At 39.2% G+C, this 72,089-nt stretch overlaps 4 protein-coding genes across 9 annotated transcripts; 2 read left to right on the top strand and 2 right to left on the bottom strand.

The window, feature by feature from the left end:
* Positions 1 to 22,119: 22,119 nt before the first annotated feature.
* abi3b (ABI family, member 3b) lies at positions 22,120 to 25,424 on the top strand. The gene is made up of 5 exons (XM_058621153.1): positions 22,120 to 22,396; positions 23,315 to 23,482; positions 23,687 to 23,878; positions 23,969 to 24,030; positions 24,563 to 25,424. Exons 1-5 carry the CDS (start codon positions 22,253 to 22,255, stop codon positions 25,029 to 25,031), a joined length of 1,035 nt encoding a protein of 344 aa, XP_058477136.1. The 5' UTR covers positions 22,120 to 22,252; the 3' UTR covers positions 25,032 to 25,424.
* Positions 25,425 to 25,623: 199 nt separating this feature from the next.
* Positions 25,624 to 27,575, top strand: LOC131448573 (uncharacterized). Its single transcript, XM_058621152.1, has 3 exons — positions 25,624 to 26,319; positions 26,424 to 26,655; positions 26,753 to 27,575. Exons 1-3 carry the CDS (start codon positions 26,294 to 26,296, stop codon positions 26,831 to 26,833), a joined length of 339 nt encoding a protein of 112 aa, XP_058477135.1. The 5' UTR covers positions 25,624 to 26,293; the 3' UTR covers positions 26,834 to 27,575.
* A 2,735-nt stretch (positions 27,576 to 30,310) lies between these two features.
* On the bottom strand, positions 30,311 to 63,984 carry mpp2b (MAGUK p55 scaffold protein 2b). 6 transcript variants are annotated; one of them, XM_058620681.1, is made up of 14 exons: positions 63,668 to 63,984; positions 57,967 to 58,046; positions 48,867 to 48,929; positions 46,261 to 46,361; positions 40,267 to 40,419; positions 39,589 to 39,744; positions 38,504 to 38,731; positions 35,177 to 35,308; positions 34,993 to 35,095; positions 33,918 to 33,986; positions 33,673 to 33,834; positions 33,184 to 33,386; positions 32,905 to 33,033; positions 30,311 to 31,691 (listed from the first exon to the last, which is right to left on the bottom strand). In XM_058620681.1, the coding sequence occupies exons 2-14, from the start codon at positions 57,995 to 57,997 to the stop codon at positions 31,515 to 31,517; spliced, it is 1,707 nt and encodes a 568-aa protein (XP_058476664.1). In that variant the 5' UTR covers positions 57,998 to 58,046; positions 63,668 to 63,984; the 3' UTR covers positions 30,311 to 31,514. The 6 variants fall into 6 exon arrangements, with proteins under 6 accessions (XP_058476664.1, XP_058476663.1, XP_058476666.1 ...); XM_058620680.1 differs by lacking the exon at positions 63,668 to 63,984 and adding an exon at positions 58,320 to 58,360; XM_058620683.1 differs by lacking the exon at positions 48,867 to 48,929.
* A 137-nt stretch (positions 63,985 to 64,121) lies between these two features.
* pyyb (peptide YYb) lies at positions 64,122 to 67,729 on the bottom strand. Its single transcript, XM_058621286.1, has 4 exons — positions 67,641 to 67,729; positions 67,304 to 67,491; positions 65,067 to 65,147; positions 64,122 to 64,344 (listed from the first exon to the last, which is right to left on the bottom strand). The coding sequence occupies exons 2-4, from the start codon at positions 67,489 to 67,491 to the stop codon at positions 64,320 to 64,322; spliced, it is 294 nt and encodes a 97-aa protein (XP_058477269.1). The 5' UTR covers positions 67,641 to 67,729; the 3' UTR covers positions 64,122 to 64,319.
* Positions 67,730 to 72,089: the final 4,360 nt, after the last annotated feature.

The following is a 72,089-nucleotide window of genomic DNA, read 5'->3' as shown; positions in this document are numbered from 1 at the left end:
TTTTTGTCACATTTTGGACGACATACTATACCTATGACTTTTTTGACTGATTTTGGACGACATGCTATACTATGACATTTTTGACTGATTTTGGACGACATACTAACCTATGACTTTTTTGTCACATTTTGGACGACATACTATACTATGACATGTTTGACTGATTTTGGACAACATGCTATACTATGACTTTTTTCTCACATTTTGGACGACATACTATACTTTGACATTTTTGACTGATTTTGGACGACATGCTATACTATGACTTTTTTGTCACATTTTGGACGACATACTATACTATGACTTTTTTGACTGATTTTGGACGACATGCTGACCTATGACTTTTTTGTCACATTTTGGACGACATACTATACTATGACTTTTTTGACTGGTTTTGGACGACATACTATACTACGACTTTTTTGACTGATTTTGGACGACATACTAACCTATGACATTTTTGACTGATTTTGGACGACATGCTATACTATGACAGTTTTGACTGATTTTGGACGACATACTAACCTATGACTTTTTTGTCACATTTTGGACGACATGCTATACTATGACTTTTTTGTCACATTTTGGACGACATACTATACTATGACTTTTTTGACTGATTTTGGACGACATGCTAACCTATGACTTTTTTGTCACATTTTGGACGACATACTATACTATGACTTTTTTGACTGATTTTGGACGACATGCTATACTATGACTTTTTTGATTGATTTTGGACGACATGCTATACTATGACATGTTTGACTGATTTTGGACGACATACTAACCTATGACATTTTTGACTGATTTTGGACGACATACTAACCTATGACATTTTTGACTGATTTTGGACGACATACTATACTATGACTTTTTTGACTGATTTTGGACGACATGCTATACTATGACATTTTTGACTGATTTTGAATGACATGCTATACTATGACTTTTTTGTCACATTTTGGACGACATACTATACTATGACTTTTTTGACTGATTTTGGACGACATACTAACCTATGACACTTTAGACTGATTTTGGACGACATGCTAACCTATGACTTTTTGTCACATTTTGGACGACATACTAACCTATGACTTTTTTGACTGATTTTGGACGACATACTAACCTGTGACTTTTTTGTCACATTTTGGACGACATACAAACCTATGACATTTTTGACTGATTTTGGACGACATGCTATACTATGAAATTTTTTACTGATTTTGGACGACACACTAACCTATGACTTTTTTGTCACATTTTGGACGACATGCTATACTATGACTTTTTTGTCACATTTTGGACGACATACTATACTATGACTTTTTTGACTGATTTTGGACGACATGCTATACTATGACTTTTTTGTCACATTTTGGACGACATACTATACTATGACTTTTTTGACTGATTTTGGACGACATGCTATACTATGACTTTTTTGACTGATTTTGGACGACATGCTATACTATGACATGGTTGACTGATTTTGGACGACATACTAACCTATGACATTTTTGACTGATTTTGGACAACATGCTATACTATGACTTTTTTGACTGATTTGGGACGACATACTATACTATGACTTTTTTGACTGATTTTGGAGGACATACTAACCTATGACATTTTTGACTGATTTTGGACGACATACTAACCTATGACATTTGAGACTGATTTTGGACGACATAATATACTATGACTTTTTTGACTGATTTTGGACGACATACTATACTATGACTTTTTTGACTGATTTTGGACGACATGCTATACTATGACATGTTTGACTGATTTAGGACGACATACTAACCTATGACATTTTTGACTGATTTTGGACGACATGCTATACTATGACTTTTTTGACTGATTTTGGACGACATACTATACTATGACTTTTTTGACTGATTTTGGAAGACATACTAACCTATGAAATTTTTGACTGATTTTGGACGACATACTAACCTATGACATTTTTGACTGATTTTGGACGACATGCTAACCTATGACTTTTTTGTCACATTTTGGACGACGTACTATACTATGAATTTTTTGACTGATTTTGGACGACATGCTATACTATGACGTTTTGGACCAATTTTGGACGACATGCTATACTATGACGTTTTTGACCGATTTTGGACGACATACTATACTATGACGTTTTGGACCGATTTTGGACGACATACTATACAATGACGTTTTTGATCGATTTTGGACGACATACTATACTATGACGTTTGGTCTGTTTTTGGACGACATACTATACTATGACGTTTTTGACCGTTTTTGGACGACATACTATACTATGACGTTTTTGACCAATTTTGGACAACATACTATACTATGACGTTTTGGACCGATTTTGGACGACATACTATACTATGACGTTTTGGACCGATTTTGGACGACATAGTATACTATGACGTTTTTGATCCATTTTGGACGACATACTATACTATGACATTTTTGACTGATTTTGGACGACATGCTATACTATGACATTTCTGACCGTTTTTGGACGACATACTAACCTATGACTTTTTTGACTGATTTTGGACGACATACTAAACTATGACATTTTTGACTGATTTTGGACGACATGCTATACTATGACATTTTTGACTGATTTTGGACGACATACTAACCTATGACATTTTTGACTGATTTTGGACGACATACTAACCTATGACTTTTTTGTCACATATTGGACAACATACTATACTATGACATGTTTGACTGATTTTGGACGACATGCTATACTATGACGTTGTGGACCAATTTTGGACGACATACTATACTATGACGTTTTTGACCAATTTTGGACAACATACTATACTATGATGTTTTTGACCGATTTTGGACGACATACTATACTATGACGTTTTTGACCGATTTTGGACCACATACTATACTATGACGTTTTGGTCTGTTTTTGGACGACATACTATACTATGACGTTTTTGACCGTTTTTGGACGACATACTGTACTATGACGTTTTTGACCAATTTTGGACAACATACTATACTATGACGTTTTTGACCGTTTTTGGACGACATACTATACTATGACGTTTTGGACCGATTTTGGACGACATACTATACTATGACGTTTTGGACCGATTTTGGACGACATACTATGCTATGACGTTTTGGACCAATTTTGGACGACATGCTATACTATGACGTTTTGGACCGATTTTGGAGGATATACTATACTATGACGTTTTTGATCGATTTTGGACGACATACTATACTATGACGTTTTGGTCTGTTTTTGGACGACATACTATACTATGACGTTTTTGACCGATTTTGGACGACATACTATATACTATGACGTTTTTGATCGATCTTAATACGACATACTTTACTATGACATTTTTGACTGATTTTGGACGACATGCTATACTATGACATTTCTGACCGTTTTTGGACGACATACTATACTATGACGTTTTTGATCGATTTTGGACGACATACTTTACTATGACATTTTTGACTGATTTTGGACGACATGCTATACTATGACATTTCTGACCGTTTTTGGACGACATACTAACCTATGACTTTTTTGACTGATTTTGGACGACATACTAAACTATGACATTTTTGACTGATTTTGGACGACATGCTATACCATGACATTTTTGACTGATTTTGGACGACATACTAACCTATGACATTTTTGACTGATTTTGGACGACATACTAACCTATGACTTTTTTGTCACATATTGGACAACATACTATACTATGACATGTTTGACTGATTTTGGACGACATGCTATACTATGACGTTGTGGACCAATTTTGGACGACATACTATACTATGACGTTTTTGACCGATTTTGGACCACATACTATACTATGACGTTTTGGTCTGTTTTTGGACGACATGCTATACTATGACGTTTTGGACCGATTTTGGACGACATACTATACTATGACGTTTTTGATCGATTTTGGACGACATACTATACTATGACGTTTTGGTCTGTTTTTGGACGACATACTATACTATGACATTTTTGACTGATTTTGGACGACATAGTATACTATGACGTTTTTGACTGATTTTGGACGACATACTAACCTATGACATTTTTGATCGATTTTGGACGACATAGTATACTATGACGTTTTTGACCATTTTTGGACAACATACTATACTATGACGTTGTGGACCAATTTTGGACGACATACTATACTATGACATTTTTGACCAATTTTGGACAACATACTATACTATGACGTTTTGGACCGATTTTGGACGACATACTATACTATGACGTTTTTGACCGATTTTGGACCACATACTATACTATGACGTTTTTGACCGATTTTGGACCACATACTATACTATGACGTTTTTGACCGATTTTGGACAACATACTATACTATGACGTTTTTGACCGTTTTTGGACGACATACTATACTATGACGTTTTGGACCGATTTTGGACGACATACTAAACTATGACGTTTTGGACCGATTTTGGACGACATACTATACTATGACGTTTTGGACCGATTTTGGACGACATACTATACTATGACGTTTTTGATCGATTTTGGACGACATACTATACTATGACGTTTTTGACCGATTTTGGACGACATACTATACTATGACGTTTTTGATCGATTTTAAGACGACATACTATACTATGACGTTTTTGACCGTTTTTGGACGACATACTATACTATGACGTTTTTGATCGATTTTGGGCGACATAGTATACTATGACGTTTTTGACCAATTTTGGACAACATACTATACTATGACGTTGTGGACCGATTTTGGACGACATACTATACTATGACGTTTTTGACCGATTTTGGACCACATACTATACTATGACGTTTTTGACCGATTTTGGACGACATACTATACTATGACGTTTTTGATCGATTTTGGACGACATACTATACTATGACATTTTTGACTGATTTTGGACGACATGCTATACTATGACATTTCTGACCGTTTTTGGACGACATACTAACCTATGACTTTTTTGACTGATTTTGGACGACATACTATACTATGACTTTTTTGACTGATTTTGGACGACATACTAACCTATGACATTTGAGACTGATTTTGGACGACATAATATACTATGACGTTTTTGACTGATTTTGGACGACATACTAACCTATGACATTTTTGATCGATTTTGGACGACATAGTATACTATGATGTTTTTGACCAATTTTGGACAACATACTTATACTATGACGTTGTGGACCAATTTTGGACGACATACTATACTATGACATTTTTGACCAATTTTGGACAACATACCATACTATGACGTTTTTGACCGTTTTTGGACGACATATTACTATGACGTTTTTGACCGTTTTTGGACGACATACTATACTATGACGTTTTTGACCGATTTTGGACGACATACTATACTATGACGATTTTGACCGATTTTGGACCACATACTATACTATGACGTTTTGGACCGATTTTGGACGACATAGTATACTATGACGTTTTTGACCAATTTTGGACAACATACTATACTATGACTTTTGGACCGATTTTGGACGACATACTATACTATGACGTTTTTGACCGTTTTTGGACGACATACTATACTATGACGTTTTTGATCGATTTTGGACGACATAGTATACTATGACGTTTTTGACCAATTTTGGACAACATACTATACTATGACGTTGTGGACCGATTTTGGACGACATACTATACTATGACGTTTTTGACCGATTTTGGACCACATACTATACTATGACGTTTTTGACCGATTTTGGACGACATACTATACTATGACGTTTTTGATCGATTTTGGACGACATACTATACTATGACATTTTTGACTGATTTTGGACGACATGCTATACTATGACATTTCTGACCGTTTTTGGACGACATACTAACCTATGACTTTTTTGACTGATTTTGGACGACATACTAAACTATGACATTTTTGACTGATTTTGGACGACATGCTATACTATGACATTTTTGACTGATTTTGGACGACATGCTATACTATGACGTTGTGGACCAATTTTGGACGACATACTATACTATGACGTTTTTGACCAATTTTGGACAACATACTATACTATGACGTTTTTGACCGATTTTCGACCACATACTATACTATGACGTTTTTGACCGATTTTGGACCACATACTATACTATGACGTTTTTGATCGATTTTAAGACGACATACTATACTATGACGTTTTTGATCGATTTTGGACGACATATTATACTATGACGTTTTTGATCGTTTTTGGACGACATACTATACTATGACGTTTTGGACCGATTTTGGACGACATACTATACTATGACGTTTTGATCGATTTTGGACGACATATTAACCTATGACTTTTTTGTCACATTTTGGACGACATACTATACTATGACGTTTTTGACCGTTTTTGGACGACATACTATACTATGACGTTTTTTACCGATTTTGGACGACATACTATACTATGACGTTTTTGATCGATTTTAAGACAACATACTATACTATGACGTTTTTGATCGATTTTGGACGACATATTACTATGACGTTTTTGACCGTTTTTGGACGACATACTATACTATGACGTTTTTGACCGATTTTGGACGACATACTATACTATGACGATTTTGACCGATTTTGGACCACATACTATACTATGACGTTTTGGACCGATTTTGGACCACATAGTATACTATGACGTTTTTGACCAATTTTGGACAACATACTATACTATGACTTTTGGACCGATTTTGGACGACATACTATACTATGACGTTTTTGACCGTTTTTGGACGACATACTATACTATGACGTTTTTGACCAATTTTGGACAACATACTATACTATGACGTTGTGGACCAATTTTGGACGACATACTATACTATGACGTTTTTGACCAATTTTGGACAACATACTATACTATGACGTTTTTGACCGTTTTTGGACGACATACTATACTATGACGTTTTGGACCGATTTTGGACGACATACTATACTATGACGTTTTGGACCAATTTTGGACGACATGCTATACTATGACGTTTTTGACCGTTTTTGGACGACATACTATACTATGACGTTTTTGATCGATTTTGGACGACATAGTATACTATGACGTTTTTGACCAATTTTGGACAACATACTATACTATGACGTTTTGGACCGATTTTGGACGACATACTATACTATGACGTTTTTGACCAATTTTGGACAACATACTATACTATGACGTTTTTGACTGTTTTTGGACAACATACTATACTATGACGTTTTGGACCGATTTTGGACGACATACTATACTATGACGTTTTGGACCGATTTTGGACGACATACTATACTATGACGTTTTTGATCGATTTTGGACGACATACTATACTATGACGTTTTGGTCTGTTTTTGGACGACATACTATACTATGACGTTTTTGACAGATTTTGGACGACATACTATACTATGACGTTTTTGATCGATTTTAGGACGACATACTATACTATGACGTTTTTGATCGATTTTGGACGACATAGTATACTATGACGTTTTTGACCAATTTTGGACAACATACTATACTATGACGTTGTGGACCAATGTTGGACGACATACTATACTATGACGTTTTTGACCAATTTTGGACAACATACTATACTATGACGTTTTTGATCGATTTTGGACGACATACTATACTATGACGTTTTTGATCGATTTTAAGACGACATACTATACTATGACGTTTTTGATCGATTTTGGACGACATATTATACTATGACGTTTTTGACTGATTTTGGACGACATACTAACCTATGACATTTTTGATCGATTTTGGACGACATAGTATACTATGATGTTTTTGACCAATTTTGGACAACATACTATACTATGACGTTGTGGACCAATTTTGGACGACATACTATACTATGACATTTTTGACCAATTTTGGACAACATACCATACTATGACGTTTTTGACCGTTTTTGGACGACATATTACTATGACGTTTTTGACCGTTTTTGGACGACATACTATACTATGACGTTTTTGACCGATTTTGGACGACATACTATACTATGACGATTTTGACCGATTTTGGACCACATACTATACTATGACGTTTTGGACCGATTTTGGACGACATAGTATACTATGACGTTTTTGACCAATTTTGGACAACATACTATACTATGACTTTTGGACCGATTTTGGACGACATACTATACTATGACGTTTTTGACCGTTTTTGGACGACATACTATACTATGACGTATTTGACCAATTTTGGACAACATACTATACTATGACGTTGTGGACCAATTTTGGACGACATACTATACTATGACGTTTTTGACCAATTTTGGACAACATACTATACTATGACGTTTTTGACCGTTTTTGGATGACATACTATACTATGACGTTTTGGACCGATTTTGGACGACATACTATACTATGACGTTTTGGACCAATTTTGGACGACATGCTATACTATGACGTTTTTGACCGTTTTTGGACGACATACTATACTATGACGTTTTTGATCGATTTTGGACGACATAGTATACTATGACGTTTTTGACCAATTTTGGACAACATACTATACTATGACGTTTTGGACCGATTTTGGACGACATACTATACTATGACGTTTTTGACCAATTTTGGACAACATACTATACTATGACGTTTTTGACCGTTTTTGGACAACATACTATATACTATGACGTTTTGGACCGATTTTGGACGACATACTATACTATGACGTTTTTGACCAATTTTGGACAACATACTATACTATGACGTTTTTGACCGTTTTTGGACGACATACTATACTATGACGTTTTGGACCGATTTTGGACGACATACTATACTATGACGTTTTTGATCGATTTTGGACGACATAGTATACTATGACGTTTTTGACCAATTTTGGACAACATACTATACTATGACGTTGTGGACCAATGTTGGACGACATACTATACTATGACGTTTTTGACCAATTTTGGACAACATACTATAATATGACGTTTTTGATCGATTTTGGACGACATACTATACTATGACGTTTTTGATCGATTTTAAGACGACATACTATACTATGACGTTTTTGATCGATTTTGGACGACATATTATACTATGACGTTTTTGACTGATTTTGGACGACATACTAACCTATGACATTTTTGATCGATTTTGGACGACATAGTATACTATGACGTTTTTGACCAATTTTGGACAACATACTATACTATGATGTTGTGGACCAATTTTGGACGACATACTATACTATGACATTTTTGACCAATTTTGGACAACATACTATACTATGACGTTTTTGACCGTTTTTGGACGACATATTACTATGACGTTTTTGACCGTTTTTGGACGACATACTATACTATGACGTTTTTGACCGATTTTGGACGACATACTATACTATGATGATTTTGACCGATTTTGGACCACATACTATACTATGACGTTTTGGACCGATTTTGGACGACATAGTATACTATGACGTTTTTGACCAATTTTGGACAACATACTATACTATGACTTTTGGACCGATTTTGGACGACATACTATACTATGACGTTTTTGACCGTTTTTGGACGACATACTATACTATGACGTTTTTGACCAATTTTGGACAACATACTATACTATGACGTTGTGGACCAATTTTGGACGACATACTATACTATGACGTTTTTGACCAATTTTGGACAACATACTATACTATGACGTTTTTGACCGTTTTTGGATGACATACTATACTATGACGTTTTGGACCGATTTTAAGACGACATACTATACTATGACGTTTTTGATCGATTTTGGACGACATATTATACTAGTGGATAATAGTATCCACTAGTATATGACATTTTTGACCAATTTTGGACAACATACTATACTATGACGTTTTTGACCGTTTTTGGACGACATATTACTATGACGTTTTTGACCGTTTTTGGACGACATACTATACTATGACGTTTTTGACCGATTTTGGACGACATACTATACTATGATGATTTTGACCGATTTTGGACCACATACTATACTATGACGTTTTGGACCGATTTTGGACGACATAGTATACTATGACGTTTTTGACCAATTTTGGACAACATACTATACTATGACTTTTGGACCGATTTTGGACGACATACTATACTATGACGTTTTTGACCGTTTTTGGACGACATACTATACTATGACGTTTTTGACCAATTTTAAGACGACATACTATACTATGACGTTTTTGATCGATTTTGGACGACATATTATACTAGTGGATAATAGTATCCACTAGACTATGACATTTTTGACCAATTTTGGACAACATACTATACTATGACGTTTTTGACCGTTTTTGGACGACATATTACTATGACGTTTTTGACCGTTTTTGGACGACATACTATACTATGACGTTTTTGACCGATTTTGGACGACATACTATACTATGATGATTTTGACCGATTTTGGACCACATACTATACTATGACGTTTTGGACCGATTTTGGACGACATAGTATACTATGACGTTTTTGACCAATTTTGGACAACATACTATACTATGACTTTTGGACCGATTTTGGACGACATACTATACTATGACGTTTTTGACCGTTTTTGGACGACATACTATACTATGACGTTTTTGACCAATTTTGGACAACATACTATACTATGACGTTGTGGACCAATTTTGGACGACATACTATACTATGACGTTTTTGACCAATTTTGGACAACATACTATACTATGACGTTTTTGACCGTTTTTGGATGACATACTATACTATGACGTTTTGGACCGATTTTGGACGACATACTATACTATGACGTTTTGGACCAATTTTGGACGACATGCTATACTATGACGTTTTTGACCGTTTTTGGACGACATACTATACTATGACGTTTTTGATCGATTTTGGACGACATAGTATACTATGACGTTTTTGACCAATTTTGGACAACATACTATACTATGACGTTTTGGACCGATTTTGGACGACATACTATACTATGACGTTTTTGACCAATTTTGGACAACATACTATACTATGACGTTTTTGACCGTTTTTGACCGTTTTTGGACGACATACTATACTATGACGTTTTGGACCGATTTTGGACGACATACTATACTATGACGTTTTGGACCGATTTTGGACGACATACTATACTATGACGTTTTTGATCGATTTTGGACGACATGCTATACTATGACGTTTTGGTCTGTTTTTGGACGACATACTATACTATGACGTTTTTGACCGATTTTGGACGACATACTATACTATGACGTTTTTGATCGATTTTAGGACGACATACTATACTATGACGTTTTTGATCGATTTTGGACGACATAGTATACTATGACGTTTTTGACCAATTTTGGACAACATACTATACTATGACGTTGTGGACCAATGTTGGACGACATACTATACTATGACGTTTTTGACCAATTTTGGACAACATACTATACTATGACGTTTTTGATCGATTTTGGACGACATACTATACTATGACGTTTTTGATCGATTTTAAGACGACATACTATACTATGACGTTTTTGATCGATTTTGGACGACATATTATACTATGACGTTTTTGACTGATTTTGGACGACATACTAACCTATGACATTTTTGATCGATTTTGGACGACATGCTAACCTATGACTTTTTTGTCACATTTTGGACGACATACTAACCTATGACATTTTTGACTGATTTTGGACGACATACTATACTATGACTTTTTTGTCACATATTGGACGACATACTAACCTATGACATTTTTCACTGATTTTGGACGACATGCTATACTATGACGTTGTGGACCAATTTTGGACGACATACTATACTATGACATTTTTGACTGATTTTAAGACGACATACTATACTATGACGTTTTTGATCGATTTTGGACGACATAGTATACTATGACATTTTTGACTGATTTTGGACGACATACTAACCTATGACTTTTTTGTCACATTTTGGACGACATACTATACTATGACGTTTTGGACCGGTTTTGGACGACATACTATACTATGACGTTTTTGATTGATTTTAAGACGACATACTATACTATGACGTTTTTGATCGATTTTGGACGACATAGTATACTATGACGTTTTTGATCTATTTTGGACGACATAGTATACTATGACGTTTTTGACCAATTTTGGACAACATACTATACTATGACGTTTTGGACCGATTTTGGACGACAAACTATACTATGACGTTTTTGACCGTTTTTGGACGACATACTATACTATGGCGTTTTTGACCAATTTTGGACAACATACTATACTATGACGTTGTGGACCAATTTTGGACGACATACTATACTATGATTTTTTTGACCAATTTTGGACAACATACTAACCTATGACATTTTTGACTGATTTTGGACGACATACTAACCTATGACATTTTAGACTGATTTTGGACGACATGCTAACCTATGACTTTTTTGTCACATTTTGGACGACATACTATACTATGACTTTTTTGACTGATTTTGGACGACATGCTATACTATGACATTTTTGACTGATTTTGGACGACATACTAACCTATGACTTTTTTGTCACATTTTGGACGACATACTATACTATGACTTTTTTGACGACGAACTATACTATGATGTTTTGGCTTCATTTAGGACAACATTCAACAGTGAGACTTCACCAGGTTGGTGTAGTGGTTAACCCTCTTACCTTTCATTCAGAAGATCCAAGTTCAAGCCCTGGTTGGCACAAGTGCCTCTGCAATGCTAAAACCCAGTAGAGTCACTTTGGAGAACATACTGTACTACGACTTTATTTGGACCACATACTATACTATGATGTTTTTGACCAATTTTGGACAACATACTAACCTATGACATTTTTGACTGATTTTGGACGACATACTAACCTATGACATTTTAGACTGATTTTGGACGACATGCTAACCTATGACTTTTTTGTCACATTTTGGACGACATACTATACTATGACTTTTTTGACTGATTTTGGACGACATGCTATACTATGACATTTTTGACTGATTTTGGACGACATACTAACCTATGACTTTTTTGTCACATTTTGGACGACATACTATACTATGACTTTTTTGACGACGAACTATACTATGATGTTTTGGCTTCATTTAGGACAACATTCAACAGTGAGACTTCACCAGGTTGGTGTAGTGGTTAACCCTCTTACCTTTCATTCAGAAGATCCAAGTTCAAGCCCTGGTTGGCACAAGTGCCTCTGCAATGCTAAAACCCAGTAGAGTCACTTTGGAGAACATACTGTACTACGACTTTATTTGGACCACATACTATACTATGACGTTTTTGACCGATTTTGGACGACATACTATACTATGAGGTTTTGGACCGATTTTGGACGACATACTATACTATGATGTTTTTGATCGATTTTGGACGACATACTATACTATGACGTTTTGGACCGATTTTGGACGACATACTATACTATGACGTTTTTGATCGATTTTGGACGACATACTATACTATGACGTTTTTGATCGATTTTAAGACGACATACTATACTATGACGTTTTTGACCAATTTTGGACAACATACTATACTATGACGTTTTGGACCGATTTTGGACGACATGCTAACCTATGACTTTTTTGTCACATTTTGGACGACATACTAACCTATGACATTTTTGACTGATTTTGGACGACATGCTATACTATGCCTTTTTTGACTGATTTTAGACGACATACTAACCTATGACATTTTTGACTGATTTTGGACGACATGCTAACCTATGACTTTTTTGTCACATTTTGGACGACATACTAACCTATGACATTTTTCACTGATTTTGGACGACATGCTATACTATGACTTTTTTGACTGATTTTGGACGACATAGTATACTATGACGTTTTTGACCAATTTTGGACAACATACTATACTATGACGTTTTTGACCGTTTTTGGACTACATACTAACCTATGACATTTTTGACAGATTTTGGACGACATACTAACCTATGACATTTTTGACAGATTTTGGACGACATACTAACCTATGACATTTTTGACAGATTTTGGACGACATACTAACCTATGACATTTTAGACTGATTTTGGACGACATGCTATACTACCACATTTTTGTCACATTTTGGACGACATGCTATACTATGACTTTTTTGACTCATTTCGGACGACCTATGAGAGTGTCTACAGAGTTTTACATAAGTGTTTGTTATATTAACTAGATTGTATAATATGTCGTCCAAAATCGATCAAAAACGTCATAGTATAGTATGTTGTCCAAAATTGGTCAAAAACGTCATAGTATAGCATGTCGTCCAAAATCAGTCAAAAAAGTCATAGTATAGTATGTTGTCCAAAATGTGACAAAAAAGTCATAGGTTAGTATGTCGTCCAAAATCAGTCAAAAATGTCATAGTATAGCATGTCGTCCAAAATCAATCAAAAAGGTCATAGTATAATATGTCGTCCAAAATGTGACAAAAAAGTCATAGGTTAGCATGTCGTCCAAAATCCGTCAAGAAAGTCATAGTATAGTATGTTGTCCAAAATGTGACAAAAAAGTCATAGGTTAGTATGTCGTCCAAAATCAGTCAAAAATGTCATTCTGTGGTCCAAAATCAGTCAAAAAGTCATAGTATAGTATGTCGTCCAAAATGTGACAAAAAAGTCATAGTATAGTCTGTCGTCCAAAATCAGTCAAGAAAGTAGTCCAAATCACCGAAAACTGTCTAGGTGTCTGTCAGGAGCAGGATTCGAACAGGTGACCCCTGGGGGAAGCTGGCACATGAATTAAAGTGTCATAAACCACTAGGCCAACTGAACCTAAGGTGTTGTGTACAATCTAGTTAATATAACAAACACTTATGTAAAACTCTGTAGACACTCTCATAGGTCGTCCGAAATCAGTCAAAAAAGTCATAGTATAGCATGTCGTCCAAAATCAGTCGAAAAAGTCATAGGTTAGTGTGTCGTCCAAAAATCAGTCAAAAATGTCATCGGTTAGTATGTCGTCCAAAATCAGTCAAAAAGGTCATAGTATAGTATGTCGTCCAAACTGTGACAAAAAAGTCATAGTATAGTATGTCGTCCAAAATGTGACAAAAAAGTCATAGTATAGCATGTCGTCCAAAATGTGATAAAAAAGTCATAGTATAGTATGTCGTCCAAAATGTGACAAAAAGGTCATAGTATAGTATGTCGTCCAGAATGTGACAAAAAAGTCATAGTATAGCATGTCGTCCAAAATGTGATAAAAAAGTCATAGTATAGCATGTCGTCCAAAATCAGTCAAAAATGTCATAGGTTAGTATGTCGTCCAAAATCAGTCAAAAAGTCATAGTATAGCATGTCGTCCTAAATCAGTCAAAAATGTCATAGGTTAGTATGTCATCCAAAATCAGTCAAAAAAGTCATAGTATAGTATGTCGTCCAAAATGTGACAAAAAAGTCATAGTATAGCATGTCGTCCAAAATGTGATAAAAAAGTCATAGTATAGTATGTCGTCCAAAATGTGACAAAAAGGTCATAGTATAGTATGTCGTCCAGAATGTGACAAAAAAGTCATAGTATAGCATGTCGTCCAAAATGTGATAAAAAAGTCATAGTATAGCATGTCGTCCAAAATCAGTCAAAAATGTCATAGTATAGTATGTCGTCCAAAATCAGTCAAAAATGTCATAGTATAGCATGTCGTCCAAAATCCGTCAAGAAAGTCATAGTATAGTATGTCGTCCAAAATGTGACAAAAAAGTCATAGTATAGTCTGTCGTCCAAAATCAGTCAAGAAAGTCGTAGTATGTCGTCCAAATCACCTAAAACTGTCTATGTGTCTGTCAGGAGCAGGATTCGAACCGGTGACCCCTGGGGGAAGCAGGCACATGAATTAAAGTGTCATAAACCACTAGGCCAACTGATCCTAAGGTATTGTGTACAATCTAGTTAATATAACAAACACTTATGTAAAACTCTGTAGACACTCTCATAGGTCGTCCGAAATCAGTCAAAAAAGTCATAGTATAGCATGTCGTCCAAAATCAGTCGAAAAAGTCATAGGTTAGTATGTCGTCCAAAATCAGTCAAAAATGTCATCGGTTAGTATGTCGTCCAAAATCAGTCAAAAAAGTCATAGGTTAGTATGTCATCCAAAATGTGACAAAAAAGTCATAGTATAGCATGTCGTCCAAAATGTGACAAAAAAGTCATAGTATAGCATGTCGTCCAAAATCAGTCAAAAATGTCATAGGTTAGTATGTCGTCCAAAATCAGTCAAAAATGTCATCGGTTAGTATGTCGTCCAAAATCACTCAAAAAAGTCATAGGTTAGTATGTCATCCAAAATGTGACAAAAAAGTCATAGTATAGCATGTCGTCCAAAATGTGACAAAAAAGTCATAGTATAGCATGTCGTCCAAAATCAGTCAAAAATGTCATAGGTTAGTATGTCGTCCAAAATCAGTCAAAAATGTCATCGGTTAGTATGTCGTCCAAAATCAGTCAAAAAGGTCATAGTATAGTATGTCGTCCAAACTGTGACAAAAAAGTCATAGTATAGTATGTCGTCCAAAATGTGACAAAAAAGTCATAGTATAGCATGTCGTCCAAAATGTGATAAAAAAGTCATAGTATAGCATGTCGTCCAAAATGTGACAAAAAAGTCATAGTATAGTATGTCGTCCAGAATCAGTCGAAAAAGTCATAGGTTAGTATGTCGTCCAAAATCAGTCAATAATGTCATCGGTTAGTATGTCGTCCAAAATCAGTCAAAAAAGTCATAGTTTAGTATGTCGTCCAAAATCAGTCAAAAAAGTCATAGTATAGCATGTCGTCCAAAATCAGTCAAAAATGTCATAGGTTAGTATGTCATCCAAAATCAGTCAAAAAAGTCATAGTATAGTATGTCGTCCAAAATGTGACAAAAAAGTCATAGTATAGTATGTCGTCCAAAATCAGTCAAAAATGTCATGGTATAGTATGTCGTCCAAAATCAGTCAAAAAAGTCAAGGTATAGCATGTCGTCCAAAATCAGTCAAAAAAGTCATAGTATAGTATGTCGTCCAAAATGTGACAAAAAAGTCATAGGTTAGTATGTCGTCCAAAATCAGTCAAAAAAGTCATAGTATAGCATGTCGTCTAAAATCAATCAAAAAAGTCATAGTATAGCATGTCGTCCAAAATTAGTCAAAAAAGTCATAGGTTAGCATGTCGTCCAAAATCAGTCAAAAATGTCATAGTATAGTATGTCGTCCAAAATCAGTCAAAAATGTCATAGTATAGTATGTCGTCCAAAATCAGTCAAAAAAGTCATAGTATAGTATGTCGTCCAAAATGTGACAAAAAAGTCATAGGTTAGCATGTCGTCCAAAATGTGACAAAAAAGTCATAGGTTAGCATGTCGTCCAAAATCAGTCAAAAAAGTCATAGGTTAGTATGTCGTCCAAAATGTGACAAAAAAGTCATAGGTTAGCATGTCGTCCAAAATGTGACAAAAAAGTCATAGGTTAGCATGTCGTCCAAAATCAGTCAAAAAAGTCATAGTATAGTATGTCGTCCAAAATGTGACAAAAAAGTCATAGTATAGTATGTCGTCCAAAATGTGACAAAAAAGTCATAGTATAGTATGTCGTCCAAAATGTGACAAAAAAGTCATAGTATAGTATGTCGTCCAAAATGTGACAAAAAAGTCATAGTATAGCATGTCGTCTAAAATCAGTCAAAAAAGTCATAGTATAGCATGTCGTCTAAAATCAGTCAAAAAAGTCATAGTATAGTATGTCGTCCAAAATGTGACAAAAAAGTCCTAGGTTAGCATGTCGTCCAAAATCAGTCAAAAAAGTCATAGGTTAGTATGTCGTCCAAAATGTGACAAAAAAGTCATAGGTTAGCATGTCGTCCAAAATGTGACAAAAAAGTCATAGGTTAGCATGTCGTCCAAAATCAGTCAAAAAAGTCATAGTATAGTATGTCGTCCAAAATGTGACAAAAAAGTCATAGTATAGTATGTCGTCCAAAATGTGACAAAAAAGTCATAGTATAGTATGTCGTCCAAAATGTGACAAAAAAGTCATAGTATAGTATGTCGTCCAAAATGTGACAAAAAAGTCATAGTATAGCATGTCGTCTAAAATCAGTCAAAAAAGTCATAGTATAGCATGTCGTCTAAAATCAGTCAAAAAAGTCATAGTATAGTATGTCGTCCAAAATGTGACAAAAAAGTCATAGTATAGCATGTCGTCTAAAATCAGTCAAAAAAGTCATAGTATAGCATGTCGTCTAAAATCAGTCAAAAAAGTCATAGTATAGTATGTCGTCCAAAATCAGTCAAAAAAGTCATAGTATAGCATGTCGTCTAAAATCAGTCAAAAAAGTCATAGTATAGCATGTCGTCTAAAATCTGTCAAAAAAGTCATAGTATAGCATGTCGTCTAAAATCAGTCAAAAAAGTCATAGTATAGCATGTCGTCTAAAATCAGTCAAAAAAGTCATAGTATAGCATGTCGTCTAAAATCAGTCAAAAAAGTCATAGTATAGTATGTCGTCCAAAATGTGACAAAAAAGTCATAGGTTAGCATGTCGTCCAAAATGTGACAAAAAAGTCATAGTATAGAATGTCGCCCAAAATCAGTCAAAAATGTCATAGTATAGCATGTCACAATTTCAATGACATACAAATGACTTCAAATTTTGGACGACTTTCATTCCTACCCATGTGATTATTTTCAAATCCTTCAGGTGAAACGTAATCATATCAAGAATCTTTCCAGTGACCAAACCAACCAGAGCTTTATTATTAATATATTAATATATTAACTGTGAGTCAAGGTGGTGCTAAACACAGATAACAAGAATGCTGAGTAAAGAAATTAAATCTAATATCCATAAAATCAAAAGACAAGGATCATATTGATGAATAGAAGCTATGACAACGTGACATAAGCACACACACACACACACACACACACACACAGTGTCAGACATTTCCTGTAAATATCAGCTTCATCTGGTCATATCTGACTCAAAGGCTGAGTGAACTGATATCAGAGCCTTGATAATAACTTATAAGAGCTAATTATCAGTGGTTGTGAGATTAGTAGGATTCTGTTTCCACAACAAAGCTGATATTTAATGAGGGTGGAAGACAAAGATTGTTGTATACGATTGCATAAATTGAAGTAAGGTCACACTGATGTCATAAAATTAAAACCACTTACATTTTAATCAGAATTAAATCAGGTTCTTTTGCCTTGCAGATACGACACATTTAATTCAATGAACATTTTAAACTTGAAAAGCAAAAATCTTCAATCTCATCGTCAATTTTTGACTTATAAGTAACATTCTTATAAATCATGAAGGCTTGAAGTGACTGGAAATACGCAGTCTCCCCCTTGTGGCATAAAAAATAATCACTACAGTCACTAACATGAAACACAGTCCTCATATGATCTGCTTCTGCTGCTGCTGCTGCTGCTGCAATTTACCACCATTTACTTACAAAGCTAATTTTATGTTGTTTGAAAAACATGAGAGAAATATGAAAGTAAGTATTGAAAATGCAAACATTCCTTGGCGTGATCTTAGACCACAGAATGTGTTGGAAACCACACGTTAAATATGTTACGAGGGAAGTTTGGTACAGAGCATTGCTGCACTGAGGGAAAACAAGGCATATATATATATACATACATACATTTATACATTATATTGTTCCGTACTCTTATCATATTTGAGTTACACATACGAAAGCAATATTCAACCAATATATACAATGCAGACAAGGACAATCAGATTAATAAATAGAACAGGACACACAAACTCTTCTTAGAAATACAAGTAGATTTGATTCAGTTTAAAACAGCACAAATAATATTCAAAGCAAGGAATAACTTACTGAACCCCCGAGACAACGTTCATAAAGGTTGTATGAAGGTTGTGGCAAACTAACGTTAGGGGAACATTCTGGGAACCGAATGTGCAACCTTGGGAGGAACCTTCACACAACTAAAAGGCAACGTTCCCAGAATGTTCTGGGAACCAGAAATTGTTAGCTGGGCAGTCAAACAGATGAATTAGAGCCAGTTTAAAAAAATATACAGAATACACATTTTAAATGAACATAAGGATGAAGAACAGCGGTTTAATCCAGAACAGTAATGGTTTAAAGTGTTTAAAGCCAGAAATATCCTTAGGTTGTATAGAGAACATTAAGAACATTGTATACAGTATATTTAGGGATATGGTGATAAAGTAAGAGTTCAATTTGAGTTGTGTGTAATATGAATGGGGGAGGAGCAAATCCATTCAATCCATCCAAAGCAGCAGAGAAATGAGCAGATCATTCAAAATCATGACATGACTGTTGACCACCATGAACATCTGTAGTCCACGCTGTAATCACACCAAAACCTTTAAAACATGGAAACAAATAAACAAACAAACAATTTATGACATATTATGGTTGTTTTTTTACAGGATATCCGGATGTGCCGACATGTTCCACTTTTAAGTGAAAACAGAATCCTTTGTGTCAGTTGTTAAGTTTACCTCTAATTTTTAAATGTACAGGTGTGTAAAATCTGCATCATTATCATCATGAGCAATAAACGACTACATTCCAGGATGCCTTGCTGTGAGAGACTCACTTTTTTTTGTACTGCACTGACCTCTAGTGGATTTCTTTAAAATTGTCACTCTCCTGTTATCCCATGATTTATTTATTTATGTTTTTATTATTTTATTTTATTTTTTTAATTTTAAAGCTTCTTTTTAATTAGTTTATAACTGGTGGTGGAAACACAATATTAATACATCAGAATGACGTCTTTTAAATACAAGATACAGTTTTAATGTTGGGCTGTCTCGTGTACATTAACATGTCAGTATTAAGCAGCGGCTCATGAACGAGGCAGGTGAGGAGACAGGTGGTGTTGCAGTGTGAATGGATGTCCAGCCTGTGCAGATGTGTCCTCCTTCTCCTTCTCCTGATGTTGCTGCTGCTGCTGCTGCTGCTGTTGCTGCTGCTGCTGCTTCTCAGTCAAAATCTGTAGCCTGCGGGAATTCCGCGTTCTCCACTGAGCAATCAACGACGACGCGGTGAAGTGACTTTCAGGTTGGATCATCGACAACTATTCACTCTGGATCTCAGGTCTCAGGTCTCTCTCTTTAGGGACCATCAGTGTATTGCTGTTTGGTAAAGAAGACCAAGGGACAGTTCACATTTTGTTGAAGTGTGTTTAAATAATAAGGTTATGACGCATAGTCACTCTCTGCACTGAGAACCAGCTTGAGACAAACATAGCTGCCAAAAACATCGTTTTTATATATGCTATATTGAGAATATGTTTACTGCTTCATCTTGTGTCACATGTGGCATGTTTCCAACAACTTTTTTTTTTGCATTTCCATTAGGATTCGTACCAAAATAACTAATCCTTTGGGGTACCAGAGTAATGGTATCGTACAGTACAGGCGGAGCTAAAATGCAGATTTTCTCAATGAACTTTGGTGTGAGCAAATGAGCGCTTTACAAACTTGAGCTCAGTGACTTTGTGTTAATACCACATACAAGCAGACTTTAAAAAACGGTACTATCTGTTTACGGTTGCTAATGTCAAGTTGTATGCAGCACATACAGTGCTTAGCAAATCATTATTGTAATTTTTATAATAATGTGCTTAACTTAAACAGTCAATTTGAAACTTCATGGATAATAATTATATTTAAGCATTAAATATATCATTTTGGTTAAAGAACTTCTATATACTAGTGTATTAACCATTACAGAAACATAAAAAAATATTTTGATAATTACCAATGCTGTCAATTTAGGGAAAGCACACACTGTGTGGTGGTCTAATAAATGTGTTGATACAATATAAAATATAAATATAATTTGTGTTGGGTAATTAATGTTGTAATACAATGTGACATTGGGATTCAATTCCGTTGATGTAAAATAAAAGCAGCACCAAAATTCCATATAAACCTCCTATTTTAATTTATTGACGGTCCCTAGATCAAATACCTGCGACTGAACAAACGACGTCTATCCAAACTAAAACAAACTTCACCGACGCCGACCACGACCTCCCTGTCTTTAAACGACTCCTGTCAACAACTTCACCTCCGCGGCTGCGTGAATTCTATCAGTGTCGGAGGTTTGTGTCATCATGGGAGAAATGTCGGAGCAGAGGAGCTTTTCTGAAGTTATCACTCAGATACTACAAGAGGCGCCAGATGCCAGAAAACAGCTGCTCGACAACCACAGCAACCTCTTGAACGTCGCGGATTACTGTGAAAACAATTATGTCAAGGTGAGTAAAACATCACCGCTGATATAACAGCATATACACTTTTGAATCATTGTTCATAGGGGTCTGAAACTTAAATGACATGGGGGGTCTAATGAGTCAGGAGGGAGTGGAGAAAAAAAGTGCAATTTCTTATGGGGAGAAAAGCAACTGTTCAGTGGGGGTGGGGAGAAAATAAAGAATATTTCGAAAATAAATTCGTAATCTTTCGAGAATAAAGTTGCAATCTTTCGAGAATAAAATCGTAGTTTTATGAGAATAAAGTCGTAATATGAGAATAAAGTAGTAATCTTTCAACAATAAAGTCGCAATATTATGAGAATAAAGTCGTAATATGAGAATAAAGTCGTAATCTTTCGAGAATAAATTCGTAATCTTTCGAGAATAAAGTTGCAATCTTTAGAGAATAAAATCGTTATTTTATGAGAATAACGTCGTAATATGAGAATAAAGTCGTAATCTTTCAACAATGAAGTCGCAATATTCTGAGAATAAATTCGTAATATGAGAATAAAGTAGTAATCTTTAGAGAATAAATTTGTAATCTTTCGAGAATAAAGTTGCAATCTTTCGAGAATAAAATCGTAATATTATGAGAATAAAGTCGTAATATTATGAGAATAAAGTCGTAATCTTTTGAGAATAAAGTCGTAATCTTCTGAGAATAAATTTGTAATCTTTCGAGAATAAAGTTGCAATCTTTCAAGAATAAAATCGTAATATTAATAGAATAAAAATCGTAATATTATGAGAATAAAGTCGTAATATTATGAGAATAAAGTCGTAATTATTAATCAAGCAAAATCTCAGATGATCAGCTGCATCCTGCATGATATTAAGTGGCAGGCAGTATAAAATTATTTTGAGACTTGTGCATGTACAAACTTGTCCTGTTACTATTATTAACAAAAACTTCTGTAGTTAGATGATTCAGAAAAGGCTGTGGAAGAGGCCAAGGCTTTGACCACCCAGGCTCTGGCCAGTGTGAGCTACCAGATCAACAGCCTGGCCAGCACCGTGCTGAGACTTCTGGACTCTCAGGTCATGCAGATTAAAGCTATGGAGTCCTCGGTCAACCTTCTGTCACTGGTGAGGAAATCCTGTCACCACCAACACAACTATAGCTACAGATGTGTCTATTATTCCATGTTAAATTAACAAAATCAGTACAAATGTCTTTGTTATTTAAAAAAAAAAAAACACTTGTATGTCCAACGAAAATAGTAATCTTACCAGATGCACCAGGGATGTACTGTGGTGATGTTCTGTAGATGACACTCTGCTCTGCTCCAGGGTGTAGCGATGCACTTTGAGAAGGTAGCAAGAAGAGAGATTGGCGTTTTCACAACTACCAAAGAAAAGATTCGCTCCAGGCGTTTGGTGGCGCCGCCTTCAGGCAAGGAGCCAGAGAGAAGCTACTCACGGGTGCCAATATCATACTCCATCCTGGACTCCATGGGGCACTGTTTTCATATGAAACATCAGGTGAGTTGTGCTCTCTTTTCCAATGTGTGGTATACACTATTAAACTGACTGTGAAGTTCACCTTTATTCATCTTTTTTTTTGTCCCTCAGGTCACCGAGGAGCAGCCCAGAAAGAGAGCAGACAGCATACATAGCATGGCAAATGTCTCCATGTATGTAGACACAGTTCCCCCTTTGCCCCTTTTATAGCAACAAAATGTTTATAATGAAACACGGCTGTAGACAACAAATACTGAAATATAGCAGTACTTTCTAAATTAACCTCCAGGAACAGTTTCTGACATCGGAACCCTTACCTTAACAGTTCAATGTTTGACAGAGAAATGCTCGAAACATCTAACTCCAGTAAAATATGTCTCCTAAAACATTTACCTATTCCTTTAAAGGTCCATTGTGTCCAGAAAGGTCCAGAAATTGAATTTACTTCCCATGAGCAGCTTTTTAAATGCACTCTGGGGGTCCACAGGACCAGGATTGAGAAACCCTGCTCTAGGTAAAGGCCTTGGTTTACAAAGGCATCCATCTTGTACCGTCATCCTACAGGGTTAAAAATGGAAACGACGGAGGAAAAATTACATCCTTTGTAGTATCTAGCTGTAGTTCCTTGATGCAATTGGTGCAGTATCACCACTAGATGTCACCAATTCTTACACATTGGACCTTGTCTTTTTGTCTTGTGTGAAGAACCAGTTTAGGTATTGCTGTTCCTCCACCGTCAGTACCCACCTTGTCATCTGTCACCAACGACAGCTTGCCGCCTCCTCCTCCCCCCTCTGCTGCCGGCCTGGACCCCACTGTGCCTGCTCCTCCACCACCTCCACCCCCTTCTTCCTCCATGAACATCGGCCTCCCACCTCCACCCACCTTGATCTCGCCCTCGTCCTTCCCCTCACCTCCCCCTCCCCCTCCACCGACATCCAGTTTGTCAAATGGTGCCTACCTGCCTCCACCACCTCCACCTTTATCAGGAGGGGGTCCTCTTCCTCCTCCTCCTCCTCCACCTCCACCAGGGTCTGGAACTGGTCCTCTTCCACCTCCTCCTCCGCCTCCACCCATGTCAGGAACTGGTCCTCTTCCACCTCCTCCTCCACCTCCACCAGTGTCAGGAGCTGGTCCTCTTCCACCTCCACCTCCCCCACCTCCTCCACTATGAGGTCCTCTTCCACCTCCACCAGTGTCAGGAGCTGGTCCTCTTCCACCTCCACCTCTCTAACCTCCTTCTGGTATAAGGAGCTGGTCCTCTTCCTTCTATACCTGCACCAGTGTCAGAAGTTGGTCCACTTCCACCTTCTCCTCCACCTCCACCAGTGTTAAGAGCTGTGCCCCCTCGTCCTCCTCCTCACCGGCACATCAGATATTGAGCCACCAGTGCCTCCATCACCTCGCCCTCACCTACATTAGAAAAACGTTTTAAGAAGTTTCTGTTCTCAGATGTTTTGACTTCTTTTTGCTCTTAACATGTCCAAACCATCGTGCTGGTTCTTTGCCATTAGATGTTTGTGCAAAGACGTATTTTTTTGTTTGAATAAAAGCTTGACAAAGTCTACGTGGTGGTTTCACCTTCATGGAGTTTCATCTGTGCCTCACATGATCTCTTTGCTGGGACAGAAAATCCTTCCTCGCAGCTCAACATTCTGCCGCGCTGAATGCTGAGCGTGTTTCAACAGCCCCTCCGCTGCATTCCTGAGAAACAAGCTGAAACACAGAGTCTTGTGCGATCATCTTTTTTTCCTATAACGCTCTTTCCCTCGTGTATCTTACCTAAGTGAACAGTCACCTCAAAAGCCAGTGGCCTTTAGCCTCAGACATGTCAAGTCTACGCTGTGGCAGAAACGGTGTCAATGGTGATAAGTTCATTACGTCACTGGTTGTAATCTTGTGGGGGGGGGGGGGGCAGTCCCGTCACTTTAAACAGGTCAGTAAGGGCTATAAAATGTATGCTGCACTTGTCTGAAGCAGCACTGCATGGCAGAGACTCACAGGTAAGATTCACTTTTAACAGCATTAACGATTCATTCTAACTTGCACTCACTGTGTTGCGTTTAATTCTGCTCAGTAAAGCCTGAAATAAGTAATCGCGCATTATCTATTATCGTGAAAAATGTAAAGAAAATAAATATCCACTGCTTTTTGACTGATCCGCGTTTAAGTCTATAATCTCCCATGTAGCAACAGTTGTGTATTTGAACTGCCGTGTTGTGCAGACAAAGTCGTCTTTTTGTGTAAGAATAAAATGTAAATTATAGCATTGTGCAGCTGTCACACAAACAGTAATTAAGCTAATCTTGAAGACGCTGTGTATGACGTGATGTAATGATACAAACAATATGTCACTATGCAGAAAACACATTTCTGGGCTTTTGAATGACAAGAATTTTCTCCCTTTTTTAACCTCTTCCAGAAAATACAACAGCAATGGTTGTTTACTATCCCATGGTGACGTAAGTATAACTATTATTATTAATAATAACAATAATGATAATAATAATAATATTAATGATTGCTCTGATTGCGTGCTGTTCATTGACGCTGTCCTTTCCTTCAGGATTCCCTTGTTGGGTCTTGTTGTCGCGCTGTGGCTCATCTTGTGTCACTTTACAAAGAAGCACAGAGAGACAGAAAGCTGGCCCCCGAGTGCCAGAAACTCCGCTTCCATATACGTCATCCCCATGCCGAGAAGCGAAGAATCCACAGACTCATGTGAACCGTATTCTCAACCTGCTTATGGAGAACCTCCCATCTACAGCTCAGCAAGTGACAGTCCACCTCCGTACAGGGTACAGCACCATTTTAGTCCTGTTATTTTATATTTTAGTTTTTCTTGAATTGATTAGTGGCAACTGACCTCCACCTCTTTGCTCTTGTCTTTTCCAGCTGGAACCACCTTCTTACTCAGAATCCCCGCCACCATACACGGATCCTCCACCTTTCTCAGTGCAGTGCTGCGCCTCCTGACCTTTCTCCTCCCGGACTAATAACTTAAACACCATATAGCATACACATATATGAACTCTTATTCCTTTACAGCAAAGGTCGATGAAATTCAAGCGGGATCAACAGAAGTCTGAGCTTGTGAAATTAAGTTAAAAAAGCATATGTGTGTGTGGGAAATTTAAGACGTGTGGAGAGAAAAAGTTGTGTGTTTTTTTATGTCAAAACTAAAGAAAATGTCCATTTCAGTTCAAATTTGTGGTCTTGATTTTACAAGTCCACTTTAATTACGGGTTCAGTGTGTGGGATTTGGAGGCATCCGGTGGCCAAGTTTCAGATTGCAACAAACGGGATGCTCTTTAATGTACTATACCAAAAAGCAGCAGTAAGCAGCAGTACAAAAAGTCGTTGCATTTTGTCCACACTGTATATGAAGTCATGAAAACACAATGTTTCAACATGTATTTCAACTATTTGATGCCTTAAAGTTGAATGGATACTGCTGTCCTTCTCATGGTTACACAATTTGCATTCACAGCAAAATATTAACTTCTCTTTTAACTAATATTAATGTTCACTATCTTGTGGTGATACGCGACCAGACTTTGAATGTCATTACTGATATCTGTCTCTTTTTTATCTCTATTTGAACCCACGTGGGGTTCAAAAGTAACTTAAAGTGTAAATGTGTAGAATATACAGCGCTATGTGTTTTATGTGGGACATCATTATGTGTATCTATGTTTTTGTTTATATGTGTATTTAATTGGTTGTACTTTCATGTAACATTCTCTATTTATTAAATAAACATAATACTATAATATTAATGTGCCGACTCTTAATTCGACAGAATCAGTTTTTTCACTAAAAGCATGGATTGGTGTGTAATAATAGAAAATGTTCATGTTTTTGAACGGTTTAATGTATTTTACGTGTGATTTCATAGCAAGACGATGTTATGCAACACTCTCATGGTATGAAATCATGAATAATCATAGGGGAGGAGATTTTCCAGAGACATTAGAAGAGATTATTAAATCAGTAAAGGCGTCTGAGCCGAAGTACAGTTGTTATCTTACATGTGACCACTCGCTTGCCTCCGTATCAGAGGGAGTAAAAGGCACCAGTATCTATCTGGGTTACTTTGATTTTCTGTCTGTGAGACGTGCTCCAGTGACCATTTGCTTCACTCTGCGATAACCTCTGCGTCTTGATCCCTTTGCGAAGGCCTGTATATGCAAACGGAAACTTGTCATTAGACAATTAGTTGGGTTTTCTTTGAGATTTGTGAGAATAAACAGCAAAGGATTTCATTCATCGAGCTCAAACAATGTGCACAAGGCAGAGCACACCTGAACAGAGAGGTCCTGTGTCTTTAAAAAAGACAATAATGTTGTAAAAGCACTTCATGATGTGTACTTCCCTAAGTGACACATTATTCTTTGAAAGCGACTCACGGGTCAGTTAAGTTTTTCTTTGTTTTAGATCCTTTACTCAGGTAAGGACTTAATACACTTGGGTTAGATTTGGAGTTAGAGTTAGAGTTATATGCATACAACTCTTTTTCCATTTGTTTGCAACATTGCAACTTCACAGGTTTAGAATGTAAGCGGTCATGAGCAACAGATTTATAGGATGAAGGTCCAATGAGGGTTGTTAACTGCAGCCGTATGGCATTAGTTTATTCTGCTTATTGTTATTCTGCCCTTTTTGACACCTAACTGCTTCTACAGTTTTCAAGATATATACTATGTCAAACCATTCAAGCTACACCACATTCAACTCAGCTATAGGCCATTATCATTTTATTCAACATTTCTTTCCCATAGGAATGAATGAAGACATTTTTCAGCATCTGTGGGGGTCACTAAAGTTCACATCGCCCATTGTCGTTGGTGATTTGGTATTCAAACTGAACGGAGCTTTCCAAGAAACCACAACAATAATATATGTGAATGAATTGAAGTCCATATTGGTAAAGTTGACCTTTTGTTCTGTCACATTTTTTGAGATTTTTCCTTCTTCTTTTTCTGTTTTTCATAATTCCAGCCATTGGGTGAGGCACTGAATATGTTCCAATACATGTAAGTAAGTAAAGAAAGCACGAAGGCATGAATCTGTCTGTGCAGCAAGAGTATGAACCGACTTGCAGTGAACGAAACGTGTCCGCAGATTCCCGGCCTTGGTGTTGTCCATAGCTGTGGTGCTCCTCTGCTTCTACATGCACGCGAAAAAGAAAAGAGCGGCTTACGACGTCTCCAGGCCGACGGCAGGAGACGACAACACTGGTGCAGAGCACAGTGCTGCGACGTCGGGAGAAGACACAGACACAGACGTGAACAGATGTTACGACAGGTGCACAGTGGACCACCCGCCTCCATACTCACTGGTGAGCGAGCCCCTCAAAAAAACAGCATAAATCTCTTTACGTCTTGATACCCATAAGTAAATGAAGGTGTCTGGTGTAGTAGGAGTCTGGAGATCATATCTGAGTGCTCCTGTCTGCTCTTTCATCAAAACGTCACCCTCAATACACACAAAAGCATTCACACTTTGGAGGAAAGAGTGATGGGAGCACAGCTTCAGTGATACATGCTTTAACCTAGTAAGTAAGTAAAAGAAGAGGAAAAAGACATCATAGAGAAAGACTGACAAGGAGACACAGTTTATAGTCTGTGAAGTGAATATTTAAAAAAAAAAAATCTTGGATGGTAGGAAGACTTAAAAATAGAACTCAACATGCTGCCTACCGGCTAAACCGGAATGTACCAAATACTGGAGGGCCATAATGGAGGTGGACACACTTTTGAACCAGCTTTTGCTTCTATACTGAGACAAAGACAGTGGTTCAATGAAAAGAGATCCTTACCTGTGTGTGAAATAGTGTCTGAACCACCTGTAAGAAAACACTTCTTCATCTCCAAATGAACTGCACTGGTCGGCACATCTGTGAATGACAAGTACGCCAGCCAATAAATCCATTCTTTATGTCAAACTTCATTTACTCACTTACTAATCTGGACGTGAAGATGTCGACAGAAAAGTCACAGATTACAGCTTTAAATCAGAAGATTGAAATTCTAACAAAAGTCAACTGTGATTTCTCTGACCTTCACTTTCTTCCAGTTTGACCCCAAGCTGACGGGTATTTGGCCAGCGGACCTGCTGCCTGCTTACGAAATGTATCCCATAATGCTGCCCCTGGCATCGTATCAGTGGATGACACCTGCAGAACATCCATCCTGATCACCTGAAACACCTCCACAGCCTCAGAGGTCACTGCAGATACCCACCAACTGTGTATTTTTGCATTTATTTAGTCAAACGTTATTTTAATTTAGAAGTCTATTCGCGTTGACATTAACTGTAGACGACGACGGGAGTTTTCGGAACACTTTCAACTTTTTTTATATGAACACACAATCAAAATTACAGTGTATGAACATCCAACTGCATTTCTACTCACAGCAGAATCATCAAGTACCAAGCATGTCTTCTATGTTATACTATATATTCTTTATTACAATACAGTACTTACAGGTTTTAGGGAAAATAAAATAAATATTAAATAAGTTGCCAGTTATATATTTTTCTAAGAAGGAAGATGTACAGTGACAGGAGTGAATCGATTAGGTGATGTAAAAATATTTATGTTTCCTTGGCTTTTGAACCATTTTAAGGCAAAAGTAAGTCATTAAAAAGCCACCGGTAAATCCTTTTTTTACTACTTCAAAAATAACCAAACACTGTGACAATGTCCACCAGTTATCCTAACCGTCATGTTAAGTAATATTTTTGTACATTTCTTTCTACAACTGTTTGAGTGTTCTCAGTGCTACAAATAGAACTCCAACACAATCAACGATGGACAATGTCACGTTCTTTCACTGCCAATCAAACTAAAACCAACATCAAAAGTCAATCGGCAGAATGAATACAAACTATGTCAATGAAGTTCTTTTCTACTGTTCTCCTTGTGTTTGCCGTGTGTATATATACATATATATGTATATATGTATATATATATATATATATATATATATATATACACACATATATACATATATAGATATAGATAGATGTGTGTAAATAGATGTATTGCACGTATAATGTGTTTTGTTTATAATCTATTGCTGTCAAGTTTCTCAATAATGATTGGAAACAAACGAGATAAAGCACAATTTTTGAACACAAACGACGCGATCAAATGGTAAAATGTCAACACAGATTCAACACAAACGTGACATTTGGTATCTTTCCTCGAGCGATTTGTCCTACTGATCCAATGTAAACATCACACTACATAAAGTGTTCAAGACTTTGAAAAGGCTAAAATTGTACTTATCCGTCAATGGAAAAATAAAATAATAATAAAAAAAAACTCCAACATATGCATTACTCTAATTTCTCTATTTCCACGTTTATGATAATACACACGCACACACACACACTCACTCACACTATTGCACTAAACCTCATAGTCAAATCCTTCTAAACAAATATCAAGAGATTTATTCCAATTCCGACATAAAATACAACTTGACGTTGGGCTCAATGGAGGAACACTAAGTTTGTACAAAAACGCTCTACATGAGGCTAGTCATTTGCACGGAAATGTGATGCTCGACCTCCAACGACCAACGCCCGCACGGCGACTGTCGGCTAAATTGTCCAGCGACCTCTGCTCTGTGGTTCTCAGTGACTCTCAGAAGACCCAGCTGACAGGAACCCACTGATGCTCCGACGCCAGTTTGTCCAGCGCCAAGCGCAGGCTTCGGAACGCCGCCTCCAGGCCGTCGTTTACGATGCAGAGGTCAAAGTAGTGTTCATAGGCTCTTTTAATGCGCTCGCTCTCGTCCACCGTCCTCTTGAGCTCAGAGTCCTGCAGGGAGCAGGACAGGGACATGGGGGAGATGATGATGAGATGATGATGAGATGAGGTGAAAGAGTGAAATCACATGATGTTACTTAGCGTTCACACATAGCAGTGGTATGAAAAAGGAAACACTTGTACATTTCCTTTGACATATTTGGTTTGTGATACGTACAGGAAATACTTCAAGGGCAGCTTTTTAGTTTTATTTAAACACTGCATTACCTATAATGCTGATGGAGCTAAACCAGAAGCCAACTTACGTTATCTGCGACGGTTAAACGTTAGCTGCCACGGTTAGACATTAGCTGCCACGGTTAGACGTTATCTGCCACGGTTGGACGATATCTGCCACGGTTGGATGTTAGCTGCCACGGTTAGCTGCCACGGTTAGACGTTATCTGCCACGGTTAGACATTAGCTGCCACGGTTGGACGATATCTGCCACGGTCGGATGTTAGCTGCCACGGTTAGACGTTATCTGCCACAGTTAGACGTTATCTGCCACGGTTAGACGTTAGCTGCCACGGTTCGCTGCCACGGTTCGCTGCCACGGTTAGACGTTATCTGCCACAGTTAGACCTTAGCTGCCACGGTTGGACGATATCTGCCACGGTTGGACGTTAGCTGCCATAGTTAGCTGCCACGGTTAGACGTTATCTGCCATGGTTAGACGTTATCTGCCATGGTTAGACGTTAGCTGCCACGGTTGGACGATATCTGCCACGGTTAGACGTTAGCTGCCACGGTTAGCTGCCACGGTTAGACGTTATCTGCCACAGTTAGACGTTAGCTGCCACGGTTGGACGATATTAGCCACGGTTGGACGATATTAGCCACGGTTAGACGTTATCTGCCACAGTTAGACGTTAGCTGCCACAGTTAGACGTTAGCTGCCATGTTTTCAAGTTATTAATACAATGAGTTTTCTTGGAATATCAAAAGTATTTTGTTGCCCTGGGACACTAAGTGCCTGGCTTTTAAAGGGATAGTTGAAAACGTATGTGTATGAGATTTGTTTGCTTAAGTAAATTAAGTAAGTGGATTTTTTGAACACTTTTGAGCACGGCCTGTCCACCTTTATGCTACACTGTGCTAACCTGCTGCCTGTATTGTTTACTAAACAGACACAGTGGGATCATTCCTGGACTGAGAAAGAAATATTATTACCAAAAAATGAAGTCATTGTCTGGGTTTCCCTTTAGGGAGAACACACACTCACCGTTAACTGTTTTGTGATCACTCCCGACTCAATTGCTGAACGATTCATGGCTTTGAGAACCTCAAAGTCTGGTGCTTCAATGAATACAACGTAGGGCAGGAACTCTGATGTCCGCAGGACTTTGATAGCCTTTGTGTGAAACATAAATCAATTAATACAGTGGTGAAAAAAGTGGAAACTTGCACAATTAAAGTGATGATTATGCAGCTGCGTCTCCATCTAACACATTTATCAAGAGAAAAAGAAGTAGAGATAAATGAGACAGGGAAGTTCTTCTACCTGTGGGTTCACATCCAGGATGCAGATCTTTGCTGTCTCTATCACCTCGTGAATGGAGCTAATCTTGGTCCCATACAGGTTGGCGTCGTACTCGCCGTGCTCCAAGAAACGGCCATTTTTAATGTCGCACTCCATTTCAGCGCGGGTCATGAAAGAGTACATCTGACCGTCCCTCTCGTCCACCTTTGGTTTTCTGGTGGTGACTGGAGGGAATAAAGATAAATAGAAACACAGGACATGGATTAGTGTCTATGTTACACCTATCTATACTACTCTATAGCACTAAAGGGAAGAAAGTAATACTGTCAATAATTTGATTTAGTTATAAATAAAAGACATTAACTGAAAGAAATGATTGGTGAGCTACTAGAATGCTAGATGACATACAAAGATGTTAATAAGGGAACATAAGTACACACAACTACATTTGCAGTGTGCAACAAAGGATTTTATATGTGGCTTAGTTTAATTATGAATAATTGCACTCACATGGCATAGTGGTGCCATACCGCTGGGGATCCGACACCAGCAGCTTGTTCTTAAGACTGCGACGTCCGACCCCCTGTGCACCAATCAGAACCAGCGTCTTCCTCCTGAAGGGCGGGACCTTTGCAACCTCTTCGTAGATCCGCAACTCATGCCGATCAAATTCTAGAGAGAAACCAGGGATTAGGGACATTAACGCAACAAATGCAGAAATGCTCAGTCATTCATGATGTTGCCGATGTTTATACCTGCATTCTTAGTGGTCAAATACATCATCTTTTTCTTCTTCTTGCCTCCCATGCCGGCACACAGAGGACCTGAGGCGAAAAAGCAATACATTTAACACATTAAAACCTCCAACTTGTCCCTGAAAACCCATTTCATCAAAGCCTCTGACAGAATCGTGTAGTTTCAAGGTGAAACCCTCTCATGGGTTATGAGAGTTACAGAGAAGCGGCGCCACTAGGTGGCAGTGTGCAGTCATATAGACGCACCAGTGCGACCAGTGTGCTGCCAGGAGACACCTGTGACTATGTGACTCTGCTGCCCGGCTGTTCAATATGGCAGCATATTTGGCTGCTGAGAGAGAAGCTCTTATGTTATAAAAAAAAAAAAAGGTGGATTATAAACAATTATAAGCTCAGTTCAACGTATAATTTAACGCATTTAACTCAAGCTGTCTCGTGCATTTTATAGACTGCTAATTCTAAAATCTCCTCTGAATAAGAACAATTTTCTAATCCCGACATTCACCACCATGTGTTTTATTCACACTGTACTCGCGGTTGGTGTAATATGTGGTTCCTGCAGATGGATGTGCCCTTCCCAGCTACAAGGTCAGTACAGTTGGGCTGTCATTTTCCTTCCTCGGAGAAGGGCAAGCGGCTGGTTATGACTCACCACCTGTTCTGTTGCTTGTTGAGGACAAGGCGGCGAGAAAATAAATGGCAGGGAGCGCTGCATCTTTTCACCCCACGTCTTATAAGAGGTGATTATCGATCACAGGCTCGCAGTTACTGTGGTCTTATCGCCAGTCCTCCATCAACGCGCCCTCTCGGGCAGGGCCCGTTTGTGAATGTCAGACCCTGCAGCTTCATAACCCGCAGATTGAATCAGGGCGCCTGAGTCATGCTGACGCTCATTACCAGAGTAACAGACTGGAGAGGTGAGAGGAGGCTGAACGGGCCAGGATGAAATGCTTGTACGATATGGAGAGGAACAGATGTCGTCTTTGTTGCCGGTGTGTTTGTGCAGCGAGGAGTCTGTTTTCGGAATCTGCATAATGAGAAGTGCTCTGCTGCGCGCTGCTGCTGAGAGGTGTACCTGTGGTAGCGAGCTCCAGATCTCGCTTCACAAAAGCTTTCCTCTTCTCCTCGAGGAGCTGGCTGGGAATTAGACCCGCGCTGCCTCCCTCTATGTGACAAGCCTACGACGAGGGGGGAAAACGCACAGTTTAACAAGCCGTTGTGAATAAATTACATTTTTTTTTTTTAAACGCTATAATGACCTGCCACCAGTTGAGATCCTCCTGGTTAAAGATCTGCAGGATGTCACCACTCCTGAAGCTCAGTCCTGCCTCCTTACAGGGGATCAGGTTATCGTGAGTCGGGTCGTAGTCAAAGTGACATCGCACGAAGGCCTAAAGAGGGTCACATGACATTGAAAAGAGTAAACGTGAATATGAATTAGTGAAGGCCAAAGAAACGCACATTTTGGCTCTTGTAACATGGTCAGATTATGTCATTCTGGGGTGTATATATGTGACCATGAAACACTCTTTGCCCGCTTTAAAGCCCCATCCATCTGTCAGCTCACTTTCACAGCATCTCAAGGCAAGAGGATTCAGCTCATGAAGCAAATTCTGTGTCCAAACCCGCAATGACAGGACATGGAGTCTGGGAGACAGACGGAGCGAGAGAGAGGAGAGACACAGAAATAAAGCGAGAAAGAGAGAGAGAGCCAAAATATGTAGCCATGGCAACCATCCCCTCCCCCCTACACTAGATGCCTTTTCTCATACTGAACTGATGCATGAACAAAAAAAAAAAAACCTGCCAGCCCTGACTGTTCTGCGCATGTGTGTGTGTGTGTGTGTATCATTGGACACACACACACACACACACAATCATGGCCATAGGGAGCTGTCAGCTGAGTTAAATCACAGAGTCATGGCTGAGCTGCAGGCGTGAAGCACATACAGCTGGATTACATTCAGGGAGAACTTCTTTAATTATCGCAACTCCTCACAGACTACAGCATCCACCTACACCAGTCGTGTGTGTGTGTGTGTGTGTGTGTGTGTGAAAAAAAAGTCAGTTCTTAATATCTTTGACAGGCAGCCAAGAAGACACTTTGGTATATATGGAGCTGATAACAAAAATGAAAATACTTGTATGCAATGACTTGGAAAATATGCTCTTTAGTGAATAACTCAAGGAGTTAAAGGTGAGGGTGTCTCTGCAAGATGTTCCCCAGGTTCCACTGGTGTGTAACCAGTACGGCTACAACAGCTTCATTTCTATTCTCAAACACAATAAGCCCCAGCTCCAGTTTTGGTCATTTGCAGACTTTCATTTCATTTCATTTCATTTCATTTCAGGAACTGCGCCCGTTCCCCCTCGAGGCATGAAGGCATGAATTCTCTTATCACTTGGGTTAATTTAAAATCAAAACAATAACATACAGTAACTACAGCAATGCCGGTGGGCTCTGCGAGGCCAGGGTGGAGGACAGTGGTGCTCTGGGGCTGCAGCACCAGTGTTTACGGGAATAGTTTCAGGATTTGTCGACACTTCAGCACCACAAATGGCACTGGGGGGAAAAATCCTGTTGGTAGTTGTACCAGATTTGATCATGTGAAGATTACCGGGGGCCGACGGTCCCTTCTGACAGTAAATATTACATACAAATGCACTGTTTGTTCACAATTATCATTTCTTTAATGGCAATGTAAATCTAAGCCACGCAGGAGTGAACAAATGAAAGAAATCTGCCTTTCTTTCACCTCTGGAGTCAGATAATGAATCTGTCTGTCACAGCTGGGTTGCAAACACAGTCTTTACCAGCTGAGCTAATGGCGATGACACATAAATAATATTGTGTTTGACTTTGAACATGTCTGTTCTATAGGATAGGTTAAAAAATGTAACCTATGCTCATAATTGCATCACACAAACCCTCTTCTCATCATCTCTCATCATCTACGACGTTATGTTCTAGTGAATTCCCGGTCTCGTGTGAGGAACTAATTAAGCACGGCGTCTTTTTATCCCACTGTTCCTCTTCTCTTTAAGCCAATCAGTCATTATGCTGACATCTCGTTGGCTCTACATAGTGAACACTCTCTAAACTGGGTCACATCTTCCATGCGACTAACCTTCACCGACTCCTCTACAGCTGACGTTCATTAGCTACACCTACAGTGTTCCAGCCACAGCTCCATGGATCTTTTTCAGCTCTTTAAAACACTGCACTGGGTCAGTTCCTACTTAGACAAAATAACGACAAAATAAGAAACAATCGCTCTTTTTCCTCATCTTCGCGGAGGGTTTCAAGTTTTGACCTTTTATGTATAATCAGAACATTATTCTTGCCAAACAAGAACAGTGTCATCCTACAAAGTCCTGCTGCTGAATTAGATTTACAAGTCTTGGCACAGCTCACAAGGTTATAGACGGCAGGAAGGAAAGCAGAGGGGACAGCAAGTGTTTATTTATTAACTGATGTAAATGACAGTGACCTTTAAAAACTAATTATCGTCTTTAAACCAATATTAATTCCAGGATTGGTGTTTGAAAACGGATTCTTCTTCAAGCAAGTGTAAGATTATTGTTAAAACAAGGGCATTGATTCACCAAAGCCTAAAATCTCCTTCTTTAACCTTCATCTACCTTTCACACCGTTGAGTGCTTTTGTGATGATGAGTGGCACAGAGACAATGTCAGGCTGCGTTCTGTTTTTTGTTTTCACCTTTTGAAGGAGGTTGAAGTAGAATTTATTCCAAAACCTGCACAAGGGTATGACGAACTGACAGGTGATATGAAAATACATCACATGCAAGGATCATAATTGATGTTTGGGTTCATTCAAATTCACTTAAAGATTGCAAACTTGCATTATTCTTAAAAAAGCTGCAAGCAGCCACCCTGGCGGCAGGTGGCGGACATGTTCAGGGCGGGGGTTTTGTCTCATAGATTACTTTTCCAACAGATCAATCAATGTACAGGGCACTTCCTGTTTCGGGTGGCCGACTTCCTGTTGGTAAGTAATGGGTATAATGTGTTCAGGGCAGGCTCCTAGTCTCACATATGAAGTTTCGAGACGATCGGTCGATGTTTGGCAAAGTTACAGCACACTTCCTGTTTCGTTACGGTTTTTGGTGTGTTGGTACGATTATCGCGCTCAGCCGAGTTTGTTCATTTACAAGACGTGCAAATCACCAAAGATGGACGGCAAATTCAAAATGGCCGACTTCCTGTTGAGTTGAGGCCATGATGCCGATAGATTTTTTTTGTCCGTCTTGGACTGTAACATGCTCCCACCAAGTTTTGTGAAATTTGGTGCAACTTAATTTCGTCTTTCTCCCTCCTCCGAGGGCCATTTTGCACAATTTTTATGAATTTCACTTATTTTTTTAAACATTTTCTCCAGCTGTGTGCCAATTTTTCATCCATTGCAAGAAAGAAAATAATAATCCCATGAAATCCGGTAGGTCCCCGCACACCTGTGAGACTGCTCGGGCCCTAATTAAAGAAGTTAAAGACCATTCCCTTGATGGGTGGTAAAGGATTTAACCATGAAACTGTTTGTATGTGGTTGTGTTTCCATGGCTGACCTGTCTTGGTGTGTGTGGCTCCTGGTAGCTGGGCAGGATCTTCAGCACCACGCTGCCACTGGCCTCCTTCAGCATCTCCTGGAGAACTTTGGGGTCGTTGCCCACCTCCTTGCCGTTCACCTCTTTGATGATGTCGCCCACATGGAGCAGGCCTTGCTGGTCGATCATGCCACCGTGGAGGATCCTGGCAATGACCAGCTCACCGCTCTCCACGCGAAATGTTACTCCCTATGAACGTAGACACGGTTCAAAATTCAATGAAATGATATTTTAACATGAACTTAAATGAACGGTTCAGTCTCGCAAAGTCGACTCAAGACATTTAGGTAAACATTTAAGGCAAGAGAAGGCAAAATTGTTTGTACAGCACATTTCAACAGTGAGATGCATAAAACATTAAAAGCATCATGACAAACTTCATGCAAGAGGCATTTAAACAGAAATTGAAAAAGGAAAGTCTTCAGTGTTGATTGTTGTTGCAGCAGACCTGCAGTTCTCTGAGCGTTAGCACCAGGTATGTGGTGCATAAAAAGTGAAAGCTGCTTCTTTGTGTTTAGTTCTGCCTTTAAATCAGGGGGACACAAAGTAAACCTGTCCCAAACAAACAGCCAAAGGATTTAGGTAACAGATGATTAAATCCAGGAGAAGGCGGCAACAAAACATTATGGATGCCACCTGCCGTAAAACACTAAAGAAGAAGAAGAAGACGACTTGAAGGGTTCATGTGGTTCAATTTAAGTGTCCAAAACCAAAAAGAAACGGTTCCAAACAAATAGAAACTGCTGAGTGATGAAGTTATTTAGAACACAATAAAGAAACACCTCCGGGTGTGTTTGCTTAGTTGGCAAGGCGACAGCATTCCTGATTACTTTTCTAATGGTTCCTCACAAACCTAGGAGAGTTTCAGGGTAAAGCACGATACATCACCTGGTCCATGGTTCGTCATGTCAGTCTAATGCAGATAAATTGATTTTATTTTGTTCTATAAAACAACATAAACCTGACTCATTTCTCTCGAAACTGTGCTACAACATCAACCCGTTAGCCTTATTCTGCCCTGCAGCCATTTGACTGAACCGACTCACCAGATGCTCACCGGACACCTTCCGGATCCCCACCATCCTGACTGCGTCTGGAGGCACAGGCTGGTTGTTGAGGGCTGCATCCATGAATGAACAGGGGCTGGGGGGCGGAGTCTCGTAGTTTTTGGACGCCACAGAGTCGTGGGTCTCCAGGAGAGACTGAACGGAAGAAAAGAACATGCTCACATGTTACATGGCTTAACTAAAAATGGCTTTAGTCTTCCTGTTTCAAAAGTGAAGCCTAGGAAATAGGGAGCACTTATCCAGCAGGGGGCGACTCCACTGGTTGCCAAAAAAGAACTAATGTCTATGTAAAATATGACAACAAAGCATGTCACATAGAAAAGGGGACAGTGTATAACTGATCCAAGACCAGATTGAACATCGGTGTGCGGCGTTTGAACAGTGGCAACAACTGAAAGCCCAGATGGGGCTGCAAAGAGATGCCATGGTGGTGCTGTTTCTACTGGCCTGGTAGGTTCACTTTATGTCTTTGTGATTTGTGAGTATTTGTTGCTTTTTATCATCATGCTGTCAATTGAACAAGTAGCCAAAAAAGATAAGATAAGAAACAGTTATTTCCAGGATCTTCCAACCCTACCTTTAATGTCACAATGTGCAAAGACTGTAATACAGACACAGCATGAACATCGGAACAAAGGTTCAGCCTGTTCTCCACACCTGGAAGTGGGGTTCCTTCAGGATGTGGAGCAGCTCGTCGGCCGCCTGGCTGATCTGTGCGAGTGGACTCAGCTCTTTGAGGATGTCCTGAACCAGCTCCATGTTGTTCTCTCTCACAGCCTCCAGTTTGGGCTCCTCAAATCGCTCATGGGCCTGAGATTTAATAAAGAAAAAGAAAACAGATGTTACTCAGACCGACATGTGCCGTCATAAATCAGGATTACTCCATTTCCTGATAATGCTGTGTCTAATTTATGGGTTATAAATTCCATCAGCTTTGAAAGGGCGAAGTTATAACTTGTAGTCTCCATTAGCGGATCAGTTAGTCTGTTCTTTGCTGAGGTATAATGGAATGTTTTCTGACTTCTCCAAGTCTGTTTGATTTAATAAAGGTCACAAGAACAAACATAAAAAAAAAGCAAAAAGAAATTTGCTGAGAAAACACAGCCTGAAATCTGGCTGAAAGATACAAAAAAACAATTCTTTGGCCCTATAGGTTTCTTCTTCTTCTTCTTCTTCTTCTTCTTCTTCTTGTGTGAGTTTGCTGAGGAGCATTAATATTTCAGAGAACATTCATCTTTCACGTACTCTTCTTCGACAATCAAAGACAGAGGAGTTTCTGCTTGTTGGAAAATCACAGATACAAAATCCTTTTTTTTGTCTGGTTTTGATTAAAAAAAGTTGTGATATTTCAGTTCTATTTTTGGGGAGATTTTTCTCACCATTTCCCAGAGAATGTGTTGACATTTTCATCCTGCACTATAACACTGTAGCTACCACACCTCAGCTGTGCGTCATCCTGAACCAGTCGAGTTAAAACAAGGTCACAAACAGTCCAAACCTGTCAAAGTTCACAGAACTCAGTTATTACCCATCGACCGTTTTTTGTAGAAAAACCACCTGCAAAATGAAATGATCTACACAAGCGCTTTGTAGCTGCACATCTGAAGTCTCACGTCCTTAATACCGCAGAGGATTTGTCTGGTGGGAACTCGCTGCTGCGCTGGGAGCCGAGATGTTTGCTTGTTTGTTTGTTTATGAAGAATCCCTGCCGAGGAACAGGATATGGCGCGCACAACGTTTACATGCGCGCACAAATAGATATTTACACATTCCTCACATTCCACATACTAAAATACACAAACAGATTTCACACACACACAGATACACAGAGCTTCAGCCAACTTCAGCCGTTATAGCAGAGGAACAAATCTGCTTGACCATGAAATTTGACCAATCATCGGAGGCCTTCGACGCTCAAAACTTCAAGAGCAGTTCCAGAAGGCGTGAGTATGGTCATACGGCTCGGTCTTCTCCTGCTTCTACAGTAATATCCCAAAAACTAAATGATAGAAAATGAATGAAATCAGTCAGGTGTGTTGGAGCAGGAAAACATGCAGCACAGCGGTCCCCAAGCACCAAGATTGGGCAAGGAACCACACATGGCACTTTCATCAACCAATTATTTTCTACATGTTAAAAGAATGGTTTGATATTAATAAGTTATCATTTAATGAAAATAAAACAAAATGTATGGTGTTTGGTGGTGTTAGGGTTGTGAAAATTGTGAAATTAAATTATTCCTGAATGGAGTAAAAATTGAAAGAATTCTTGGGAGTAATTTTAGATCATAAATTTAGTTGGAAGCCACATATAGAATACATTAAAAAGAAATTAGCTAAATCTGCGTAAAGTATACTTTTCACTTATAATGCCATATATGTCATATTGTGTTGAGGTTTGGGGAAATGCATGCAGGACATACATAGACCCTATAATTAAACTCCAGAAAAGAGTTATCAGAATAATTAACAAAGCTTCCTATTGTGAAACCACTAATAAATTATTTATAAAGTCTGGCATCTTAAAATTCTTAGACATTGTAATATAAAAAAGTGAGAACTAATGTTAAATATAGATGTGTTTCATTTTTGGGAGTTACATTATGGAATGGACTTAGTGATGAACTGAAATTGATTCAAAATTCAAAAACATTGAAAGGTAAAATACTTAAGGATTACAATGCAAAATGACTGAAATGTGAAATGATTCAGAAGTAAGAATTTACAGTAAATTTTGTTATGTTTTTTTGTTTTTTTTCTTCTGATTTGTATAACTTATTTTGGTTACAATATAAATACTTAAATTATGTGCAATCAATTGACAAATATTACCATACATACTTCCACTCAACATTTTAAAGCAAACTCTGTAACCAAAAAAGGAAGCCAAGGCTTATTTTTGCCTGTCCTGTGCAATCCATAAAATAACCCAAAATATCAAAGTATATTCATTCATTCATTCATACATGAAAATTAAAACCATTTTGAGAAATGTAACTAAAAAGAAAAAGGTCTCGTATTTCAATGAGTGCCCTGTTTGGCTGAACTGCAAACCCTTTGTACTCTGTCTGGCTGCTTGGATTTTTAGATCCTGGTTCCTGTCCTCTTCAGTCACGCTCGCGGGCTCAGTTTCTGACAACATGTGATGAAGCTTCACGGGACGTAAACACAAAGCTTTTCATGCTTGATTTTTTGCTTTCAGCGAAATGTCAATAACTGGCAGGGAACAGGGTTATAATTGTCAGAATTTCCTCGCGCGGCGCCATCATTGAATTGTTTTTGTGCACCGCTTGAATTTATCGCTCGTGAGGCCAAATTGCACAGTTTCACAAAAGAGTCTCATTTTCAGTCTGAATAAAATAAAATGTGACGGATTTAAAAAAAAAAACAGAACTAAAAGCATGTGTCATTTAATCGCTTTCTAAACACCACAATAGTCCTGTGACACAGAGCCAATCATAATCACACAAGTGATATCAACTGAGGAAGCTGCTATTCCCAATATCAGCTCGCCATGAGCCTAATCTCCTAATCTCACAGTCATTAAACATCATTGTGTTGTGTGGTGAAGTCAGTGGGAGCTGCATGTAAGGGTCAAAAAAATCATATTGTGATTAATTTTGATTTCATAAATTGAATAATCTATTGTAATTATCCTGAAAAGATGTCAAAATCTTAAATATTTGACATTTTCTGTGTTTTTGGGGTTGTTGAATTTCTGAAGAATTCTTCATATAGCTGTTTTAACGCAAATTATCCTCATTAAATCATTTCAGCGTCTTCTGATTCGGATATTGCACTTCATCATGTCACTATTTAGATTATTTTTGCTTTATTAATTGTGTTCTTTTTAGTTTTTCTTTTTTAGCTCCACCCTCATCTACACCCAACAAAAAAACAAACCAAAACAACCCATAAGTGGGTTGTTTTGGTTTGTTTTTTGAAAAGGAATCAAGACCAAAACAACCCAAAATTTAAATGAAAACCCCAATCCACACCTCGACATACTCGCTCTACATACTGTATCTGATTTCATTCAGTATAAGTATAAAGTTATTTCTTGCACAAACACGCAATGACATTATCTTAAAGGAGAGCGAAAAGAAAACCCTGTTATCCACCCTCTGAATCACAAACAAAAACAGAAGTAATGACTTCTTCTTCATCCGAGGACAGATCCATCAGTCCAGAGTTTGAAAGTAATCAAAAACAAAGAAAGAGAGAGAAAGAGAAATAAGAATTTGAAAAGCAGCTTCCACGATAACTCAACTAACACCGACTGCGAATGTGCTTTTCCACACGAAGGAGAATTATGACTTCCACTATGTGCACTGCATCTTCTGCAGCAGTGCATTTTATTTTTCCTTTCCTTTTAAAGAGACATGTGAAACTGCTCTTGGCAAGAAGTGGAGATGGATGAGTGACAGGAGGAGAAGAAGAACGTGAGATGTTGTGGGAAGCCGAGTCCTTTTACCGCGTAACAAAGACATCACTTATAAACAGGAATAACTCATCGGGATTGGTTTCATAAAAAGGGGCTTAACGCGAGGTGAAGTGTGGAATTGACTTTCATCATCTGCTTTTATGCAGAAAAGGTGCAAAAAGTCTCCAGTGTTGGAAAACAACCTGATACACAGACTATCTTCACTCTTAAATCACTGAGGCTTTTACAGGATTTCAGGTCAAACTACAGATACAGATAAGAGTTTTTTTAAGTGCCACTTTCACATTTTTAAGTTTAAGGTAAAACATAATTGCCAGGAGTTCTTGGATGAAGACACAGAGTAGCTTTTTTTCCCACTGCGGTGAGCCTCGACTGTGATTGGACAAAACTGTCACTTCCACGGAAGCTCAGCTTCTCCGGGAGTCAATGGAGCAGTAGGCGGGCACAAGCTGTATGAAAGGCGGAACCAGTTCTTGATTGACAGCGTTGCAGAAACATAGGCGACAGCGGCACTTAATCGACCTCAGTCCTGTGTGGATTCTGCGAGGGAAGTTTGTAGACAAACAGCTGCTCGTTGTGTGTTATTTGCGCGGCGATATATAGACCATTTTCGTTTGTACATACATAATTATCGCAATGTTTCATTGTTGTAGTTGAACTTATGTGACAATTTATGAATAAATAACTGGGTTCTGGAATGAGCTTCCCCTGTTTCAAAGACCAGAAACCACCACTGTTGTGCACTCTGTAAGCAGAATCCATTGCTTGTAGAATCTCTCAGGATCTTCAAAATGTTCCCTGGACACTACAGCGATCCACCATCTTCACTTTTTATGAAAGATTAAGTTGCCTGACGTAAGACCCGATACACGTGTGTCTCTGGGTTTGAACAGATGTTGTTTTAAGTCCAAGCGTTGTGACGGGACTGCGTGACGTCAGCTACAGAAGACATTCCCATAATGCCACATGGGAATGTATTCAAATATTCCACTTCTTCGTTCTCAAACTTTGTGGTATTTACGCCCTAAGAACCCGCAGTGTAGAACGAGTCTCCACATCAATGTGTATCAACTGCTTTTCCCCTCAGTTTTATTTCTGTATTCTACACTGATCAGAAATAGCTGCTGCTCCACCAGCACTTGTGTCAGTGCGACAATCGAGTAGTCAGCTGGGATAACGACCAGGTTCACTGACTGCTGTGTGCAGTCCCCTGCTCGGTCGGTGCCTTGTTAAAATGACTGACAGCTAGGGAGAATGTCAGGAAGAAATAACTAAATAAATAAATAAATAAATAAATAAATAAATAAAGACGTCTCACGAGTGCAATTTCACAGTTAATGGTGTTAAAACACGCCCAAAAAAACTGCCTGCATGGAAATGACAACAACATTTTTAGAAACACACAGAGAGAGAGAGAGAGAGAGAACTGATCAATAAAAACTGAGCCTTAATAGAAACCGTGATATTTTAGCGAGCAGCAGTTAAATGAACCTGTAGTGTTTATTATCTCGTGGTCAAAGTTTACGCAGCGTTGTTTTATGTGTGTGTCTTTACATTCTGAGTTTTTATTCGATTTTTGCTGCCACGGCCTCAACTTATAAAAGGAAAGAATTCCTGACATTTTTCTGAGAATGACATAAAAACTACTTTTCAAACTGTGGTTACATTTCTAGATTTCCGTTTTGTAATGTTTGAATAAAAGCCTCTTATTGTGCACACAGTTATTTAGAACTTTTCACCAACTATATAAACAAACCTGAGCAAAAACTACTGAAAATGTTTAAAATCGGATTGAATTTGTAAAATTTGGAAACACAGTCACAGATCAAAGTTCACTCGGCTCGTTTTTTATGAACAAAAAGAAAAGAAAACGCGTCTATTTTGTGATTTTCTGCACAATTATCGCTGCTTTATGACGCTACTGAAAATGCGATATAAAATGAATCATAACATAAGCACTTTGTAAAGCCTGAATATGTGACCTATGAACACACACCCCCAGGATGTCCATATAAGGCGTTGTGTAATATTCCCATGACAAATTACCAAGGGGTAAAAAGTCTGAGAAATGCAACACTGTATTGTCAATTTGTACGTTTTCATGCATGAAGAAAACAGTCAAACTCAACTGTCAACCGTCGAATTAGCCACACATTTAATCCTGAATCTTCAAGCTTGAATATTGACAGCATAAAAACTTCTTCTCACCACTGGACTCTCCATGATGCCTTTGAGGAAGATGAGATCCAGGTCGTTGGCGGTTGTGGAGCTGGTGCTGTCACTCAGCGTGTCCAGGGCCTGATGCATGGCTACACACACACACACACACACACACACAGAGAGAGAAAGAATAATACAGTTCAGTCTATTTCACTCCTCTCCTTTCATTCCCGCCGCCACGCGAGTGAGAAGCGGACGGAGCGGATCACGTCAGCGGAGGAGCACACGGCACATTTACATGAGTTCACATGGGCTTGAGAAGGAGGGAGCGCGAGGGAGGAAGAGGAAGAGGGAGCTGCCTCACATCTTTTCCCAAAGCAATTTAACCTCTCTCACTTATTCCCCTACTCAAGTCTGACAGACACAACAGTATCTTTCTCCCACAGCTCCCAAACTTCCTCTCCCTCTCCCTCTCCCTCTCTCTCTCTCTCTCTCTCTCTCTCCCACACACACAAAAACATTCCATCTGAACAAAAACTGCAGAAAGAATAAATATTTTTATGGTACAAAATGTACTAAAAATACATCTTAGAGGCTGGAAATTCTGGATTTTTTTGTTTTCCTTCTTCGCCCAGAAGAAGGAACATAAATGACACACACACACACACACACACACACACTTATATCAAAGATATAAAATCAAACGACAACAACAAACAGTGTCATCAATCCAGTGGAGGTAACACGAGGTTCAGCTTCAAAGTATTTCCAGCGACAGAAGTGACAGATGAGGGAAACAAACACATTGATATCACCAGCCGGCAGATTAATGAGAGGAGAGTTGGCATTTTCTCCCTCTCATGCAGGGAACACTTGTTTTTCTTAATTTAGACGGCGAGGCTTTTGTTTCCAAAAGCTTTTATTAAGGTTGGTGATTCACCACAAGCTCCTCACACCATATGTCTCGTGCCTTTCACTGGGGAGGGAAATGGTTCTGATGATGAGTTCAGACTGCAGGGACAATAATAAACGCTCTCGGTGGATTCATGTTTTCATCATCTTTGCAGAAGACAGGATGAAGGACGGTCTGGAAAGACCAGGGTGCACAATAAAATCCTGGCACGGTGGAATCTACGACACAACAAACCAACACAGCAAACAAAAGGTAAGGGGGGGGTTTTTGAAGTGTGGTTGTATGAGGTAGTGACACATAATCAGAATCTGTGAAGACCCCCAGAAATCCAGGTTTATGGAGGCAACTGTCCTGTTGTACCAGCCTTATGATGCTTCTCCACTATATAGTTCTGGCCTTGACTCTACTCACTTCATTTTGCTTATCTTTTAGAGATAGTACGAGTACTTCTTTAGTACCTGCTCTGGTGAGGTTCCAAGTGAGCTGAGCTGATACTAAAATATCTAAAATCTAATAACATTTCTAAAATAAAATAGACTCTTACTGAAAACATGGCTTTTAAGCACTTCACAAAAGGCTCACATGATAAAACCTATTGGCCCTTTTCCACTACGCTCCCACCTCACCTTGCCTCGGCACGGCACGGCACGGCACGGCACAGGTTGCATTTCCACTACAAAAATAGTACCTACTAAACGTGGGCGGAGTCATCACTGCATGGCTGCATGAAACTGCGGTGATTTCCACGAGTGACGTGTAAAGCAGTTGTTTTCAGTGTAACTGAATCATTAGAATCAGTACTTCCTCCATGAGCACAGACTCCGTCTGACACAGTCACTGGACTGAAATACACTAAATACACCAGACTCCTCCTGTTAAATATTGAGATTTTAGACATTTCCCTGGTAATTGTTGGAGATAAACCCACGTGTTTAAGGATTGTTAAGTCTTTTTAACTGATCTACAGTTCGGCATTGTTCGGCTTTGATTCTTATGTCGGACATCTCTTCCTGTGACGGCACTCTGACCAATCAGTGGCCAGCAGTCTGGCATAGTATCACCTCAGCTCGCTTGGAACCTCACCAGAGCAGGTACTAAAAAAAAAAAGTAGCAGGTACCAGGGACTATGCCAGTGGAAACACAACTTTCTTTTAAGGACATGTAGGTCACCTTTCTCCCGGTCACAAAAGCATTATCTGGCAAGAAACTGATGTTTGTAAATCGCTCACTCTCCCGCACCGAAGTCCACAGAGAAAACTAAGGCTTTTTAGTTTGCAGGGACACAGGAGATGCCGGTCTACTGCTGCCTTGTTCGTTTAGTATATGTTTGTGTTAATTAGATAAATGCAGACAAAGGGTTTCAAACACCACAGTCACAAAATAACACATCTGAATGTAGTGATGGAGGCAAGTGAGGATCAAGATCTTTGTTTGAAGGCCGTGAGCGATTTACAAAGCGACAAACTTCAGTTTCCTGCCAGAACAAGTGGCAAACATACAGTATTCTTAAGACATTGTGGACTTAAAGCAAGCTCATGAATGATGAACTCTGTTTTCCTCGTTCCTTCTGAATATGTGTCTGCACCTCATACACGCCAAAACTTCAAAAACCCTAAACCTATAAAAATGGAGAATGAGTTTCAGTCGCAGGGCAAAGTAAACTCAAAAGGTGTGTGTGACGTGTGTGTGACGTGTGTGTGTGTGTGTGTGTGTGTGCAGTTCAGGTTTGTCAAGAACTTACTAAACACTTTCCGACTGCTCAGCAGAGCTGTCTGGGACATCTCTTCACTTTTAAAGACAAGCGCTAAAAGAAAAGAAATGATGACACAAGAGTTATTAGACAGCTATTTTTGGCACTGAAGTGTCTCCACGTTTATCGCACGGCCATAAAGAAGCCATAAAGATCCCGCCCCCAATAATGGCTTTACATAAAAGATAAAGCTATAAAGACAAGGAGGCCGGAGGACAACGACCTGACCGTGGCCTCTACTGAATAATAAGGTTATCTTGGTTTCCTGAGGTCGGCTTATCTCTGCGTCACCACATGTGCGTTGTTTTTTTTTTTTGTTTTAATGATTTCCTCTTTTCCTCAGTGAACATCAGGCACATTGAGCTTAAACATCTGCAGGAAGACGTGGTACAGGCAGCCTGTAACTTACCATGATGTGGACCGGATCGAGGAAAGGTGAGAAAGGAAGTGGAGAATAAATAAAAATCATTTTCCCAGTGCTGAGTATGCCTGGGGTCCTTCTATTATTCATAGGGATTATTAAAAATCCAGCTTGTCCTCTTTCTCTGCTCCCTTTCTTCTTCTCTCTACATGGACAAATAAGAGGTTGCTTCCCTAATTTTGTTGCACGCTTTAAAGGAACGACAATAGAGGACTGGCGGCTGAGGAGGTCAAACATTTACACATTATTTAAGGTCAAACTTCAACGTTCTATTAAAAGTAATGTCCACATTAGGATGCAGGTGGAGTATTTTGTGTCGTATAAAGCCACGCCCCCTCTCCTTATGTAAACTTACAATAAAACTGTATGGCCGGAACTTTTTTGGTTATTTATTTATTCAATCTTCCGTCTGCTCGTTTAAGCACCTTCAGTCACACACGTGGACGTTCGGTGAGCGGTGAAGTCAAGTGGAAGTCGTTTATTTTGCTCCACTGAGCCCTGAAATCCCCACATTATACCGTGTAAGTTGATACCGTTATAGAACTCCATTAAGCAGGCGAACGCGTAAGAGCACACAAAAGGGGACTGAGGCGGAATCTCTGGACCAGTGACACGGCACGTCGTGTACTACAGAACTTCCTGTTGCAGCGGGGGGAAACTGCACATTTAAAAGCTATTTTCAGACCTGAACAGCTCGTGTTTTTTCCCACTATTTCATCGCACCTGCAGAGACATGAACTCTACAATTATCCATCCATCTTCTACCACTTTATCCTCCCTATGAGGGTCGTGGGAGGGGGAGCTGTGCCAAGCTGGTTGGGTACACACCCTGGACAGATCTCCAGTCCATCACAGGGCCACATATAGAGACAAACAACCATTCACTCTCACGGTCAATTTAGAGTGTCTAATTTACCGATTCCCCATATTGCATGTTTTAGGAACTGTGGAAAACCCGGAGAAAACCCACGCACACTCGGAGAGAACATGCAAACTCCAGGCTAACCACGACACCAAGAACTCTCTGGAACATCCAGGAGATCAGGAGGCTGAACACACGCTTTCTCCTGGTGTGTTCTCACATGAGTTCTCACAACCTGTTTGTGTACCACTGCATTTAAGGAGGGAAAGGAGTCTAAATCTGAAAGTGACTAAACGGGGGGAAGAGAGCAAACGTGTCATTCGACTCGACCGCGTGCATCACAAGGCGACAAAGAATAACAGATTCTTTGTCACATGTAATCACAAGGAAACCAAATTAAAGCTTGTTGTGTCCATTAAGCTCTCATCCGAGAGCCATTCCACCTCCAAGGATAGTTACAATTAAACCCGATGTCACAGAGGCGGTCTTAACCAAATCTAGGCTGTTGTTTTTTTTGTGTGGTTACAGCACAGCCGCGGAGGAGGAACAACAACAACAAGCTGTTAAGCCAGCGCTAGGTGAAGGCTGTTGGTTGCTATGGAGTGGCAGTTGGGGAGAGGATGGAGAAGGGAGCTGAGGGAGCGTGGAAAATAGACTGGGTCGGTCTTTCTCCATGCTGGATTCTCATGGGGTCTCTTTCCACCTCCGATTTCTGATTTGCCCTCATGATACCAAACATTTGAAAGTGTTATCTACGTGAAATAATGAACAAAAGGTAAAGTTGATCGGGACAATGTCAGAAAAATTAATTCAATTGAATTTTTTTGCTTTGCATGACAAAACCTTTCAGTGTGAAAAATGAGCCGATTGTTCACGGACACAGCTACACTTTGAAAGGACAATGAAAGTTACAGCCAGCAAAGACCTGGCGGTGATTAATCCTAACACTTTCAGTGGAGAAGGTCAATGTTGGAGCTTTCCATTGTGCAGGAATAAAAAAACACTTTATTCTGTGTAATATCTGAGCAGTCCTCTCCTCCATCACGCTCTGCATACGTGTTTTTCTGCATAAGTGACAGAAATCAACATGCTGGGGGACGACGTTGGAACTCGATGTATTAAAAGACTCCAAAGACATTGTTATGAAGTACTTTCTCTTAGTGATTCTGCTCCCTGCTCCTCTGCAAATATAATTACCATCAAGCCCTCAGATGGACAAAGATTAATATCCAGGCAGAATATTGGATTCACCGCATCCCATGGTGGCGTGTTCCAGAACTGATTAATCATTTATACACCGATTAATTTATAATCTGAGTAATATGATTAATTTGTGCTAACAAAATGGCTTTCTTCATTCTTATTTTCTTAACGCCCTTATGGTACGGAGTATACTCAGATGTGTACAGACATAGCAGGTAAAATGAGGATAAAGTTATGGTCAACAAATGTCAAGATTAATAAGTCCAGCTGCTCCAATACCAAACCAAGCAGGCCAGGGAATGTTGTGTGGGCACAGCCATTGTGTAATGGACAAATAAGCCTAATCATCCAGGGTCTACCGACGTCACTACAGGCTTAGTCACTCACTCATTATCTACCGCTTTATCCTCCACATGAGGGTCGTACAGAAGACCTGACCACCATAGTCCTCATAAAGGCAAGTATAGTGCTATTCCCTATGACTCTTAAAAAACATTGTGTTCTAAGGCAGCAAGAGAAGCTCAGCTTCCTCTTAAAAAGTTGTCACTTGTTCGTTCAGAATCAGCTGTTTATCACGGACGACGGATCGTCTTACGTGATTTTCGTATTCCCGTAGCAGCCTCCGCGTTAAAACCACTTGAAGCTCAGCTTCAACTCTTCTCTATGGGACGATAGGCGACACAGAATAGGGTGAGCTCGGCGGCGATTGGGCAAATGCGGCAAAACTGTCACTTCCATGGAAGCTCTACTTCTCTGGGAGTCAATGAAGCAGTGGACGGGGGCGTGGACACTGGCTCCTGTGTGATGATTGGAGGAACTGTCTGAAAGGCGGAGCCAGTTTTTTATTGACAGCGTTGGAGAAACATAGTAGACGTTGTGTGTTACTTGTTTGCATTTTCACTTGTACATATACACTGTAAATAATTTCCTTTTAGTTAATTTTCTTACAAATTAAAGTTGAATTTATGAATAAATATCTGGGCCTGAAATGAGCTTCTCCTGTTTCAAAGAAGTCAGGTACTGGGACTCTTCAGCCATCAAAACAGTTGAATACAGCGGAGTATAGTTTTCAATCAAAACAAAATTTAATTGCTGTCCAGGGGTGAAATTATTTGGACAGAACTCTGTGGTTAGAGTCCACAGATGTTTGTCCACCTGTGAAGAATGAGGCCTCTGCTCCTGCAGGTTTCAGCTCATTAGGTCTAATACGAGTAATTAAGATACACAGAAGCACATGCAACACAGATCTTTTATTTTTTTCCCCTATAAATAAAGGAGTGACATTTGGCGTCTGTAAACACCCACACAGTCCTGCTAGATGACATCATCAGACATAACTAACTAAGATAATCACTGCTGTAGAGCGAAAACAGTGAAGGGATCACAAGGACGTACGTTTAGTTTCTAAGGAAACGGAGCGCAATCAGCATTTTTTTCCCACTCAAATTGAAATGAGATGATGGCTGAATTCCATCCATTCAGCTACTTCAAGACCCTTGAACGCACCATCTTGAGCACTTTTGATTACAAACAGACCCTGTCTTTTGACAATAAAAAGCCACTTGAGTCTAGTCATCCTTGGTTAGATAATGAATCCGCTCATTTTCTCTAAAACAAACTGTTCCTGAAATCATGCTTTATATAATACAAACACATTATGCATGATTATTATTGTTATTATTATTATTATTATAATAAAGGCGCTATAATCATGTTTTTTGTTCATACGGCCTAAAAACTAGGGACAAAAAGGGAAAACAGGGAACTTGTTGAGTATTTGTTTTCAGGTTCAAACTTAGTTTTAAAGTCACTTTAAGTTATGACCACCGTGTGTTTGTCCCGTGAGAGGTCACATTTCTGGGGGGGGGAGAAGTACTTGAAAGTACCCTCCTCTAATCAGCTGAATGAGGCCCATTTAAGCCATTCCCATCGCCATGGTGACGCTTAGCAGTGTTACCGGGTGGGAACTGGACCGCCTTATTAGCCGGCTAAAGGTCACCGCTGGAGACGACACTCGTGATATTTGTTGACATTTTGCAAATGAACAGGGGCTCCCGTTACCACCTCACAGTGAGAGTGAAGAAATCCCTCAAAATAAAGAAATAAATCTGTACATACATACATACATATATATGTATGTATGTATATATATATATATATATATATATATATATACATATATATATATATATATATATATATATACATATATATATATATATATATATATACATATACCTATATATACACATATATACACACACATATCTTTTGTTGCAGCTAATGAAAGAAACATAGACGCGACACGGATGAAATAATTGCCAGTGTCAGAGCAACACTGCAAACCCTCCCCCCCCCCCCACACACACACAAACATACGTGCACTGAAGTGACAGGCGGAATAAAACCCGCTCCGTGACAGAAAGCGAGTGTGATTTACGGCTGTTGTCTTGACACGCAACAGAATTGGCAACAGCGTTCCCCACGCTGCTCTTCAAAAACTTGACAAATTAAACACGACACCGTCAGAGACGCCGCTGCTGCTGCTGCTTTGCGTCTTTCTTTTTTTCATCCATAATCCTGCAGTGTTTCACTTACAGCGCGTGCGATGGGTCAACAACGCATGCTACGTAAATAGACGCGGAAGTGGACGACACGCTGTGAACACGTGACTGTGTAGAACGCAACTCTGTGCAGTATTAATGAACCGGAGCATGAATTATGAATGGCATGTATGGCACTGTGAGCAAACTTTCACTGTGCATTCATCATTCAGTACAACAACAAAACACACACACACACACACACACAGTATCCTCATCTTTCCATCTCTAACTCTGCGTTGCCTTCAACGTGACACATTTTCAGAAACACACTAACATCCTTTAGTGAATATTTAGAAGCACCGCTCAGACAGCGTTGCCCCGGGTCTCAAACCGTCTCTGCTCGTCTTCATCACACGCTGACAAAGGAAGGGTTTGAAACACAGTCGCCAACACGTGCACACGCATGTGGTACTTGAACTTTAAATAATCCCGTCTTTAGTTTTCAACTCTCTGTGACAAAAAAAAAGGTCTTATTTGATTTTTAAAAAACCATCATCCCTGCGTCCCCGTGTCACACCCTGTGCTCTTACCTTCTCCTTCCAGCTTGATTTCCAGGCCCTCCAGGGAGTTGGCCAAGTCCTCCAGGGAAAGCCTTCCAAACAGGCTGCCAGCCATGGTGAAGCAGCACCTGACGACTGTGCTCACACTTACACACCCAATACAGTATCTGAGGCAGATGGAGAAATCCACCTCTCCTTCTTTCTCCCTCTCCCTCTCCCTCTCTCCTCCCTATCTTACTCCCCGAGTGTCTTTTTCTTTCTGCCACAACAAAAAAAACCCTGTCTCCTACTTCTTCCTCCACCTGTTCTTGACATGAATGTGTATAAGCTACGCCTGGCTGAGCATTTTCTCCTCCGCATGAATGAATGCAGATGAGAGAGAGCTGTGTGCACGAGCACAAGGAGGTGTGTGCGTAACGTGAAGAGGAGGAGGAGGAAGAAGAGATGTACCCTCCTTCCCTGGGAGAGTTAATGGAGGAGAGAGGAGGGGAAAAAGGTGACTCGTTGGATGAAGGGTTTGGTCACAGACACAAGCAGAAACCGTGGACTGTGAATTAGATTCCGATGAAAGTAGCCGTCAGCCACCAGGGGGCAGAAAGAACTCCATTTGAATGGAAGTCAATGGGAAGACTTCCATTCAAAGACTTCTCACTTGATTTATGTGAGTCAACGTTTTCCTGACGAGTTAATGACATCATTTGCTAGTTTCAGCTAGCTCCTCTTTGCGGTCGCCCGGAAATGCTAACACTTCACAAAGCTAAAGAGACACATTTATAATTTTTGAAAACCAATTCACAAAACGTAAAATACTTAATCACAAAAGCCGAAACAAATTTTTACAAAAGCCGAAACAAAAGCTGAAACAAATTTTTACAAAAGCCGAAACAAATTTTTACAAAAGCCGAAACAAATTTCACCGATACTGTTCCACTAGAAACCAAAGAGGCGTGGCGTTCTTTTTCTTGACACACAATAATATTTTACAGCACCACTTCCTTTTAACCTGGCTTTCAAAATAAACTTTTAAAATAAAATAAAACGACTTTTTACTACTTCTTATATCAAACATTTGCCATTGCCCTGTATTAGTAAATTCTATAAAATAAACGTTTTAATGTCATTCGACAAGCCTCATTTTGGCAGTTTTTTTGTTCAATATTACGTTAAATATTATGTTTGTTAGTAATAATAATAATACTTAATTTTATTTAAATGTATTTATGTCACTTTACAGTAAAACACATAGTTAAAAACAGACACATACACTATACATAAAAAAAGTGTCAAGAATCACGGATTTGTAATACTAAATACTAAACTACTTTGCTCCATATAACAAAACTATTATTCAAAGTGTATCATTTTTGGTTTGTTGACAAAAAAGAGACGTTTAAGCGCATCATCGTTTCCAGGTTTTCCCACGTTTTCTGACATTTTATGGACCAAACGATTGCTCGATTCGTCGAGAAAAGAATCGACAGATGAATCGATTATGAAAATAATCGTTAGTTGCAACTCTAGTTTGCACTTCCAGGCCACCGTACTTCTTCAATAGATGTCATGGGGGCCAATTATGTTCCCATTTAGAGGAAAATAGACAATTTTCTTCAGATTTCTTGCATATACTTTTTAAAGTCCTGATACTTATGACAGTGTGATGCTGATGTGCCAAAAGATGAAGTATCTCTTTGTTTGTGAAACCTATTCTAAAGTACAATTCCACAAAATGCTCCACGGCCGCCAGTTTAACAACTCTCCTCTTCTAAGACAACAGGTTGGAATATTACGACTTAAAGTCGTGAATTTGCGTCTTTATTCTCGTGGGTTGGGACTTTGTTCTCGAAGTCTGTGAAAAAAATGTTTTCTCAACGTGGCCCTAATACTCTGTCGTAAATATCTTTATATGTTATATATACGTTTATTATTTATTATCTTTATCTTTACTGTCTTTGCTGCTGTAACAATGTAAATTTCCCCACTGTGGGACAAACAAAGAACCATCTTATCTTATCTTAAAGCCCAGCACATGGGACAGCCACTTTATTTTGATTTTAAAAAACTGTCAACCGGAATACTACGTCCACTTTTCTACACAGTCTGTGTAGAGAAACACAGATTATGTTTATCCTGCTCGTCAGCTCATAAAACCAGGAAACAAATATCCGCAGCGTCTTCGTCGACACTTGTAAAATACTGTCTCACTGCTTTCAAATCAACACTGACCTCTCGTTCACCTTCTCTTCAGAAAATAAGACTTAAGCTGAAATCCTTTAGAATGTGTTTAGAGGAAAAAAAGGAGAGACAAATTTCCGTGTGTTCCTAAGAGCGCTGCAGATCTAGAGCGTAGCCCACGGCTAAAGCAGAAATCAAGAGTGACTGGCAGCGTGTTACAAAAACACAAACCCTGGAGCTGCTTTTCTCCCTCCATCCAGCAGCTTTTTTTGATTTTTTATTACAGCATAATCAAATACGAGCGGTGAGTTCTACACTTGGCTCACTTGGCAATATTCTTATTGCCTTTAATTAATCATAAATCTGGCCGCGGCTTTTCAATCTTTTATGTCTGCGGCTCGAGCGTCGGGAGGAACCGCGCTGGAATCGTTGATTTGTGCCAGGTCAAAGTTGTAGATTTACTTGGCACAAAAAACCCAGAATAAATTATTCTAATGCTTTAATATCGGTGCCAAAATACAGTATACATGATGTGGAAAAAGAGCATTTTTAAACAAAAAAAAAGAACAAAGATAAAAGAAGAAACGGGTTCTCGGCACTGGAGTCATTGTCTTAATGGTGAAAAGTAAGAAACAGGATTTCTGATGTCCATTTTTAACCCTTTAACACCGAGCGTATCACCGACGACACGTTTGCACAAGCGCACTTTGCATTGCAGTAATTACGCGACGGTTTGTGCTATCAGAAAAATTCCAACAGTTTCTGAAAGCGGAGAAGTTGCACGTATAAGCCAGTGTGTGGTTATTACGGTAATTTCACTCTCGCTGCTGCAGGAAGCCAGAGAATCAGCGTCTTTGTCGCCATAGAGCAGAGAGTTGGAAATTCAAATTTGTAAATATGCTTTAGACTGTTCAAATTTAACTAGAACGTAAGAAAGATGCCTTTTTTTATGCCAAATTTGTGCTTCACAGGAGAGAAACTGTGTTTAAAGTAAAGTTTAAAGAAAGCCATTAAATTGAATTGAAATGTACTTTTTGTGTACATTCATTCCATTTTATATAAATAAATATCTGTTATAAGCAGATAAGAGATAAATTGCGCGATTAATTAGTTCATTTTTTTCGACTGACAGCCCTACTTTACACCTTTACTTCAAATTTCCCTTTTGCCCCTGACGGCTTAAGCTATTATTTGAAAAACAAAACATGCGATAGAAAACGCCACACATTTGACGAGCATGTGTGCCCTAGTGGACGACAGGGGAAGGACACAAGAGTAAATGTCCTGTGTGCTGGGATAACAGCACAGCGAAAACCGAGCCACTTACCTGAGTCCGAGCTGGATGTTGCCACGGGCATGTTGAAGATCGGTCCCTCGCAGTATCCGCCACAAAAACTGTTCGTTCAACTGCAATAAAAAAAAAGAGAGAGAGAGCAGGGGGAGTGAGGGAGCCGCACTGATGAAGTATTGATCGTGAATATGTATGTAAAAATCCCCCCAGTTGTCGAGAGCGCTGAGGAGGAATTAAGGCTGGAACAGTGGTGTTTGGGTTTGAGCGGATTTAGAGGTTCAACACACACACACACACACACACAGAGGGATCAGAGGGAAATCTTAGCAATGGCAAAGAAAACCACTTTGGTCCTTCCTCACTTGTCCAGTCACGCACCAACGTCTTACCTTATATCTGGAATATTATTAGCAACAGTTGGAAAGACGGGGCGGCTAACATTAACTCAGAGAGGATCTCTGTTGATTGTAATTGATCCGTTTAAGCCCGATGAGGCCTCGAGAAACAGCGTCACAGGAAGGGAGCGGAGGACGGCGCAGCATCTGGTGTCCTGTGATCAAATATGGGAGGAATTGATGAAACGCACGCACGCAGAGAGAGAGAAGAGCAATTAAGAGCCGCAGAGAAGAAAACTCGGTGTGTGTGTGTGTGTGTGTGTGTGTGTCAAACAAGAACAATGGTGAGGAAGAAATGAGCACAGCTGATGATGAGGGAGACTCTGGTATCCAAGGGTGCTAATTCCTGGTTGCCATGACGATAGCTGTCTATATGACAAACCAGTGGCGTGGGGGTCAGAGCGCGGCGACGTCACCACAGGGTCACCAGCCGCCTTTGTCAACATATAAAAAAACCTGTTTCTCCTCCTCCATCATCATCGTCATCATCATCAATGTGATTTGTAGTCAATTAATTCATCAATATACATAAAATAATATCACATACAATACAATAGCAGGGGGAAAAATCCACTAAAAACAATACAAGTCAATTCAAATAATCAATACAGTGTGCGACATAAACTGAGACTATATCCATAACGTCTCCAGTACAGTGTCACAGAACGCCTGAGGAATTACACTAAATGGCCTCATGGGGGCAGTAACAGTGACGTTAAGTAATGACTGCTGCATTTTCAAACGCTTCTCGTCTCATTCGCTCAATCAAATTTATTTAATAAAATGAATTCATTCCCTTAGATGGGATCACATTTCTCTTCTTTCTGCTTTAGCGGCTAATATTTCTAAATCGTCTTTCACTCTCTTCTAACTCCCACGGCTTAGCCAGCCGCTCATTTATTATCAAACACTAATATCCAAATGTCTTCAAGCCCAGTCGTATGTCATTTTAATAATTCTTTAGTCACAACACACAATCAGACACTTGCTGCAGTTCTTTTTTTTGTTTTCATCATGTCACCAGAACATCACTATTATTACACTGTATTTAAGTTATATCCAATAATATTTATCCCTAAAAATCATTGAAGACAAGAGATGTATTTGTACTTAAAACCTTATGTAACAGATAAAAGTACAAAGAAAGGATTGGCCATCATCACTGATTTCTATACATTTGTATTCTAACCTCTTTGTTCCTCATCCCTAACACATGATGCCATAATTGGAAAAATAACAGCTTTATTTATTTAACCATTGTTACTGACTCATGGAAAAACCATCACAATTTCACCTGTAACTTACAAACCTGGCAACCCTACAGACATGGATTAAAAAGATTTAATAATAAGATAAGATGATATTAATAAGCCCGTATAACATCAAGTATGAAGTATGTTAATTATGCATTTTAATTGAAGATATATTGGCTTCAAAATGTGGAATGGCAAATTTCTCACTATTTTGGAATTATTTTATAGTAATATAATAATGTTAGGGCAAATTTAACTTTAATTTTGCCTTGATTCTTGCAAGAATGACTTAAGACTTGCTTGAGACTTGGAGGTTAAGACTTGATGGTTAAGACTTAAGACTTTCTTGAGACTTGAAGGTTAAGACTTGAAGGTTAAGGCTTAAGACTTGCTTGAGACTTGAAGGTTAAGACTCGAAGGTTAAGGCTTAAGACTTGCTTGAGACTTGAAGGTTAAGACTCGAAGGTTAAGGCTTAAGACTTTCTTGAGACTTGAAGGTTAAGACTTGCATGAGACTTGAAGGTTAAGACTTGCTTGAGACTTGAAGGTTAAGACTTAAGACTTTCTTGAGACTTGAAGGTTAAGACTTGCTTGAGACTTGAAGGTTAAGACTTGCTTGTGACTTGCATATGTGTAACAATCTCTGGTCTTTACATCTAAACACCAGAAGATACTTGTTACAACCAACTTTTCTCTAAAAATTAAGGTTTCACGATGGATAATTATGATTTATCTCATTTAAATCCCTTTTCTCTTTGTCTCTGCTAGAATACTTTTTTGTTTTCAAGGAGTAAAAGACCTGTGCTCCCAAACAAAACAAATATTCAGTTGTAAATGTCTATATTCACTCACTCACTCACTCACTCACTCACTCACTCACTCATCTTCTACCGCTTTATCCTCCACAGGAGGGTCGCGGCGGGGTGCCGTGCCAATCTCAGCTGACATGGGGGCGAAAGGCGGGGTACATGTCTATATTATTTATTTTATTTTGTTTTATTTTAACTCATTTTTTCAGGCGTCTTCCAGCACGTTTTCTTTCAGGAGCCATGTCAGAGGATGGAGCCCAGGTGTTGCACGGCAAGTGTAAAATGCCTTGAGCTCTGCTCCCACAGTGAGGCTGCTTAAAGCCTGTAAGCATGCTCACACACACACACACACACACACACACACACACACACACACACACACACACACACACCATCGACCAAACAAGACCTAATCCACACATGCAGCATGGCGTCAGGCCTATAAATAACCCTGTGCTCCCACAGGTTCAGCTCCTCTCATTACTTTACAAGGGAAAACTGTTGTATCCAAGACAACCGTGAGTAGCTCTTCGTGTTTTTTTTCTTTCTCTTTTTCGCCCCCCCAACCACCCCCAACCCCCCACCCCCACCGCTTTGCCATGGTAACAAGGAAAAATGCGTAAAATAGTAATAAGCGCGAGCTAAAATTGGATTTGTTAAAAAATCTTTGAGCTTTGCTTCAATACACGGCAGCTGGTGGTGTGAGGAAATGACAGTGGAATTAATCAATATGTTAAAATACAGAGTGATCCTGTCAGAGTTTATATGATTCTTAAAATACTGATTATACTAAAATACTTCAAATGCCTTAAAGAAAACACCAGTATGATTAAACCTGGAGACAAAAATAGCAACGTTAACCCTTTGAAACCCGAGCGCACTTTGCGTTACCGTACTTACGCGTATTTTACAGGTTGCTATCGTTAAAAATTCCAACGGTTTCAGAAAGCTGAGAAGTCGCACGTCAAAGCCGACGCATGGTTATTACGGTAATTTCAATTATGGCCTGTCTTTGCACATTTAAACAAAGACTCAAACAAATGTAAATATGTTTCTTACTATTCCAATTTCAGAGTTATCTGTTGTTCGTGTACAACTGCAGTGCTTTTCTAAATAAATAATAATAATTAATTAAATAGTTAAAACAGTATTTTAACCTGCAGTAAATTGGAAATAAATGCCAGATATTGGAAGTCATTCTGAAACAAATGACAAAAGCACTCAGTTACAGGACATTCTGTGGTGCTTTTATGATTAAAATAAACAAAAATCAGTCCAGACATTTTGAGGGTTAAAGGAGTTAAAGGGTTAAGGTAATTTAATTAAAACCTGCTTGGGCAACAAGCATTAGCATTGAAAGAGAAAGATCACTTCATGTATTTTCCTGGGATCAGACTGAGCAAAAGGTTTATGACAAAACTTCATCTCATCACGCCATGAAAATTCAAATCCTAAATGATTAATAATCGACTAACAGCTCAAGGACTCGTGAGCCAACTCAGCCACAGGAGCCACTCAGAGAATCTTAAACAGTGTCATTATTCCGATTTCATGCATGATGTCTTTCTTCCCACGTATTTCTATGAGACTAAAGATTACAAACAGCCCACTAAAGCAAGATTGACCTAGATATCCCCTGAAAATAAGACACCCAATAAAGCCGATCTTCTCACTTTTTTTTTACAAGTCTTCCTTTTCGCTCGGCTCGGCACAGATTGTAATTGGTGTAATTGGAATTAAATGTCATGTACGAACCACTGAGAGGTGAAGTACACCCCGTGGGAAGGGTTTACAACCACAGCCCCGCCAGGATTTCATTAAAGGACCCGGCTCTTATTTCTTTGAGGACGCTGCCGCGGAATAAAGTAAATCAATGTCACAGCCAATGACAGCGAAATTTGTGCGTGACAAAAACTTTGGGGGAAACTTACAGAGAAAATACTCACTTTAGGGACTGTTATTATCATTTTGGCTGTGCTCAGGAATATGGTATAAGATTATTTATTTTATTTCCAGCTCAGCTCCTACAGTGAGGCTAAAATACACTGTGAACAAACAAGTGTTACACTCGTGTCCTTAAGCGCAAAAAATGTCCCATTGAAACTCATTCAAACTTAATCTTTAATCTCACCTCCATTAAAGTGTAATACATGTATTTTATTATATCAGAGTGTCAATCTGGCCTTTTGCCTTGGAATTGATCATTTTTACTACCCTCCACCCTCTGGTTATAGAGAAAAAGCTTAACGTAGCTTAATGTACGAGTGCGTCCATAAGAAACAAAGATCCACAGATAATTAATTATTATTTATTAATGGTGGGGTTTCAGCTTTGGTTTTTGGGAGGTGAAAGTGGACATGACTACAGATGTCCATGAGAAATTTGCTGATGATTGATTGCTGTTTTTCGGACATTAAGCTATAGCTACGCCATTACATGTTAATATTTTATATTTTATAAAAATGCTCAAAAAATAAAATAAAAGATATCAGTTTCAAACGTTGGTGAAGGCTGTGACTTTCTTAACATTTTCATACTTCTTTTGTGATGCAAGAGTGAAGTTCTGTTCTCATGGAGATAATAATCTCCAGTTCCTGTTAAGGTCATTTGAATAATTCCACCACAGAGATAAAACAAAAACATCACTGTTTTTGTGACTGCACCTTTAAACTGTCTCTGTCATAACAGACAATTAAATCAACTTGGACATGAAACCCTTCATCTCAATGATGGATGACGTGTTGGTCACCACGTGCGCGTTGTTAAAGTGAGAGTGGGCATGCGCACTAGGCCATTGGCACAGGACGCGCGCATGTCCGTCCACTTCATCCACGCTTTGTTAAGAACATTAATCTTTCATTCTGCCTTTCTTTCTTATTACCCCAACACCACCCGCGCCCAGTTAGAGCACGTGCACGCTGAGATACACGTGAGTCCGGTTGCCATAGATACGGATGTTTCAATTGTCACGAGGTCAATTAAAGAAGCGCCACCGCTGCGGATCTGGTGCCAAATGTGCGTAAACTCAATAATGAAATGTTTTCAAAGTCTTAAAATAATATTATTATTATATATTATATATATTATAATAGTGAGTTATTTAGGAGACACAAGTGTCTGCGTGCAGCCACAGAGTGTCCATGCACCTGGAAGGTGGACCACATCTCTGGAAAGGCTTTGCGTGGAAACTGCAGGACGGAACACTGCGTTTCCTTCGTGGAAAACACACGCACGCACACACACACACACACACAGCTGGGTGAAAGGGTGAAGCTCTCACCTGCGTGGTTCCTGGTGTCTGAGGTGAATCTCCAGCGTCCGCCTCGCGGTTCCTGCGTCTCGGCAGCTCCTCTTCTCCTTTTAATCTCTGCAGTCACTTCCACGGCAGCGCACACGCACACAAACACGCACAAACACACGCACACACAAACTGCAAACCTTAACCTACAACGGCTCTCACAAATAGATCCATTGATTGAAAGGCCCAGCGGCTGCTCTGCGCGCGCTGCGCACTGATCCACTGTCACCACAGGATCGATGCCCACCGACGATTTGCGTCCTGTATCGTGGCGTGTTTCTTCCCCCCCGTGTGTGTGTGTGTGTGTGAAGTTACAGCTCGTCTCCTCCTGGCGTCGACGTGAGAACCAATACAAGAGAAGCATCTACAGGGTTTAACCAACGCGCTACCTGGTGATTTAGTGCCATCTAGTGGCTACTGGAGTAACTGCAGTCTGTTTAATACTTTAATTCACTTTATTCCATTCAATCTTCATTGTAAAGTGGGTTGATTTTTGATAGAAATTATGTACATTTTGGGTGAAACGAACTAACAAACAGATGGAAAAAGGAGGAGCAGAGAAACAGAGGGAGATTAGCATGCACATGAAATCATAATTAAAGATGCAGAGTCACAGAGTCCAGTGCAGGTCTTGTCACCACTGATCGATGTAGTCGGAGCTGCAGTGAAAGAAAAAAGAAGAAGAAAGAAGACATTTACACTTCATCCTGAAAAACATGCGTCTGTGACACGACAAGGATCTGTGAGAACATAAAAGAGAACGAACGAGGAGCCGAACAGCAGCAGCGTGAACGCTCTGCAATATGGATTAGTTTGATAATGTGCTGCATCGACACTAAACGCAGCATCTGCTGCTGCTGCTGCTGCTGCTGCTGCTGCTGCTGCTGCTGCATGTGTCCACACACACACACACAATCAATCATGTTAGAAGATGACAGTAATAATGTGTTACCTTCTCCTCAAAACTGTTTGCTAATGGGACATGAAACAGCAGCGTGTTCTCCTTTTTATTGACCATGACAAACAGATTACTGGTGTCACATAATTCAGATTATAATGGAAGACGGAGAGTGCTGCCCTTGCTTTATGTGGAATTCTTCATTTGACCGTGTTGTTTTTGAATAAAAAAAAAATAATGAATCAAACTCCAACAGACTATTGTCTCTGAATAGTCTGTTTACAGCTTCAGAGTTTTGGTTCAGTGTGGGTTATTTCTTCATTTTTGTTTTGTTTTTGTAGAGTTTACAGAGAATAAAAGTTAAAATAATGGACTAGAAGGGATACTGACTTCATCCGACACCCCTTTTGAACAATTTAAAGTTATTATGTTGTTCTCCTGCTGTTGTTTACAATCTGTATTTTAAATATTGGCGTCTCTCACCGTGGCTCAGTGTCTTGGTTTGAATCAGCTCCAAACAGCAGCCACGCCACCGCCTGCTCGGGGGTCGACCTCTTCCCGTACCTGCACACAAACCAAACATCCACATGTGATCATGATCATTGTGACATACATTAACCATTGGTACTTAGTGCACCCATGTTAAATTGCTGTGGGAATAATACACAACTCCCTATATATGGACATCCTGGGGGTGTGTGTGTCTATAGGTCACATATTCAGGCTTTAAAAAATGTCAAAGATATGATTCATTTTAGTATTGCATTTGTAGTCGTGATATAAAGACTGTTTTTCACAAATGCAATCTGATTTTAAACATTCTGAGTACTTTTTTTGCTCAGGCGTGTTTATAAAGTTGGCGAAAATGATAAAAAAAAATGTCATTAACACAGTAATGGGAAAAAGCAGCTGAAATTCTTTGTGTTCTAATGATTAATCAGAGAATTGTATGTATAAGTCAACAGTCGGCTGAACACCAGCCCCACGAAACAGAGGAGGTTAACGGTGCCCTATGTTCATGTTTTTATCAGCACCACAATCCCTACAACTGCAATCCAGAAAATCAATGATCTGAGAGGAAAAGGGAATAGGAAGGAATTTTCCAAACAGTTTCCAAGGAAGGAAGGAAAACGACAAACGAGCTTCTCAGTGCAAAATCAATCCGTTGGCCGCTGAGTTGATCTTCCTCAGGCTGCGACAGCCGTTTGAATTTTAATGACAGATCAAGCCTGGTTAATTACAGAGCAGTGAGGGGGCTAACGGTGATGGGCGTACACTCAGGCTCCGTCACCAGAAAACTACACACCAACAGCACGGCAGCATTCAATAGAAAACGTGTGGGAACAGTGTGTTTGATTACAGTTATTTACTTGTGGTCATTCCACGTTTTAGGCAGAAAAAAAACTGTGGAAAACCTGAAAGAAAAGGTGTTTCACTGCAGAGCTTTAGAGTAAAACCATGTTGTGTTATGATCTTTCTACAATTTCAGCTTTTACTAGAGCTGAACTGCATATGCTCATCACCACAGCAAGACACCAGGCTCCTGTCGTCCGACTCATTACTCCAGCGTCATTATAACGAGAAAATACAATAATGAAGTGTTGACTGGCGTCTGAAAACTCTTGGTTTGGCCTGAAAAACCATGTGTTTTTATGCAGGAATTTAAACCACAGCTTGTCAATGAGCTAGAAACTTAATATTAATCTCTCTCTCCCCTGTTTATTTATTTATGTTTTTATTGTTACAGTTACAACATGGAAACAATAAGGTGATAATGTAGTAATAGGGAAGTAACATTATGGTAATAAACATCTTATTTCATAGTGTTCACCAAGTAGTAGCTTTTTAATAACATTAGGAAACGTATGTGGGATGAATTTCAACTATATACTATGATACAGCAGGGAAAGTTTATTTATATATACAGTGCTTAACTAATGTATTACACCACCTGTCATAAAAACGATAAAAACTTGTTATTTATTTGGCAAAAAACAAACTGAATTCATTCCTTTTTATACCCAAATTTGAGCCTGACTCACGGAAAAGTCAGTAAATTAATCATAAAAGCACAACATTCAAGCACTAAAGACTCATTTTTCTGTTCATGAAGACAAGTAAATAAGTATAATTTGATGTCTTAATCAAGAAATATTAATGTGTTTCCAGTTTTTTTAAGCATTAAAAATATCATTTTGGTTAAAGAGCTACATACATGGTGTATTATTAACCATAAGAGAGACATTAAAAAACTATTTAGATAATTACCAATGCTGTAAATTTAGGGCAGGAAGGTAAACGATTGTTTTAAGCAGCGTGCATTAACACAAAGACAAAAACTTGGAGGCATATACACAAAAATATCTATCTTTACATCTATATATCTACGGGATTAAAGTTAACTTAAACTTAAAATATGATCAATATACCTAATATATATTTGTATATAAAGGTGTTATCACAGCTTGTCAGCCTGGACACCACTTAAAAATAACAATAAATAAAATAATTATTGTAATAGTACCTCCTTTTTAACACTCCATCACCATAAACATGTACCTAAAGTATCACCACACTATTATACTACATACCATAATGTACATTGCACAAGTTAATGACTTTAAGTAAACTGTGATGAAGGTTTATTAATGATTCATCAGAGTGCAGAGCTCCGTGGAAACGTTGCTTTTTTTGTTATTCTGTATTATTCGCCGACTCACCTCTGCCTGGTGATGAGGTTGACATAATGCCTGACAGCCGCGTGGTACTTGGCCCACTCCGCCTGCGAGGCGTTGCTGCCGGGACTCTCCGGTTTGGGAGGGTACGCGTCCGCGAAGCTGCTCAAGCACGCGAGCAGGCACAGGACCAGCGCTGCGAGCATCATCCACGACCTGAACATGCTGCACATCTGAGGAGGAGGAGGAGGAGGAGGAAGAGGAGAAACACACTCATTTATCTCTCAACTATACTTCGTGAACTATGTGTGCGCTTTTACGCAAACACCTGTGCATGAAGTCATTGTAGTTTAAAAAAGAAAGAAAGAAAAAAAGTACTTACTTTTTCCACTGTTGTGTTTCTGGTGTAGTCAGCTGCTGCTGCTCTCCTCTCCTCTTCTCTCCTCTCCCGGGATTATATACAGTAAATGATGTGGGTGTGAATGGGTGAATACCTGATGCGCACTGACCACACCCCCTTTGTCTTTTCCTCCCTCCAGCTCTATGACTCACAGAAAAATCACGCAACTCAGACTCAGAGCTGAATTTTATCTTCATAACAAATTAAAAAAAAAATAACATTTCATAATTAGCATTTTTAATGGTTTATCGATCTTGATCCCTCTTACATATAAAGCATGTTAATTGTAATTCAAATTGCGCCATAATTATTGTGAAAAGCTGCAGTCTGCCAGTTCAGCACCACAAACAGCTCCTCTGGGATCACGTGCAGTCACACAGGTCAAAGGTCACGTCGACCTCAACCCAAAACTGATCGATAAAGATGTTCCTCTGTGAAAAAAACAGGCTTATTAAACTGAACAACAATTTGATTTATTTGGAAAATATAAAACAGCAACAAATAAACGATGCTAGGAAAGGAAGAAGTATATACTTTATAACTCTTTTTCACTATTCATCGTCTTTCCATCTATGAATAAACAACAATAACTACATGAATACTTTACTTGCTCTTTGCTGAACTTTTTCAGGATGGAAAAGAATGATGGATAGAAGGAAAAAATGGATGGAAAGGTAGGTAGGTGGAAGGCGGATGGATGGATGGATGATAGATGGATGGATGGGTGGATGGATAGGTAGGTAGAAGGCGGATGGATGGATGGGTAGGTGGAAGGCAGATGGATGGATGGATGATAGATGGATGGATAGGTAGGTAGAAGGCGGATGGATGGATGGATGGGTAGGTAGAAGGCAGATGGATGGATGGATGATAGATGGATGGGTGGATGGATAGGTAGGTAGAAGGCGGATGGATGGATGGATGGGTAGGTAGAAGGCAGATGGATGGATGGATGATAGATGGATGGTGGATGGATAGGTAGGTAGAAGGCGGATGGATGGATGGATGGGTAGGTAGAAGGCAGATGGATGGATGGATGATAGATGGATGGTGGATGGATAGGTAGGTAGAAGGCGGATGGATGGATGGATGGGTAGATGGATGGGTGGGTGGATGGATAGGTAGGTAGAAGGCGGATGGATGGATGGATAGGTAGTTAGAATGCGGATGGATGGATAGGTAGGTAGAAGGCAGATGGATGGATAGGTGGAAGGCGGATGGATGGATAGGTGGAAGGCGGATGGATGGATGAATGGATATGTAGGTAGGTGGAAGGTAGGTGGATGGATGGATAGATGGATAGGTAGGTAGGTAGGAAGAAGACAGATGATGGATGGATGGATGGATAGGTAGGCAGGTAGAAGGCAGATGGATGAATAGATGGATGGATGATGGATGGATGTTGTCTTCACATCGCACAAACTCACGTGTGTAAACAGCAGCAACTTCAGTGAAAGTCATTACAGCCCAGCGTTTGTCTTGTGATTGAGTTAAACGATTCACTGAGGTGTAAGTGGATCAAATATGACTTTTATGAACCGTCATATGTTGCTCTCTCTCTCTCTCTCTCTCTCTCTGAGACATTCAGTGATGGTGTGGACGGATGACACTGATGTGACTTTGCGGGCTGTGTCCACAAATACCTTTCAGGTCTCAAGTGCCGAGGATGAGTCCAACGTAATCGCTCACATTTACGACGAGTGCGGTGGCTCCTGTTTATCTTAGATCTTCACGGTCTACTGTTCAGTCCGTGGCGCCTTCGGGATCATCACTCGACCTCCAGTGCACCTGCACTCGTCTCTGTGGGACCGTGATTGTTTGCACACAAGACACAGACGAGCAAACTGAGACTCATCTGCCAAACTGGAGGGAATCTTCTTCTTGTTTGTGTGTGGAATTTTTTTTTTTACTCGGCAGAAAGTGAAGACAAATTATTAAATATTAAGTGTATAGTCACTACAATCATTGTATGATTTGTTGTTTTTCATTACCAAATATTGATCCCTTTGTATTCCATACCATCTTTAATAGCCTACACTGGACGGGTCTTTTGACTGTTTTTTTGTAAGCAATTGAATATTGGGCCAAAACATTGTATCTTCATCAGACTTTAATCAGCAGCCTGTTATGAAGACAAATGAGTGTGAAATATTCACACTCGTATATTGATATTTATCATGCATCATTTCAATTTTAAGAATTTCTGCTTCTTCTTTGAGCCAACAAATGCATAAGTAGTTATTTTGCGGACAAACCTGGCTGTCTCCATGACAACAGCAGTGTTTCCATTTGTATTTAGTTTAATTGACATTTCTTGCAACAGAATTTATTTGAATCAGTTCATATTTTTTCAGAATAAAAGCATTATTTGAGAAGATAAGCAAATAATCATTTATTATTATCATTAATAAATCATTAACACAATCATTTTTGTGTTTTGCTTCAGACAATAGGAAATACAAGGGCAGTAAATTAATCTTTTTTGGACAATTTCTCACAGCGAGTTCTAATAGAATTCATTTATTTACAGTATATTTGTAGTTTTAAATCATGTAGCCACAATAAACAGGGGAATTAAATGTCTTTATGGAAGGAAAACCATCCCCATGACTGTAAGAACCACTACTTCTATAACATAAAGAAGAGATTGTAATGGAATTGCAATGAAGAGGTGGTTGTTTTACAGTCGCGCACATAAGCGCGTTGCAGGCAAAGACTTATTTTACTCTTCCACCTGATAAGGAAACTATTCAGTTCAATCGTTACTTCGTTAGTGCTTGTATAAATACAAGCACTTTTAAACACATTAAAATCATACAACTGCACTCATTTAATCCGATTTCTTCATGGGGCATTTTAAGCTTTTAATGTCAGCGCACTGCTGCCGACATGAGAGGGGAATGCAACAAAATCTGTGACTACGATCAAACTGAAGATGTTTACTTACACGGCATTGTGTGGGACACACGGGGACTTCAGCAGCTCGTGAGAATACAATAACATGACATATTGTAGAGCTGCAGAGGAGACACCAGAGAGAGAGCGTGAGTGAGGTTGGAATTATAGTTTTGCAGGATAATACAGTTAATGTGTAAATGTGTAAATCAAAGAAACGTATGTTGCCGTACGACCTACAGTAACACCACACTGGCTCCGCGGGGGGACGTCATGACGGCTTCTCTCTCATGTGCCGTTTATATCGTCGTAAAAACCTGTGGGTTTTCTTTTGTCTGTCCCTAAACCCATGTCAGAACTTTGATTTTGGACATAAATCTACAGGGTCAGCCACAGGAGCAGAGCTGCAGCTGCTGCTGCTGCTGCTGCGGCGGCCAACAATAAACAAGCAGTTAAAGTGTATATGACTGTGCAATAAAGGCTGTAAGTGGATTGTGGTATTACACCTAGATTGCACTGATCCATTTGGAGGCGAGTATTGTACCATAAGTCAATCTGATATCAAGGGACAATTAGTGCGCCGTTGCATCAGGTTAAGTGATGCCAAATAACCTCAATTGGAAAATGATGGTTTTCAAATGAGCCAAATGTTTTCAAATAAAAATGAGGAAACAGCTTAAATGTTGAAATTCATTCATTAAATAAGAAATAAATCTCTGCCAATTCGTGGATCTCCGATGCTGTGATCGCCCATTCACCGCAGCTTAACAGTGGCCGCCCTGACCATTTAGTTAATTCCACTCCAGTGATCAACCTCTCTGCATTCACTTGTCTGGCCATAAAAGTCAATGGCAAGAAACAACAAATGCACAAGACAAACTCATTACCTCGGCCCAGTGTTTGGAGGTAAACACAGAGAAGGTAACAGCCCCCAGATAAAGGAAAGAGCAGACAGTTAAAGTATTCACAGTCAAATAAACCCCAGCTAATGCTCTCCACAAGAGCATTTGGGGGAAGGATTGTTATTGAAGGGAAGACGAAGTCAGAAACCTCAAAAGTTTTCCTCTCACCTTTGTCACTCTCATCAGCTTTTACCAGCTGCAGTAATGTCAGGTAAGACGTGTACAATTGACATAATCTCAGACCAATAACAAGTCACGAGGCTGGAAATCTACTTATTGCACACATCTACCCGCACACCTCGAAATGTGGCCTTAAAAGCTTTTCTCCTCAATGGTAAAAACCACCCATGTTTCCATTTGCATCACGCACACACACACGCACACACACACACACAGACAGACAGAGAGACACTCGTACAAACGTCCATTCTGGTGTAAGAGCAATCTCCCAGGAGAACGTCTGACTCCTTCCTGTCATCACAGAGAGAAAGGGGGGAAATGATTATGCATTTTTACTTAGCCTTATCTCCACCAGAGTGGGGAAGCCACTAATATGAACAGAGTGCTTTTCAGGCAGCCGGGTCTGTTTGCACGGCTCTGGGGACAAAAATGGGGGGTTGATGGCTGCCCGCCA

Source organism: Solea solea, chromosome 21, assembly GCF_958295425.1.
Source record: "Solea solea chromosome 21, fSolSol10.1, whole genome shotgun sequence".
Classification (NCBI taxonomy): domain Eukaryota; kingdom Metazoa; phylum Chordata; class Actinopteri; order Pleuronectiformes; family Soleidae; genus Solea; species Solea solea.
Note: the sequence above shows the minus strand (reverse complement) of the source record. Positions and strands in the feature narration are given on the sequence as shown.

Bases quoted from the DNA above. Each gene is read 5' to 3' on its own strand.
- mpp2b (XM_058620679.1), bottom strand. From the start codon at position 54,582: ATGGCTGGCAGCCTGTTTGGAAGGCTTTCCCTGGAGGACTTGGCCAAC. The intron at 46,362-48,866 runs GTAAGTTCTTGA...GTGTGTGTGTAG, and splicing joins GAGCAGTCGGAAAGTGTTTA to CCATGCATCAGGCCCTGGAC. The intron at 35,096-35,176 runs GTCATTATAGCG...CCCTCGTCGTAG, and splicing joins AGGATCTCAACTGGTGGCAG to GCTTGTCACATAGAGGGAGG.
- abi3b (XM_058621153.1), top strand. From the start codon at position 22,253: ATGGGAGAAATGTCGGAGCAGAGGAGCTTTTCTGAAGTTATCACTCAG. The intron at 23,483-23,686 runs GTGAGGAAATCC...GCTCTGCTCCAG, and splicing joins CGGTCAACCTTCTGTCACTG to GGTGTAGCGATGCACTTTGA. The intron at 24,031-24,562 runs GTATGTAGACAC...TCTTGTGTGAAG, and splicing joins AGCATGGCAAATGTCTCCAT to AACCAGTTTAGGTATTGCTG.
- pyyb (XM_058621286.1), bottom strand. From the start codon at position 67,491: ATGTGCAGCATGTTCAGGTCGTGGATGATGCTCGCAGCGCTGGTCCTG. The intron at 65,148-67,303 runs GTGAGTCGGCGA...GTTTGTGTGCAG, and splicing joins AACCTCATCACCAGGCAGAG to GTACGGGAAGAGGTCGACCC. The intron at 64,345-65,066 runs GTGAGAGACGCC...CTTTCACTGCAG, and splicing joins AACCAAGACACTGAGCCACG to CTCCGACTACATCGATCAGT.
- LOC131448573 (XM_058621152.1), top strand. From the start codon at position 26,294: ATGGTTGTTTACTATCCCATGGTGAC. The intron at 26,320-26,423 runs GTAAGTATAACT...CCTTTCCTTCAG, and splicing joins GTTTACTATCCCATGGTGAC to GATTCCCTTGTTGGGTCTTG. The intron at 26,656-26,752 runs GTACAGCACCAT...TGTCTTTTCCAG, and splicing joins ACAGTCCACCTCCGTACAGG to CTGGAACCACCTTCTTACTC.